Below are 51,722 nucleotides of genomic sequence, written 5' to 3'. Positions count from 1 at the left end.
GACACTAGCTCTTGAACTGTTTCCTGGCTCTTGCTTCCACAGAAACACTCCTTTGTTTGCCATGACCACAAAATGAACTAAAGTGACTGGATCGCTTCACATGGTGCCCACTCCTCCACCTGCCTGATGGTAATTCTTTACTCTATACAACAAAAGAAACCTTTATCACCCCTAACCAGGGACAGGATTAGAGATGTATTTATTTGCACGGATTCCCACCCCAAAATAATAATAAGAAGGCACAAATAAGGAAGAAATAGAGACAATAGGTGAAGTTAATTTATGGAAAGCTACGGTGGTTCAACTGCTCACCGCTTTGATGTTTAATCCGCTATTAACCCCCACAACATTAGGCACACACACACACATGAGCTTGCATGTGTGCGCATATTTGCTCACGAACACACACCTTGAGGAGCTGAGTCAGGGGAGCCAGGTACTGGAGGCAATATCACTCCTCTGGGAAATAAAGATAGGCCGAGGGTGCAGAAGGAGGGAGATGGGGCTTCTGTGAAGACACACCACGGAGCAACAACCCAATCCTACTTGTGTTTATTCTCGCCGGTTTCCAGGGCAATGGCAGGAGGCTCTGCGTGTAAAGGCAAACCCACTTAGAGTAGAATTTTTCAGCCTTGAGGATGTTGAGAAGGAAAATGTTCCATTACTGGGAGCCTTTTCTCTTCATGCAGCTGATTTCTCAGTAAGTGGCTGCACAGATATGTGTTTGTGTTTTTAACCCCTTAACGCCTGAATTGATTTTTCAATTATATAAAGAAATTAATTATTTGTGTTTTTGCTTACCACTCCGACCGGTCCTACAAGAAACTAGTGCTTGCAAAAGGTTCCTAGGAATTTTTTGAATGTGCACAAACCAACATTGGAGTATTACATGCGTTATTTCGGCTGCAGTCTGAGCGGAAACAGTGAGTCGCGAATTTGCGACACTAGGCGTCAAGGGGTTAAATTAGCCACATGATACACAACAAGATAAAATGCCTTCTAACACACAAAGATTCTGAGCCAGATGCACTTATTTCTGTAGGTGCTATTTAACTCCTAGTCAATTTGCTTGAAATAAACTCAAAGTGACGCTGCAACTGTAGCGTGTCTTTCTGCTTGTGTGTTTGTGCACGTGGGTTTTCACCTACTGGCCTGCCGCTGAGTGATTTCCTCTGTGAAGCGGCCAGGATATGCAGAGATGAGCTCCATTGTTGGCATAAATTGCTTGGCCCATGCATGCCGCCTCTCCACTGGGCATCTCCCCCCTCATACTGATCGATCTAATCCTCGGCTATAATGAGTTTCTCTGTCTGAGTGAGGGGAGAGGGCTGGGCCATGAAGTGGAGAGGAGAATGAGCAGGAGAGGCTGAAGAAATGAGGGATACTAGTGGCGCTGGTGGTGATTAAGAAAGAAGGGCTTAGCTGGCAAGAAGTATTCACAGAGGTGCGAAGTTATGATCTGACTTAATGATATGATGTTATTCCAGGAGGTCAACTGTTCTTGCATTGCATGAAGGAAAAGGCAGCCTCAGTGTGTGCTAGATCCATTTATAATGATTATTTTCAGTATTGGTTAGCTTACCTTGTTTGATTTCATTAGGTTTATATAAAATAATACTCATTACATCACAGAGGATCCCCAATTCTGAAGTTTTCCTTCACATCCTCTGACCTTTTTAATGACTTTAAGTCCATTACTTTTGATTGCAGCGTGTGACCATTTTCAGCGAAACAGCTCTCAAAAAGACGATGTCCGTGACATGAAAAACACTAAATGAAGCTTAGGGGAAAGTTCAATAAGGAGGGGCTGTCCTGTCACGATATGTTGAAATGCGAGCGTGGGCTATGCTCTATTTCCTTATCTCTTCCATTTTCCCATGCTGTCAAGATCAGTCCGTCCTCTATTTCTACATCACTACTTTCATCCAGTGAACTATTTGCCCGCATTCTTCCGGCCAGTCACGCAGTCTTCTTGCCATTAAATTCACTTTTACCTTGCATGCTCCTGATTTTTCATTAAATGTTCAGTCTGCACCCACTTACTGAAACAACAGGCAGAGCTAGTAGCTGATAACATAGCAAGTATTAAGTGAGAGATTTCTTTTTGGGTGGGGTAGACAACAAATAATGTTTGCTGAAGTTTTATATTTCCACTTCAACAGTGATAAAAAAATAAAGTTCATGTGCTAAATCCATCTATTTTGCTCTGTATATATTGTATACATATATGTATATATGTATTATAGCTAGTTAAGACTATAATCTTTACTTTGGTTAAAAACAGACCCAATTAAATGATTGCAAATATACAAAGTACATCTAACAGATCTAAACAAAGAAAACTGTGGATGCTCCTCCCATTAACACATCAAGAACGGCCCTTCGGAACATCTTACATGCCCAGCTGGATCAAGCTCCAGAGAGCGAGGTAACAATGGCAGGAAATGTTGCTTCTCTCTTGCAGAGACCAGAAGCACAGAGGAGACGAATAACGAAACCGAGAAGCTGAGACGAAGCAGAGAGGACTGCCTGTAGTTCACAGACCGGCTGTCCATCATCTCCCAGAGACCCAGCACTCTGCACATCAAGGTGGAAGACATGAATTTCTCACTACAAAAAAATACTTTAGAGGAGCGATAAGTCCCACAGAGCCAGCATCTCTGTGAATATGTATCACCCCTCTCTGAGCCCCGGCACACACTGAGTTGAAAAGGCCTCTCTGTATGGTCTTATTCTTCGTATTCTTCATCTTAAACACATTTTAGGTTTAACTATGAGATATGAGAACTTTCCCTAGGCTGCAACGGATGTTTATGCTATCCATTCAGTTGGAAAATACTACAAATGACCATCACATTTTCCAGAAAAGTATTTTACACCTTCAGAGTTCTTTTGTCATTTGATTACCACTAAGCATATTCAGCTCACAGTTGTTTAAAAATTAAATTAATCGATTTATCAACTGGTCATTTTCTCACTTGAATGACAGTAAGACAATGTGCCTGTAACTTTATGCTGCGTGTATCTTTTCATGACTGCATGCATCTCTTGGTGGTTTAGAAGGTTCAAGGGTAGCTAATCTGACCACCACGTGCCTCCAAGGCATTGGCCTGGCATGACCGAGGAGCCCATGTGAATGGCCCCTTTGTAGAGCGTTGTCATCATTTGTATTCAGCAGGATCAAAGTCTCCTCAGCTGCTTTAAAATTTGTCCTATGGCTAGTGTAGCCGGAGCAGTGAATGACAATGTCAAAGGAGGCAGAAGAGCTGCGAATTTACATAGAAATGGGCCTCGATGTGACTGTGTAAGGAATCAAATCAGAGTCTGCAATTTGAGATTGTGTGGGCATGTTTCCCTGCCTTACACTCGCCTGCCTCGGCGTGTGTTTGTGTGTCTGTGTGTCTGTGTGTCTGTTCGTTGAAAGTGTATTTACGGAGTACATTTGGGTGCAAGTATAGGAAAAGACTTAGAGGGGATTGTTGCAGTCGTCTTACAGACAGTTTTCTCTCTGCATCGTGGAATCTTTTGCCTTTCCACGTCATTCCTAGGACCTAAATCCTCTGCTAGAGCAGGATAATGTGATCACACCTCTGCCATCTACTGCAGAGGAGTGAGAGGCTTTAAGACATGGCCTCAGATAGCAGTAATGAGCTAAGATAGCTTAGAGTTACCTAAGCGACACAGTTACAAGGCACAGTGACAATGGCTTTATATCTGTTTTAAGATAGACACCTACCTTCTTTAAGGAGCCTGTCTCAACTTTACCACTCTGGAAACACTAATAAGGCTCGGAGTTTCTCACAGTGTTCATTGCTTTACAGTGGAAATGAAATCAATAGAGTAGCTACATATGCAGCTGCAAAACAACATGTACATCTTCTAAAGCTACTTCTTCAGAAACCTCTTGGTTGCAGCAGAGGGATGATTGTTTTACGCATGGCCACATCACACTGCTTCTTGACCTTGATGGTAACAGCAAATATGGTTGGAAAAACATAATAGATATAAGAGCTCTTGACCTGATTGAAGGGAAGTGAAGCTGAGGGAAGCTGAAAGGGATCGAAGGGTTGGATGAAACAGATATGAGAGATAAGATGGTCTTAGGATGGAGGAGCTCGGGACATGTTTTCACAAGGTTTCACAACTAGAAAGGCAGACCCGATAAACTGAGTTACATGAGCCGTGATTTTGTTTCTGAATATAATTTAATTTCATTAACTGGCCTTCTGTGGACAACCATGGTCTGGTTTTATGCTGCACACGGTGTAAGTCTGTGAGCAACAGGCGTTACCTCGCTGTAGCGCTGTCACCCTCAGCTCTCCATGTAGCAGCTCACTGTGGCTGCTGCTTTTTCTTCCATTACTTCCTTCAATAATTCACACTGATCTGCTGTAAAATAAATAAGTAAACACATTTTTAAGAGAAAAGCAAACCACACTGCATTTTATGTTCGATTTCACAAGAAAAGCCAACCTGTGTTTTGCCACTTAAATGTGCAGCTGCAGCAGCAGGAAATTCATCATGTGATGATGGTTTAACATTCTGCATTCATATCCAGTTATCTGTTTACAGAGATGGCATCAGCTCTAATTTAATGCAGCGTTTTGTCAGGAACGTCTCAACAGACGCATTCATTCATTCGTTTTCTGTGACCGCTTGTCCTCCGGATGGTCGCAGGGGGGCCTGAGCCTATCCCAGCAGTCACCCTGGACAGGTCGCCAGTCTATCGCAGGGCTAACACAGAGAGACAGACAACCACACTCACACCTACGGCCAATTGAGAATCACCAATGAACCTAACAAGCATGTCTTTGGACGGTGGGAGGAAGTACGCGGAGAGCGCATGCAACAGAGGGGCCCCAGTCGGCCGGTGGATTCAAAGCCAGAACCTTCTTGCTGTGAGGTAGTGTGAAGCATCAGCGCTGACCACTACACCGCTGTGCCGCACTCCACCGACACAGATTTCGTAATAATGCTGACGTAAAAGTGTTAAAATTTACAGTGGACCATGGGCTCAGTCACCACTGTGTTTCCTGCTCCAAAAAGCTTTGGCACAGTTTACCAACTTCCTGGTTTTATTTTGACCTGACAAGGGAGTAAATTTCCAGTCTGATCCAGATCATTACTAATCTTTTTGCCCTAATATACAGTAGTTTAGATAACCTGGTTAAACTGTTAATAGCCTGTCAGATCACCTGAGCTTGTTATGTCAGACTATCTTATCTAACGGTGTGGAATGTGACATGGGCAAAATGTCAAGTGATAAAAACACAAGACAACAACTACATTAAGGCTTATGATAGTAAATATATTTAGGCAGCTGTTCATTCAGCCTTCATTACCACTCAAGATGCTGTGTGTTTCTCTAAATGTGCACTTTAAAGAGCGATGACATTCTGGTCTGTATTTCCACATTGTCAGGTGGCTACATGTCACAGCTTGACCTGCCTCCTCTTCATCATTTTTAGAAAGGCTGTCAGATCCTGCACTGATTACACTGTAGCTTTATTGACGTCTTGCCGCCTTCATTATTATGGCAGACACACAACAGAAAATCAATAGGGTCGTTGTAGACTTAATAAAGGTAATTTCATGACGGTCCTGACTCAGGCTGCACCAAAGCACCGGGCTTATTTCTCGACTTATTTTACCCTTCTCCATTGTTCAGCTCAAAAATGCAGGAGAAATCGATTCATGAGCCATTAGACCTTTTCAGAAGCTGACTGCGAAAGAGAAAGGCGGAGGTTTTATTTTAGGTCTTGAATGAAGGAGAAATTTTCAATTGAATGGCTTGTTTAGTGCGGCGGATGGGATGGATTTTTACGAGCCCTCTCCCCTTTTATGAAAATAGCGTTTTAAATATGAGGGTGAGTGTGAATCAAGCCGATCGGGTGTTTCAGAGAGTCTCCCACAGCACCACATCATCAACATTACGTATTCACAGTATCTGCAACTGCGGAAAGATTGCATTATAAGAATAAGAGCGTTATCCATTTTAGGCATGACTTTCTATAGGGTGCTGCATTTTCTTATTCCTGCACAGTTGATTACAACTGAAACAGCACAGGAGTGCACTAACAGTGACATTTTATGTAAATATGGAGTTTATTATTGGACATCAGAAAGTCAGGAACGCTTATATCCAAATGCTTCAGTTTGAATATATGTGATAAGACACATAGGTTACACACAGATCTTTTCTATATAAGGAGATTATACTTTTTCTGCTTTCTTTTCTCATTATATTCTCTTATATTTTAGATCTATTGGTGCTTTAATTAATGTTGTTTTGTTCAAATTCAGATTTAATGTGCGTGTCACCTTGTACCCCACTCTATTTGCTTTCCTCCTCTCCTCCAATAGACCTGTTTTTGACATGCATTAATAAAAACTGCTTTCTTGATCCATTTATTTGTCCGGCAGAGCAAAGCTCACCATTCTGCATTCACCCGGCGTTTGTGCCTGCTCCAGAAAAATTGAAGTAATATTGTCCCTGAAGAAAAATGATCTGCCGAAAAAAATTTAACGAAAAAAAAGAAAAAAAGGAGCAATTTCTGCCAAGGGGAGTAGGGAGAGAGCATTTAAATGACTGTCGCAGGGTGGACAGGAGGCTGGATAAGAAGCTGGTTAAAAAAGGATTGTCTAAGCTGGTGTGTAGCCTTTGGGAAGAGATTATATATTAAATAGGAAACTGTGGTGGAGCCTGCCTCGCAGCCATGCATCAGATCAAGGACCTTTTCAGCTTGTACACTATTAAGATAGTTTACGGATTAAAATTCTTTCAAAGTAGGATTTTCACTCTGTTTAAAATTTCTTTCTCTCCACTTGGGCAAGCGGGTTAATCTGCTGTAGCTAGAGCACAGTAGGATTCAAAACCTGCTATCTGGCATTTCAATGAGGATATATTTGAAACAGCAGAGTTGCCAAGGACTGTTAAACAATCTGAGCGATGATTCGTTTTGTCAGCGTCATCCTGAGTGCCCGGGAAAGTTTAGATGTTGCGAGAGTCTTCTGCGAGACGGGTCAACTTGCCTGTGTGGACACGAGTGCCTGCGGCGAGCCCAGGTGAGTAGACTGAGAAGACAGCGACCTCGTTTTGGCCTGAGGCTTGTTGTCTGTGCATGTCGACCTGAGGCTCGCGTGTTTATCATCCCATCTCCAGTCTGCGCCCCTGACATGCCTCCACTTTAAAGCGCTCCTTTATGAATTTTAATGCCTGCTCCTGATCTTGACCCACTGGCTAAAATGAAAAATCCAAAACGCTAAAAACACGGACATAGTTTCCCGGCGTGTGCATGGTGTCCCGACAAAAAAAAAGACGCATGAGAGCATGTATCGGTATACTAACTGAAAGTGAGGAGTGCGCTGAATTATTCAATGGACATTGAAAGTGAGAGTGGGTAAAAATGAGGCACTCAGAATTCAAAGGAAGAAAGAGATTATACAGTGTGTGCTGCAGTATTCTGGCTGTAGAAGAAGCAGAGTAAATCTATATTAACATGGCTGCCGGTTTCAGTTTGATTCTGGTGTTTGTTTCTGAGTAAGAGCCACATAAGAGAACCAGCTTTCAGGGTACAAATTCCCACTCCTAACACACAGCTCGGTTTAACTTGGTTTGGAACAATAATACTTCACATTTACACACTAGAAAAAACGAAAGAATTATTCTTTAGTTTGTTGTTAGAGATGGAAAATTTACAGCATTTGAAGGACACAGCTGCTTCCAGGGCAGCATATTTACATGTAATATATGTGTGTTTGTGTGTGCTGATGTAATTACCAAGGGGTAACCTGCCTTCACAGATAACCACATACCTATCCCTGCATGCATGCTGTTTTTATCCGTGCCATCCCTCACATTCCTCCCCATTACCACCCTGGCCCCACTCACTTTCTCCTCCCTTTGTCTCCTTCCTCTCTCACGCGCAAACACGTACCGGCAATTTGCATTTACCACAGCGCCCATCATGCCGGCAAGAATCAGTAATGTGACGCAAATCAGTCTACTTTGTCTCATCAAGAAGAGACGCTGAGCCAGTGGGCAGTCTCAACCAGCCCCTGCCGTCCTCCTGACTGCTGCGTTTTCTTGACTTTGAAGGCTGCATTTTCTCACCTTTAGTTTCTGTTTGCATGCAAAGTTAAACCCCTGATCAACAGCCACAGCAGGATACGAGCACTGGATACAGAGTGGTGTCACTTTGTCTTTTGCATGGCATGCCACACTTTATCATGGCATCACCATCATCATGTGTGCGTAGGTGGGCAAGTTGCAGACATGAGCAACATATGCCTGCATGTTTTGTCTGAAAGCATGCAGTCTTGTTTGCGTGTATGTATCGCTGTGTGGCTGAGTGCTTCATGAGCGATTCTCTCTCGACAGGCCAGGTTATAATGAGATCCCTGGGGCTGAACGCAGGCTGCCTGTAAAACAACAGATGTGACTGGACTCCCTCAGTCTCCCCTCTCTCCCCAATAGCTGACAGAGCCGTCACTCATCTGGAAGGAGGATGACTGATGTGGGGAGGGAGGGGTGCTGGTAGGGCTCCAGTGTAGGGCAGGAGATGGGTGAACAACTGTGAGGAAAGGGGAGACAGTCACCTGGGCTGACGCTTGATCCCACAGCTCGGTGCTCTCCAAAAAAAAACGTCAGACAACTGAAACATTCCAAATGTCAATAGCGCCACCGCACAGGAGATGCTATGGTGATGCTGAGACCTTATACTTCTACTACTGATGCTGCAGTTCAAAGGCAAGAGAAATGATCTGACATTTAAAAGACATTTGGAGACTTTTAGATAAGGTGCCATCTACAGTATAATCACACACCAAATGAACGGTTATTAATCTGTTTTAAATGCAGGAGGCCTGCAGCTGAGCAAAACTAATCTAATTCCTTTTAAATAGGTGCACTAATGGCTAATCCTTGTGCTGCATTTGACATTTTGCTCTGATTCATACTTATTATAGGAAATATGATTCAGGATGCAGTCCTTCACCTGTCTTTCTTCTTTAAGTCCTGAAAGAGAGCCAGGAAGGGGAACTGGCAGGAGCCCCCAGTCAAATGTTACTGCAAAGTGCCAGAAGCATCACAATAGAGGTTCTGTGCGAGGAAAAGAGCAAATGGGTGCACACACACAAAACAACACACACAAAAAAACATCCCTCTGCTCCTGGGCAGACAGCCACAGGGCCACTGCAGTCTCTCCGGTCAATAGGCGCTTATTGTGCTCCCTCCAACAGGAACTTGCTGCAGAAACCTGTTAGTGTGCCGTGTGCTGGCTAGCACAAAACTTCACAATTAGCCAAAGGTTGGGTCAAATACAGCTATGTACTGCTTCTATGACCTTCTGGTTAGGATTGTTTTGTTAAAAAAAAAAAAAAAATAGTTTTCACATCTGAAGACAAGAGGTTTATGGATTATCTAGACTATAAAGCCAGTGGCCATGTTTCCAGCATGTTTCTATGCACGTTTTTTTCTGAAAAATAGCATTCAACTGATGAACTACTTCTGCTTCAGAGAAGAAGGTTGCTGCCTCAGTGGAGTTGTGTTTATGGTGTTGCTGAGAAAACTGCTGACAGATTTAGTGGAAGTGTATAGTAATAATGGAAGTAAGTCGTATAGTATAGTATAGTGTTGATATTCCCATGATGCCTCATTGACCACGCAATGTATGGTCTCTGTGGCGCAGTCAGTTACCGCGTTTGGCTGGTAACCAATCCGTTGGTGATTCAAGCCCAAGGGATGACAGTTTTATGGGTGAGCTGTGGATAGGGAGTAGATGTGCACCTTTGGGAACGTGAGGCCACTGGTCACTGTGTCCATTAATGAGAACTCCCTGAGGAACCAAAAAAAAAAAAGATGCAATGCAAAGAACAACTTGGTATAACCATGCTCATGATTTGTTTGAACAATAGTTCCAACATTGATTTGAACTTCCAGACACTTACTATCCTGGGTTTGTGTGTTTTGCTCTACGTGGTTACATTAATATACATTTCTGGTTAGTCAAACGGTGCAAAGTGCCGAACACCATTCATGCCACTCTGGCCAGGCTCCCCACAGTGTGGGCAAGTTGGAGCCTATACCCGGGCACATATTAGCATTGTCGCTACAAGCACTTTGGCATGCTGATGTTAACTCCAAACACCTCTTTTTGTCTCATAGCGTTCTCAAATGTTGTTTTTCAATTCACCACAAATGGAACTCCATTCATTAGAGCAGGAAGTAAAACAATTTGTCAGGATTAGATCCTTTAGGAGAAAACAGAGTTGTTTCTATAAAGTCTTTAACCCAACTTTGACCCTGGCTTTTGTTTACACAGAACCAGTACATTAGCGGTGGACACTTTTCCCTCAGTGCAACAATTATGATCTGACAATGGAACTAAAATAAGTTAGTCAGCTAGTATGCAGAGCTGTACACTCTTTGGTTTCTTTATGAGACAACATGTCATTAGCTAGATAATCAAGCTTGTTCCCATTATCGCTGCTCATTTTAATGAGGTGTGTACCATCACAGCACGGCCTCCAGAGATGAGCCATCACACACAGATTTTTTCCTGCATTTTCTAATGGGCCCGGATACAACAGCATCACTTTTGTAAATCTGCTATCTTTGGGGCGTGACAATAAATGTTACAGATTTGGGCAATTTGCATAGCATAAAAAAACAGCAAACAAACAAAAAATGTGTCATTAATAGCATACTGGACATGCATGGCAACTGACATTTCCATTAGGTCCACACGCACTGGCTGGATATTTTCCAAAATAAGTGTGCAGTGTCTCCACCATCAGAGGAGGCTATGATGCATGACCTGCTTGACTTCCCTGATAAATGATTTATCAAAAGCACACATAACCAGTCTAGGTAAAGGCTGCGAGACACAGAGAGATGCAAGCAGGGAGAGGATTGATAGTGAGAGCAGAACGTTGAAGCTCCAGATGGTGTCAGTGACAGGTGTGATCATCACTGGGAATTACGCTACTCTTGTGGTACTCCGACTGCACAATGTGTGATATTTTAACTCTAATTTCAGCTGCACATCACACCACAAGAAAAGTGCTCTGAACGTGAATGGCTTTTGAAATTGCAGCAAAAAAAAATCAAGCAGACGGCCAATATTTGTCCTGCGGGTAGTCAAGCGCTAATACTTTTTAAAGCGTAAAAAAGGTCAAGTTAAATTGGTTAAAGAAAAACGTAAGAGTTTACAATTTTGATTTTTAGAAACTTTATTTTGATTAAACCCAGTAATTAGAAATGTTCAGCTCTCTTCCAATCAATTTTATTCAGTTATAATACAAATTGAAGCCAGAGGCAACAATACCGAATTCACTTTTGCGTCATACAAAATAATGAAAACTGCGCAGGTCTGGTAGAGGTAGAATGTCTGACAAGGATCTCTTTCCACATAGTTTAAGATAAACACGAGTTTGCATGTTCCTGAATTATTCGGAAGACTCAGACTCAGACATAGGAGGATTTCCTGAGTGAGAAGTATAATTAAGTTTTTATAGCATGTTCTTTAAATTAACATAACTGCACTGAAATGACAAATTTTAATCTCGCATGCATCTGTGTGCATGTGAATGGAACCTAAATATTGAGCACTTTGACAATTACATTTTAACAAGCTAATTTAATCTTCGCTTCTCTAGCACTGGACTTAAATCATTTATCTGCACCCGGTTTTTATTAAGTTTAGCAGTGTCGGTGCTTTGTCGCGCTCACAGGGGATCAACATGTTTTTATTGACTGACTGACTTAAGTGCTCCAAACGTGGGGACATTTACGCTGTCTCCTCTCAGGTGGAAAAACCCTTATTCTGGGAACAAAGCTAGAAATTGGTCTTACAATAATTTGTGTGTGTGAGACTAGATTTATGTCTTCAAACACTCACTGCAGGCTGGCAAAACAACTGCTTGAGGAGAGTACTTTATCACTATTAACTTCCCTGTCATCATTTTCTCTGTTTTTCTCTTTCTCTTCCAGACACAAGAGCATTTTGTCTCACTTCTCTCTCCAAATTGGTCAAAACTTTGATTTGTACATGATGCAAGTAACGTCTCTGTTACCATGATTTCCATCCAGTCATTATGTCTCTACAACACTATTTTAACACCACTTCACTGGGATGAGAAGATGTCGAGAGAGAAAAAGATGAGAGCGGTACAGAGAAGTGGGAATGAAATAATGCTGTCTACTGCTCTGAATACAAATTGCATCTGTCAAAAGCTGAAACCAAGTGATATTAACATTTGCCTCAGACAAATATGCTCCTTTGGCTAAAATGATGCGACTGCTGTTTTCACTGCATCTTCATCTCAAACATCCATTATAATTGGCATTAATTCAGCGTTGGGAAGCTGTGAAAATGTAATTTCCAGTTCAAGAGCTCCAGTTGGAGCTTAGCTGGAGTGGAGAGGTTTTACACTGTCTGTCGAATTGGCTTTGCCTGGCTGAGATTGCCCCGGCTGCTCTGCTGAGAGGGACGGGTTAATAGATCGACGGCGGAGGAGGCAGGGAGAGCGGTGGAAAAGAAAAGAGCAGGAGCGTGGTTATTTAGAGGTAAAGGGAGGAGAGAGGCCCGTGGGGGTGTGAGAGGGGGAGTGAGTGATTGGCTTGATTTCACCTGTGTGTCTGTCATCAATGGGGAGTCGGTCTGGCTCCATCAGCAGGTCTGCCTACATCACATCGCTATTTACAGGAGGCCACTGTGGTTTGATGGTCAGACATATTGGTCATCATTCTCTCCTTGTAGGAAATGAATGAACGGACGGGTAAAGGCAATTTCTGATTTGACTTTCCTTCCCTTCCGCTCTCCTATAAATACACAGTTGAGATTTGTTATATTGTGTTTATTCATGCTGAAAGTCTTTTATTAAAGTCCTTTGCTTTGCAGACAAATGTTCCCATATTTCTGTCTTCCTGTGTTTTTGTTATCTTGTTCTTTCTATTGTCTGATTAATATTGAATGCCTGTGCGTGCTTCTTCTCCGTCAGCGGCTTTTGTGCTGCTGCTGTGTTTTAAAGTTCTGTGGGATTTGTTCTGCTTATTGGCTGTCTGGTTCGTCCCTGAGCTGTTTGGCTTCACCACAAGTCTGTGTGATAGTTGGACGTCTCTCAGGACTCCTTCCAGCTAACCGGGCAACGCTGGCAAGTCTTTGTGTTTATGAGACAGCGGGCATGTGTTTGGTCCCACCTGGCAGGGGGAGACCGATAGGGAGGGGGGGCGTTGGAGGAGTGTGAATGAGAGGCCTGTTGTGGCACTATGGGGAGCGGGTGGGCATATTGGAGAGCAGCAGGTGCTCAGCCAATCTGGGAGGTGGCTTGAGCCCCCAAAATGGCCACCTCAAAGGAGGGCAAGCCTATGATTGGCCCTGGCTTAAAATTGACAGGCCCAGCGACCATGTTGCTTTGCCAAGGACCCGGTCTGAATGCACCTGGCCCAGAATCACATGACCGGAGATGTCTCAGACAGACCCTGTATGTGGTGTTTGTGCGTGGCTGCTTTGAAGTCCTTGATTCTGGCTTGTTTGTGCTGCGACCACATGGGGAGTGGGGGCCCGGCTCTTCCTCTCAGGAGAGCCAGTGGGAGTGGTTTTGTCTGTCTGCCAGTCACCATGGTTGTGGCTGCTTTTCAGCGGATGACTCTTTGTTTTCGAGCTAATTTGATTTTTCTCTCACATCTCTCCAGGGGAGGGCAGTCAGTGTTCAGCCGCCTTTCTATTAGAATACAAACATAACACCCACCAACTAAACACTCAACTAGCAAGAGCCAAGAGGGTCTGGCTTCTCTTCTTGTGACTTTCGAGTGTATGCATGCAGGCCAGAAGCTGGACTGAGGATGGCCGCTGCCACCCACATATTCCACTTAGGTTTCTGAAGCATCGGTAGAAGTAAACAAAAGTTAAACACTATGGTATCATAGCAGAATCGCCAATGGATACTTCATATACCCCACAACTCTTGAAAGATACTAAATGGGTTTTCATGTACATTTCTCAGCTAGGACTTTTTTTTTTTACCCTAATCCACCTCTGACTTTGGGGGCCCCGGACCCAGGAAGATGAAATTACCAGGAGGAAATGGCAACCTCCCACCTCTGACTGCTGCTGGTCCTCATCTGCAGCTAGCAAAAGACAAACTACAGCCATTATCGTTACGTCCTGCCTCGGCAATAAAAGCCTGCAGAGGAAAATGAAGAGAGATAAGAGCAGGGGAGAGAACTGAAGACTGAATAGCTTTGTCTATTGTTGTGAAATTGTTCATTTTTCTGTGTCAGGACAAAAGGGAAATCAATAGGAGATATTGACGCGGAGCTCAAGGCTCACTTGTATCGTTGCTGCTTTGTCATGTTTCTCACTCTCTCTGTATTGAGAGATTTGAAGGTGTGTGATGTTCCAGGTTGAGTGTTTTTGGCCGTGGGCGCGTGTGCTGTTTAGCCCTTGAACAGATGGCAGAAGACACCCCTGCGTCAGCAACACGGAGATCAGCACCATGCCCGTCACTCACCTCTCTAAATAATTAGTGAAGATGCTGTGAATGACACAAAAAGATTATGTGCGCATATGCACCTGTAAATATCATCCCTAAAAATATATATATTAGATGTTAAACCAGAGTCTGAGAGAGATGTAAAAATGTAAACCTGACTGTATTTACACACCAACATTACACCCAATATGTATAAGATATAACAAATTCTGTCCTTGACATTCCGTATTTCAGCTCAGGTTTGAGAATACTAGTTCTTGTGTGCACGTTACAATGAACAGATGTGTAACCACATCTATACAGACCAAGTCCACCTCATGGTTTGCTTCCAGTGCCAGTGTTCATTGAGAATACAACCAGTAGTGTGCCCTTCACGGAGCAAAGCGGTAATTAAAGGTGTCTGGCTTTCACGCAGAGGGCCACAGTTTGTGTCTCAGGCTGTAATTAACATTTGGCTCTTTATTAACCTTAGCCACCATCTGTCCTTAACCATATGGTACGCTTCATTTGTCTTACTATAACCATACCTTAGGAAAAGATTGCTGGACAGAACCACAACCTCTTACTAAACACCAACATGAAAAGCCTTACGTTGCTGTTGTTTGTTGTGAGGGTGACTTAAACAATGTTGCAACAAGATGAGGTTGGCCAGGCCATGGAAGTTTGGGGGAAAAAATATTTTTAGTGGTAGCAAATTGCTATTTAAAGATACCATGACGGGTCATGACTAAAAATGTTATGTTTGAACACACAGATTTACAGAATTTCTTATAAAGTGAAAGCATATGAAGAAGAAGAACATTTGGAGTTATTATGCTTTCATTTGTCTCAAAATTGTGTTCCCACAATGAGCCACGGCTTTTCATTTCCACACCATTAGGGTGCAGAGTTGTTAGGCAGGTCAGTCTTTCCTTCTCTCTTCTCCTCTCAGCCAGTTTCACAAAATATATAATTGTGTAGATAATACGTATATATTCTTGTAGCACAAAAGCTCTCGTTACTTGTTTCCAGGAGACCAACCAGAGTCTGTCATTATAGGTGCCATCCTTACTGGTGCCCACGCGTGTGCTATGTTACAGTCAATCTACATAATTTTCTTTTTCCACACAGATCATTTGAGCACAAGTGCTGGGGAGCACCGAGCATGCAAACATCCGCACACACAAACACAAGTAATTAAGTTGGAAAATCTGAAATTAAATCACAAACAGACTAATTTCCTTGGCAATGGCACGGTGAACACATCTCTCCTCATAACTGGCCGTTTAGAGTGCGGCTGTGTCATTGTCTTAGCAAAAGGAGTAATCAGTGCGAGAGAGATAAAGACTGAATTATGGCAGAACAGGAGATGAATAAAAAGGCGGGGAGGTTGAGTGGATGGGGGACTGACAGAGAAAAATAGACAGAGACTTTGTGAATGCAAGCGCTGGATGTACACATCTATAATCTGCTTTATTTTACATGCCATTTAAACAGGCAATTCATTTTTAAATGCTTCCATTTTCCTTGGCAAGCACTATGTGTAATGAGGTGAGAGTGCTCTTTCTTCACTGCCATTTGCTGTCTGGCTCTGCCACTGTGACACCGAGGAGAACTGAAAACACTAAAACCGATACTGTAATATCGTCGAGATGCCACGTCAATCACAAACACACTGTGCTTGAAATCATTTACTGAAATCAATCCAAAGTCAAGCTGTTTCTGTGTTGTTCTGCTTCTAGGGTGTCCAAAGTAAAGTTTCATAGTTAAAACCTGTTTTAAACATAGACTGTATATAAATATGGAACCAGTGTCTCCACTTCCTTGCACTGGCCAAACTGACGCTCTTTTCCCGGCGCCATCTTGCGAGTTTGGAGCCAGAGTCTGTGCAGTACGGTCGGAAAGCGGAGGCATGCAGAGCCGAGTTATCGAGGGCCCGCCCACACTTCTGCCAGACTCACTTGCGTTTTCGTTTAATTAATACTGCACTCTCCTCTACCTCCACCGGTTGCAAAGAAATGTTGGATTATGCACTGTACTTATTTATTTATTAATTTTTTCCTATTCTCAAGGTCCCATGGGACCACTTCATGGAGCAGCTGGCATGGCGACTGGTCATTATGATGTCACATCCTGTTTCTATAGAATCAGATAACTAACTATAATGAAACTTATCTGAAAAATGGAAACTTGAGTATGCATCAGTATTATATTAACTACCTAAAATGACTGAAACCATAGTGCTTTAGTTTGGTCCAAGTCCCATCCACTAACCTGGAGGGGGTGGGGCTTATGATCTATACTGCAGCCAGCCACCAGGGGGAGCTCTACCTGCTTTGGCTTCACTTTTGAGAAGCTGCTCCCCTGCGGATATTTATACAGTCTATGGTTTTAAAACTTATCTTACGCCCCATATCCAGTTATCCAACAAACTAGAAGATAAGCACCATCTATCTACATGAAGTAGAAATAAATAACTGTCCCTAACCCTAACCCTAACCCTTTCTTCTTCTGCAACAACCTGGCTGTGTAGCTGCCAGCTGGCAAATATTTGATTAAAAATGACTTTAATGCTGCTCTTGTTCAAAGAGATGACTGCACACATTCATTTCATCCCCTGTGAATATCAAGTGAAACTTGCTAAGATTTTCATGGACTGTGTTAAATGTTGATTAACAAAAAGCCCCTGTCCTCACAGGAAAGCAGCATGCAGAGAAATGTCGTGTGGAAAATGGAAAAGAGCACTGCAGCAAGGGAAATAAACCACAAAGTTTAAATAATCATGAGTATTTCTTTCTTAGCTGAAAACCTGCACCTCTAAATTGCACATCGTCAAGGCTGCCAGCTTTAGCTAAGTCAACAAACCTGAACGTGCACTTGTTTTTGCCGCAGGAAAGCTCCCCAGTGTGGGGTGGGTTTACGCTTGCGTGGCTGAAGTGGCCAGCTCTGAGGGCATTCAACATGGTCTCCTTTACTCTGCTCAGCTAACGTCCCACCAGTGGGCCAGACCCTGACCCTGGCCCCAGGCCTGCCCCGAGGGGTGTGGGACTCATTTATAAGTCAGGATGACATTCTGGAGTTGGATGCTTCTTTATAACCATATCGGCTTGTTCCTGGCTGCTCTGAAAATTTTATTATTAAAGCCACTAGCTGCAGCTTGCATATTATAGGAATGTGAACGGAGGATGAAGGATCTACGCACTGTTGCTGGATTTTTTTTTATTTTCTTCTGTCACTGTGAGGGATCTCAAAGGGCTAAACTAAGAACAGAATATCAAATAAACCATGTAATGAAGAGTATGGCCATGATTTGTGTTCTGAAAGCTTTGATACTATGTGGAATAACTGCTATTTCTCCTACTAAGTTAGAAAAATCTACAGTATGAAGTGAATATTTTCTGAAAATACATTCCATTACAGGAGCAAACGAAGTATGCAAAACTTTGGGTGAGGAAATATACTGTTGGGTGTCCCTTTGCTGTGGCCTGTGTTGCTCTGGGTGATCGGTTTGTGTGGCGTAAAGTCACTCAACGGGGGAGTTTGTGATTTATGTGTTGTGCGGGAGGGAGGCTACACATCTCGCTGACACAACTCAGCCATCAGTAAGAGTTATGTCCAGCCTAAAACACAAAGCAAACACCGAAGGTGGACCTAAACAGGGCATAAAGAAAGCTCTGGTTATTCCCCCTCGCTTTCTTTCACACAAGCACAAAAGCCTCCAGGCCAGCCTTCTTTCACTCAATGTTAGTTCATCTGTTCTTCTTTGCCCAGCAAGAAATCTATGCATTGCCATGGAGCATAAATAAACATGGACCCACACACGGCTCACAAGCAAAGGCATAGACGCGGAACAAACACAGCCAAATCACACTGTACATAAGCATATTTAAACACCCTCACACAAGCAAACAAAATTAGCCTCCCAACTTACAAGCTGCAAACCTATGGGCACTTTGCTGGAAGGAAATGTAGTAATTAATATTCGTTTATTGTAGATAATTTCTCCTTTTTTTAAAAATTAACGAGGTCTCGACTCATTATCTTATCAGAAAGACACAGACTGATGGATGCAATTGTTGTCCATAACAAAGAGAAGCAGAGAATGCATGATTGTTTCCTCTATGCATATAAGTGCGTGATAACCAGAATAAGCAGCATGTGCACATTTCTGGTCTTGGTAGTGAGGCGTCAGTCTCTGCCTCGCTTCACTCTTCTGAATTACCAACTGAAAGGCAGAGACAAAACAGCTTATATACTGCTGACATTTAACCACAGAGGCAACAAACTCTGCTGCAGCAGTCCACACAACAAAGTTGCTGTTCTGCTACTTGCTCTGGCCTCTGAGTCTGAAAGCAGTTGCTGCCAGCCTACCATCCAAAAGCGGCCACGATTGCTGGGCTGAGCCTGCACTGCAGCCAATGCAACCCCCCCCCTTTTATGACCAACTCGTGCACACTGAATAATACACAGCTGTCCATGCATGCAAAGCAAATGTAAAGTTCATCATGATATACAGAAACATCGTCTGTGTGTGCTAGAGGCATGTGCATGCAGCCACAGGCACACACACATATATAAATCCTCTTGCACACAGAGAGCAGCAAGCCTGTTTGAGGGCTTTGATGCATCTCAGCCTAAAGTAAAGATGTTTTCTGAGTTTGAGAAGTTTTGGTGCTGATAGTTGTGGCTGCACAATGTCCTAAATAGCAGGTCGGGACAACATTAGTGACCTTTCATAATGCAGAGCCAGACAAAGCAGGATGAAGAGAGAGGAGGTGGGCAGCCGGCTGAACACACTCCAGCAGTTGCGTCATTTTGGAGTGTGTGCTCAGGGCTACACAGGTCTGATTAGGAACGGCTCAGTGGCTTTTTCCGTACCAATAAACCACCCATGTCCATATTTCCTCTCTGTCTCTCTCTTGTTTTTCTCCGTCCAGCTCTTCTATCTCCTCTCAACACGCTGCACTTTTTGTTTTGCTGCCATGCTCCGAGTGCTTCTCAGTGACTCACCTCTGCCAGGTAACTGACGGCATATCTTGGACATCAGTGAGCTCATTAACATTCTGAAGCATCACCGGCGTGGTTGCCATGACGTCAGTGTCTCTGTGGAAACCCGTGCAGGGATCAGGGTCAGATTCACATTGTGCCACAATCATATTACTATTCATCCCGTCAGGTTGTCAGACAGCACACTTTGAATAATTGTCATGTAGCGCTTGTCTGCTTTCTGTTGTCACAATTACAATCAACATTGTTGTTCTGTCCTACTGATGATAGATAGTCTCACTGCCTGAGACACCTGCAGGGCACACGTATGGAAAAAAAAATCCACCGGCAATGAGAGGTGACAAAACACTTCGCTGGTTCTCTAATGCGTGTTTAATTGTCCAAATCAGGCTCATATTGTATTAGAGAGCCAGCATGTGAACAGGAGGAGGGAATTCAGCCCTAGATTAGACAAACCTTTTCTGTCATACGCAAGTGGACATAGGTTTTATTACTCTATAATCACCCTGACTGAGCGGCTGAGACACTTTCTCCCCGGAGAGACGATGAACGATAACCATGTCTCCTTGCTGATATTACGTCTGGAAAGTTGCTTATTCACCTATCCAATCTAAAGTACTGTTGTCATGGACTTTTATGCTTCATGCAATTATATATTAATAAGTAGAAATATGTTTTTTTTTTCCTTAGGTATTGTAATTTGAAAGCAGACACATTCCCATTAGTTGGAAATGGCATGTCTATGTGCTGCTGCCGCGCCTCACAGGGCTCTGTATTATACTGTAGGAGTGATAACACCCATACTGTTAAGGCAAGTGTAATAAATTGAGCTGTAAACTTATTTTAGAATCACATCTTCACTTTGTCAACATCGGCATCAGCCCATGTGTAATTTCCTGAAAATAACACATTGTTAAGATGTCGTCTGACTGTGTGAGAATATTTTCCTTTAGCTACATAACTGTTCAAACACAGAAAAAAAGTCCTTTTAATCAGTTTACTGATGATCAGACATTTCTGATTAGTTTGTGGTTTACATTGTTTATATATTTATTTATTTTTTCATTATGCTTTGTGTACTGTGGATATTTCAAGGCTGTGTGTGCACTTTCCCAGGAGAACAAGACCAATGAACCCTATGATCAGCTGTCTTTGTTGTAACATTAATCTAATATAAGTCACCACCTGCTTTCAGAGAGTGTATTAATAGCAGCATTATTGCTGTTTTTCCAACACGATCCTGCAGAAATACAAAGCAGGTGCCAACTACTGACTGCTACCGATCAGACAGTTTTTACCTAGAATATTTTGTGGACGTGCTCAGTGGAATAGAAAAAGAAAGTAACCCTATTTATTAACCACAAAGTAGCTTTGCAGTACAAATGTTTAAGTGAAAGCCGTTATTTCGTTTTACAGATATGTAAGTGCATTCCAGTTGGCCTGCTACTCACATTTGTGACTAACATCAGTTCCTTTAATAAATTGCACCACTGTGCAACAGGGTGATCTTGTGGATTATAGAGGTCATTGTGAGCTATTATAATGCTCTTGTTTTGCTCTGCTGTGCCTCCAACACATTACAAACATCTCTACCGTTGCTCACATATAATTGGCTCCAAACCAGCTTTTACTCTTTTCTGTATGAGGTGATTATCTAAACTATGAAACTAAAGCAGATGTTAATCTTTTTAAAAGGAATTTCTCACTTCGCACTTGCAATGATATCACCTCATTGGCAAAAGTGAATTGATAAAGCCCTCCTCTCTCTTAGCGACTGACACTGACGTGGCCTTTATTAATGCACAAACCCCCCAACCGCTCCACTCAAGCTGCTCAGTGGGCAAACAGCGAACAGCTAAAAGGGCATCTCCCCAATGTGCGGCTATGTAAATGGGCGACGCCCTGCAGCAAATAACGACAATTTCAGCCCGAGTGGCTGAGATAGGTAGGTGGATGGGTGGGTTGAGCATTTATCGACCCACTCGGAGAAACACAAAACAGATGAGGGGCTGTTTAAATAAACCATTTGCATTGCAATTTTAATTTTCCAACTGCTTGCAGCCGCATAAATACGGCAGTCACATCAGATGATTCCATTTCTATGGTGTTAGCAGCGGAGCAGATGGATGACCTTAGGTCCTCAGATCTGACTGACACAAACACTTAAACTCAAGCTGTCTGCTGATAATCCCAAAATTTAACAGCTGTTTGCAGGGTGAAAAAGTATTTCAACTGCAACTTCACCACATAATTAGCTGCTGACAGGTAGCTAGTCTGACAGCTTGATCATACAGTATGAGCTGAAAATATGTATTGTACTTCAGATTCATCCAGTTCTCGGAAAATTCTTGTAGAAATAGTACATCCTGTAACAGACTCTGTGAGTGAGGGTAGAGAACACACATACGAGTCTGCAGGAAATCAGATAACAGTTGTTAAGCAGGTATAATATTTGCAATGTTCACAATCAGTGTTTAGCATGTTGATATTGCAGCTTTTTATAGGTGGTTTAGGCTTGTGCATCAATTTGACACCATAGCTACAGCGACAGACCTTATGCACCTTACGCGCCATGGCCTGACGTGCACCTCCCCAGAAATGTAACTACGCACCGTGGCAAGGCAGACCGCAAGAGCCGTGATTGGTCCCCTTGATAGTAACGTGTTTCCGCTTTAGTTTATCCGGCTGCTTCTCCACCTCCGCAATTTTCAGATTGATTGTGTTGGATCAATACAAATGGAACACATCGAGGAAAACATTTGTATGACTCTTGTTCGGCAAAATTTCGCCGAAAGTTTCATTCGCCATTGTTGAAAGTGAAGCAGGAAGTAGAAACAAAAATTAACCTTTTTACAGAGCAAGCCAGACTGACCAGTGCACAAGTATAAATGGTTCGCACCGGTGTATGCCACGTGCGTAGGTTACGGCGTCTATGTCCCACAGAGGCATAAAAGATCCTTTAACATAAGATGAGTCTGATGGGAATGCCGTCAGCATTGCAGCCACTTGCTCATAAACCGAGGGACTGAAGGAAGTAAAATGAAAAGTCAGTGATTCGTCAGTTAAAGGGACATCAATTTCATGGCAACACATTCACACATTGATGAGACACTTCACCCAAGACCCCAGACGTCAACCTCAAGGTGGTGCTTAAGGAAAAGTGGCCATCATAAATGTACGAAAGCTACAGCCAACCCGTTCGGTAGATTTTGAGATATTTCACAGTGTAAGAGACAGTTTTAATCTCCTGGTGGCTCTTCTCACACTCGTGGATGTCCAGAAAAAAATTCACAGCGGTCCATCCAATAAAAACAATTAATTTTGGACCAGATTGGTGGAAGGTGCATCGCTGCTCGCATGACCAAGAATAAATAAGCTAACCACCGTTTATCAGGTGAAAGCACGGCTGGCTTTTTAGTCCAGCTGAAAAAAAAAAGAAGTAACAATACCATCTGATCTCTGCTGGCCACAGCCATGAAATCCTTAATAAACACTCAACATTTTTCTTTCACAGTCACGAATAAAAGTTGGTTCATTTTCCATGGAGGCCTCTCCGTGATGTCTATCAGTTTGTGGACTCCAATTTAAAAACTCAAGCAGCGGACACTGAATATTGTTGCTGAACCTCTCCATCTTATCAGACCTCTTTTTCCACAGCTCAGTCACACAAACCACACACACACACACAACTTCTAATCCCTCTGGGAAATATGTGTGCATCCACCTGAAAGCGCATGATGGAAAAAAGCACTACCTTCTCAAATATCAATATCTCCTCTTAGTCAATCTCTCCCTGTTCTGCTTTTGATGTTAAAAGGCATTAAAAACTACGTTCTCCGTGATAAGACGCTGGTCTCAGGTGCATATTCAGACAAATAAAAATAAAGATTTATTGACACACACACGCCAACAAACTATATGGAAGCGCGCACTCACACATTTTAATTAGCAGTACTTTAGTGCAGAAAGCACTAAACCGTAAGCTAATTAATCTCCGCAGTCTGTGTTTTTATTGTGAAACCACCTCAGGGAGGGGTCCAGGTTGCTCTTTGCTTTGTGGAGTTTGTCTGCTGGGAAACAGGAAACAATAAACTCGGAAATCTTAAGCAGTATCACGGGAATGGCCGTCAGATTAATAAACCGTTAAAGGCCTTTGCTTGTGAAGCACACTGATGGTCAATGTCCGCTGATGTGGAATGCCAACAATGTCTACTGGCTTCCTGTGTGTGTGGTTGTGTTGAATGCGGGTGTCTATGCAGGATGTGTGTGAGTTCAGCTTGGTCACATACTGCTTCTCATTACGAATCCTCTCATGACTGTATGCAATTTGTGGCTCCGCTCTGTAGCCTTTTGTCAGCAGGCAGGCCAAGTAGCGTCTCTCTCTCTGTCTCCCTTGCTTTCCATCACACCCCTCCTCATTGTGTCTCTGTCAATCGCTCCATCTCTCGTTCCCTCTCCCTCTGCCCCTTCTACGGACATAACCCCATCTGCAAATTGTAGTAATTAACCAAGAACATACAGTCGTGTGTTTCCTGCGTGGGTGACGTCAGCCCTGGCCGCTCTGGGATAAGATGACTGGGCTCTCTGTGCCCGTCAGAGCTGCTTAGAATAGCGGAGAAGAGAAGGGAAACTCAAGAATGCAGAATCAGAGCGTGAACCCACAAAGGTACTTCTTATCCTCCAGGCGTCTCAGCGGTAAAGGGCAAACGGCTGATCAGATTGCTGAAATTGAGGCTAGACATCCTGCAGTAATAAACCTGCCTGTGAGGGGAAGTAGATCGCCAAGATAAACTCCGGTGCCAGTCTAATTTCACAAACAAAGCAGCAGATGATTCGTCTTCATCATGACAGTGTACCAACATCTGTATCAATGTCTGGATGGCTGCTTGTCTTTGATGGGTATGTGGGCTGATGGGGAAACGCAGGCCTGGTCAACAGAGATGACGCTACTCACTGTTAAACACATAAACACACGGATACACACACACATACACACACACTGGCACCATAGGACTAATCCTCTTAAGTGTCAGTTTGAACTGTAGGGGCACAGCAGGTCTTGTGCCCCCACTGTGGTTGCTGGCCTCATTTCCACTGCTCATTTCCTGCCCCCGGGCTACACCTTCTACAGTTCCTCTGTGACTCCTGTGTCCATCCAAAAATGTCCCAAGTCTATTTTTCCGCTCTATTTTGTATAACTTGTGGGCTGGAAATGTCTAAAAAGTTTTTGGCAAGCATCTTTGCACAGTGGCATGCAAAAGATTCCAAAGACAAAAGTGATATCAAATCCTTAATAGACACATCTCTGCTTATTTTTACTACAAAAAGATCTTTGTAGCTCTAAAAAAAACATCAAGAATCATAAGAAGGTGACAAAATAGGGTTTGGGCTTCTGACCCTTTCTAGCCAAGTAAGTTACAGGATATCAAAAAGTTGCATTTCTTTTCAATAGTTTGTTTTTTTTAGATTTGAAAAAGTAAGCCTGCGCAGCTTAAAAGGCCGTTCTGACCCCCGAGCTGGTCCACAACAGGAGAAGGCTTAAGAAGCTTCTGTGGATGGTTTACAGAGGCTCAGCATGTCAACAGGCAAGGCTGCTTGGGGCCAATAGGAGGCCCCCACGAAGGCTGACAAACTTTCCAATACAGCAGTGGCCACATTTTCTGCGCATGCAACCCTGTTACACATTGCGTGCATGGCTCTAATTCAAAATGAAAATAAGACGTCGCTCTGGACATAAAAAAAAAAAGAAAGAAAGAAAGAAAGAAAGAGGAAGAGGAGAAACCAAAGCAAGACAGTGGTAAGAGAAGCAGATTAGGAAGATTCATTAATGAATTAATAATTCTAAATAGTTAACAGAATGTTGCTAAGCTAGCCTTAAGTATGAGGGAGTAAAATAACATAGCTTCACTTTATTTAGTTTCTTAACATGAGTTAACTTAGCTAACAGTGTCTAGCTCTGTTGCCAGTGATCAAGTCTACAGTAGCGTGAATACTTTTTTACACCCTGAGCCACTTTTCCTTTTGTTTCTCGTGGAAGCCCCTGCTCTTAGCTGTGATCCCTTCTATCATTTATACTCATTTTGTCAATAGTTTAGTGTCTGGCAGGGATGCAACGGCAGAGACGTCGTCACACAGTTATAAAAGGTAAAGATTTTAGCTGCTGCCAGTGCTTTGATTTGCAGCAAACGGGCACATCAGCTCTCACCTCCACTGAAATGGTAAGTGTAAAACAGTTTAGACAGAAAGTCTAAGATGAACCATCTACAAATGAAGTGAGTTAAAGAAAAAAAAAAAAAGAAACAGAATGCTTTGTGGCACCAGAATTAGCTAGATGGCAAAACTGTTCTCTGCCAATTAAAGAGCTTGTGCAAGACTGCAACTAAAGCTTCTGAAACTGTATGGAGTCAGTCATTTAAAAACATTACATCAGTGCTCCGGCGCTGCTGCTGTTGCTGCAGTGCAGTTCAATTTAGTTTTTGCCAGCTGAGAGGTCTGCGTCGTGTGCACATTACCTTGACAGATTGACTCATTCCTCCGATGGAAGTGTTGTTCGCAGGGCAACATGAGAGCACAGAGATGGCATTAACGCCACAAAGTTATAGTTTAGAACGCAATTTTTGAAGGCTGGTAGAGGAAATCACGTAAATGATTAAGTTTTTGGTCCATCATTCTTAACATTAAGACACAGTTGGTTACAGTCTAACACTGCTGGAGCCATTACAATAAAAATAATTACAATTAGGAAGGAAACTCCAGCCGTAAATTGTCTTTCCCCCATACAGTCAAGCTGCTGCTTTATTTTAGAGATTAGTGAAAGTACAATAAAATAGCCCTAACATTTTACCACTTTATTTTCCACAAAGAAACATCTTTAAAATAGCGACAACAGCATTAATTTCAGTGATTCAAACTGACACGAGCAGAGCTGATGAAAACAAAAATAGTGTTAAATTGCGCAAAATAAAACACGTTGTGACTTCTCTTGCTAAAATGCACTTGTGGCAGTAATGCTCACTTACAATATTTCCGTCAAATTCTCATTTTCAGTTCTTACTGAGCTGAGATCTGACCTTATCAGTAGAATCCCTTTTCGGCATTACTGTACATACAGGTTTTCCTCTCAAGTATGGCAACAGGAAGTAACTTAAGGCAGTGTAGCCAGACAATTAGTCCTCATGTCTGCTGAACAACACTGACTTTGGAAACAAGATTCATCTCCAGACACACTGCTTCAACGTGGCTCCTCTCACATGCACACTCTTCCATCCTCTTATTGGAGCAGGAACTTGAATTCCACTTCTATTCCAGGGACTGGACGCCACTTCCACTATCACAGCTTCCTCGCATCCAGAGCATTTGTCCAATTTGCCATCATTTCAGAACAACACAAATATGCAAACAGCTTCTAAAATATGCACACACTCAAAAAAAACATCCAAAGCAGTTGTTTCCACAGTGCCGTGTTTCTCTTTTGTCACTCCTCTGCAGTGCAAAAAATGAAAATACGAGGAAAAAAAATGCATCAAATAATAAATAGACTTCCTCTTATATATATTTTTTGTGTTTATGTATGTACATATATATATGTATATATTTAGGATGGGTCTCTACATGAGCACGCAGCTCTTGGCCCGGTCCTTCCTCATGGCCGGCGCCTGGTCCATTTGCTCAGTCCGACCTGGAAGAGGTGGCAGGGGCACCTGCGACACTCGCTTCAGGCCCCTGCGGGAACTGCTGCGCTTTAGCTGAGGCTTGTGCGGCCGCCGCACCGACGCCAAGGTGGTGATGTGGAACACGTCCCGAACACTGTTCTCAGAAACCTTGGAGGTGCACTCCACATAGGCCACCGCCCCCATCTGTCGAGCTATCGTGCTGCCCTGGAACGCGGAGACAGACGGGAGAGAATTAGAAAGCGAGAAAGTCAGGAAGAAGATGCAACATTTCTGCTTCTTTTCTAAGAAGACACAACAACGTCTCTTCTTTTGTTTCCTCAGGCCTTTAGAGGTGGCGTTAAACATGAGTCTTCCCTTCACATTAAGGTGTTGTGGTGCTTCACAAAGAAAATTTAAATATGTAGGCACTATTTCTCAACAGAAAACAACTAAATATGCTCGGAAAAGAAGAAGCAGCTGAGACAAAGATGTTGGCCTAAACTGTAGAGTGAATGTCAATGATCTAAATATGTCTGGAGACAAATGAAGCTCCTTCATCTGAGGCATGAATAATGTAGATGTTGACTCCTCAGTCTGATGTAAAAGAGACGGATTAGAGAGGTGCGGAACCCACTGAGCCGGTGTTGACATGGTCTGTGCAGCTATTTAGAGAGACAAGACTAAACTCTTACAGAACTGCTCCAGCACCGGAGCGTACCCCCGAGGAATGTTACAATATACCCAGTTAATTAAGACCGCAAATTGTTTGCTTGAGATCAAATCAGATACAAATTTAATTGTAAAATCCCTCGGCCCCTCTCCTCGCCGCAGTACAGTGCGGCCTCATCTCTCGTTTCATGATCAGAATTTATTCACACAGGATCCACACATGCAAAGGTTGTAACTGATGAGACAGGGCCGCATTTCCCATGACCCTAAAACGGCATGCTCTCCAAAACACAGAGAGGGCTTTTCATCACCAGTGGACGTGGTTGGATTTTTATCACGGCCTTGCACTGAGGGGCATATAAGAAGCAATGAAGCCCTCATTAGATGGAACAGCAGATTTAGATTCAGTGGTGGAGGTGGGCTGGGGGGGAGGCTGAGGCGGAGATTGCGGCGACAAGCGGAGAAGTTTGATCGAATCTCCGGCAGATTAGTGCGGAAATGTCTGAGTTCACCCAGTGGTCACTCTAGAAGGCGACTCCTCAGCTCTGTCGGAATTCAATTTAAGATCTACAACGGGATAACGACCCAGGCTATTGGATTAGAGCACCAAAACGTTTATTGTCCACGGCTTTGGCATCTGCTGTGTGACACACATTTTCAGAGAGACAAGCAGTGGCTGCCTTGAACCAAATGAGAGACGGATAAGTAGCAAAGCAATAGCTTAATGTAGGCCCGGCCATAAACAGTCCCCAGCTATTTTACATTAGCTCTGTGGTCTTTTGTTTGTGTACCTTATTTAAATGAACATGAATGTTTTTCCAGTTGCTGATTTTTTGGAAGCAGCATGCTTTTAGCCCGCGGTGAGCTCTCAAACAGTAGCGGGGGGGAAAAAGGCTCCTTTGTTTTGAGGGCTTTTGTGCGCTGGTGAAAAAGCCCCTTCACTTTTTGTATGTCCAACACAGGCGAGCACAAAATGAACACACTGAAAGCTGATTAAAATTCACAGATTTACAGAACAGTTTATCACGCCTCTCCTCTTCTCCCCCGTCCCCCTGGCATAGAGGTCATGGCAGCATGCGATAAAGCAGCTCACTCATTTATCAATGTCCGTTTTCTATTCATCCTGCATTTTGAAAATCCCCAAATCTGCATGAATGTTTCATTTGAGGAAAAACTGCATCCCTAGACGTAAACTCCACTAACCACTTGTGCCTCTTGTGCTGCTCTTGCCATAAGCAACCTCTTGTCAGCAAATTTTGGTCAAAATGCCGACCCCAGCAACATGTCCCCGAGGGGTTTCACACAGCTCTTATAGTGCTCATGTGGTAACTGATTGTGTTGCGTGAGCTTTCTCTCACATTCCCTTCCTGTGGGACCTCGCCAGAGAGGCAATGCCACTGCTGATCCAAGATGGAAAAATGTTATATTACAGCTGGATGGCATTCTAATTTCTTTTCCGCATCCGTTGTTGTTTTCAAATCTGTCTTTCTTCCCAGGGCACCTCCCGAGTCTCAGTCTCATTATTTATCCCAGCCCATGACTCCTCTGGTATCCATCATCTGCTTGTTCTCACCTGCTCATGGGTGACAGGGATGAGGCGTTGTTTGGAGAGCTCCCTCAGGGTGTTGACGTCCGTCCTCATGTCCAGCTTGCAGCCCACCAGCACCACTTTGGCGTTCGGACAAAACTCCTGAGTCTCTCCTTGCCACTGCGGAGACGTGAAGCGACAGAGAAACACAGGAATACATGAATGATTGTGAGGAAGATGAGAGCTGGGCTGCTGGGAAACAGTGACAACCTTTAGTTTCTCTGACACTGGATACATGAGCTTAAGGGACACGAATGCTCTCTCGATAAAAGATTTGTTCAGCTCACAAGAATCTCAAAACATTTTTTTGCTTTGACCAAAACCTTTGATCACAGTGGAGGGAGTAATTATAATTTATTGGGTAGCTGCAGTGCTATAAAACATAAACTCATCAATGCATATTGACAGGGTTGCAACTATCTTATTAAGTTTTAGATTTTTTTGTAATTAATCAGAAAATTCATTTTTAATGGAATCCATTAACACATCGGATACACTGTCAGGACGTAATGAAAGGTCATTATGGTCATTAAGACTAAAAAAATAATACTGAATTTACTTTCACATAAGACTAAGACTGAAAATTGAGAAGCTGGAACGGGGAATGTTTGGCATTTTCGTTTGAAAAATTGCTTAAAAGATGAATTGATCATCAAAATATGTTCCAATTAACCTTCTGTCAGCAGAAGATTAATTAGCTAATTATTTCACCTCAAAGAAACACCATCAAGACTGTAACAGCTACACAACTGTGACACGGGGAGACATGACAACTTTATTTGTGCCGACTTAGTTGAGGTTTTTATCTGAAGTGTGTTAAACTTTCCCCATGCTGCCTCAGTCAAGAAATCTATTTCAGTTTGTTTACTGAAAAGGTTATGCAGTCTTTCTCCTAAAAAAGTCACCATGAGATTAAATGTCGCTCCTGAAACTCAGCTGAACCAACGCTCCTTTCTCCCCGCGACACAAATATTCCACATGCCGTGTGCAGAGCGTCAGGGTGTCCATTCTTCCTGCACTCTGAAAGCCACCTTTAACCTTTCAGGCCCATCCTCGTTCTGCCAATAACACCCAATCAAAAGCTTTGATTGTTTAACCCTCTCTCTTCCCCCAGCTGTCATCTAGCAACCTCTGCGACCCCCTCATTCTTTGAGGTCAAGAGTCTAATTTGGGACGGTGATTGTGCAACAGGTTTTCCATGTGCCCCTTAAGTTTCAGGGATTACCAGGACGACAACTAGGGGCCAGGGGTCATGGAAACCCCCTGCCAAGTGAAGCATGGGAAAAGCTAAATCTGGGTGGCGTCACTGCTTCCCCCTGTTGACAGACTCTACTGAGGATCGTGAGATATTCACGGGTTAAAAAAATGGTGTCCCGGGTTAGATCTACAAAGTGTCCAAGGGCATTTTAGTAGCTCCCTTCAGACCACTAAACACGTCAACAGGCCAGCCATGGGAACTGTCTCTGACCCACGCGGGGTGCAGTTCAAAGGCAAACACACACACATGGCTTCAAGATGAGAGGCCACAAAAAGGCCCAGGCCTGTTTTACATGCATGCAAGTCAGGTACCATATAAATACCATAGGTTTTACACTATATGTGGGCACAGTCTGTAAAAACACATCCAAGACCATAATTGACAACTCCACCCCGTTAGTATACCCAGTCTCAACTCTTAGCCATCAGCCACCTTGCAAATGTTAACTGCCAACATCTGGTTGACCACTCTGCATAAAACCCAGATCTTAAATCTTTAAATGCCAAGAGAAAATCCATTTCTAGTCCTCTTGAACAGGCTCTGCAGCAGCTCCTCTGATTTGCCTGGTGTGGCTAATTTGCGTATCTGATGTTCCTCTTGAACCCACCCGGCTGCAAAACCTCTCCTCCTATTCTTCACTGTGACCTTTTTTTTGCTCACAGGCACCAGGGTCAAGTATCCATGGACGTTTTGATGAGATAAAGGAATGGGAGGCTTTAACCTGTGTGCTGATTTGCTCTATTGTTGAGCCATGAAAGGCTGCTGGCGCAGAAATCTGAGTCGATACGAGACGCTGATTGGGAAAAACGGAATCACAGCAGATATTAAATGCTTAGCCAAAGTGTTGCAAGAGGCGGAGGAGGAAAAAAAAAAGAAAAGAAAAAAACACTGACCTTCTTTATGACACTGTCCAAAGTCTCTGGGCGGCTGATGTCGAAACAGATGAGGACCGCATCTGAATCAGGATACGCCAGTGGCCTCACGTTGTCATAATAAGAGGAACCTGTGGACATACAATAACATATGGCGTAAGGTCATGCCGTCTTCTGAGAAATTCCTATGTGTACTTGCTTTTAACCCGATTCAACCCCATGAGGGTCTTCATCCCAAACATATGGCTTATTCTGTCAATTAGAAACATACTGCACATCCCAGAAGGTGATCTAAAGGTCATTAATACATGCATAGTCCATTAAAGCAAGGAATATGAGATGCACTTGGACATGCTTCAGCTTGAACACACTCTGCAGATGCAAATGAGTCTCCATCTTAACATTTATGTGAACACATTTGCGTATCTTTTTCTCCTGGGCTTCCACACAGCTGTGGTCTGCCTTTATCACAGTGCTTCACGAGGAATGTCGAGGGGTTACTCAGAGAGGCACACACACACACACACTCAAAAGTGAATTATAGTGGGTAGAGAACCGGAGGACTTGTGCACGCAATCCATAATCATCCTGAAACGACAGCGGATGCCAGCACAAAGGCCAAACTAAAGGTTGAACCCCTTAATTCTCTCGACTCATCCCTCTCTCTCTCTCTCTCTCTCTCTCTCTCTCTCTCTGTCTGGGTGAGGCAAATTGTCCTTGTTTTAAAATCATCCATTTTCTTTTGATTGTATCAGGTTCACATGCACCCACATGCTGCTCCCCGGCTCTGGCTTTTCGTTTTTTGCACCTTGATCAAGTTTGAAGGCAGAGTGGCGCCGGCGTACTTCCACAAGCCACTCAGTTACACGGTCCCTGCTCTCTTACAGCTCTCATTAGGAGACTTGTAAAAATATCTGGGCTCTCTGGGAAATGTGGCTGCGGCCGTGGGCACCCTCCCTCCTGCCTCCTGCCTATGAGCTGGCGTGGACCTAATCTGCTGCACCCTGGCTGCATAAATTTAAAGTCATCAAAACCCACAGGTTTGGTGACAAAATGTGACATTTCATACCCCTAGAAAAGTGCAGATATCTATGAAACCTGTTGCATTTGGTAGGTGATGCAAACTGTTATATTACACATCTTTAATATTTGATTTTATTCCTTGGGTGAAGGTCATTCACCCTGAACATTTGGTGTATCTGTGATTCATACCAGACCTGACACAATAAACAGCCTGTTAAAGAGCTGCGTGCCTTTGTCTAAGGGGCAAATGGAGTCTGCACAATGGCGCTACAGCCTGTTTCAGCATCACTATGTTCTCTTTGTTAACGATGGAATGAGGCACACACGACAATAGCCGCACGAGGCTCGTAGCCCCCATCATTCAACTGGCTGTCTAATGGTGACCCGTGAGGACAATGCAACTGGCTTCATGTCGCAGCATCACGAGCTGCACATTACAGAACGCTGCTTTCAAGAGAGAGCAACAGTTTGGTTAATATTCTTTTTCTCCCACCAACATGCACTTTGCAACAAATATCTCCAAATGTTAGAAGACTATTTCTTTACCATATTGATTCTTATAAAATTGGCTCACCACTTTCAAGTACACTGTAATACATTTCAAATCGGTACAACTTAGAAACAAAAGTTCAACAAAAAGAAAAATCAACATGAAGAAAATCTCTATTCTATTCAAAAAGTTAGAACTTTCTTGTTTCAACTTGATATTATACTCTATTAGGTTCCATTATCCACTGAAGAAAACCCATTTTATCTTGTCAAATGAACTCACTATTTCAATTAAATCATATCAATTGCCATGTTAAGTTAAAAGCAATAATGTTTTTAAATTCTTTCTACTTAGATTTCTCTACTACTAATGCCAAGTTTTTAAGTTTACCTAAACTTCAGACAGATTCAACTCACACCTCGTTTGTTCAAAAATGTAACTTTTTTTTGACAAGATGTACAAAGGCTGGCACTGGCATTTGGAGCAATGCCCTGCACCTGATGCTGTAAAGGAAGTTTACACTGTAAATTCTATGAAATTCTACATTTGCAGAGACTTAGGATCGAACAATTGGACCAACTTGTTTTTAAATTCAGTCCACTTCGAAAAGGTTTGTTTTTGGTTAAAGATCTTGTGCAGGTAGTACTTGTGGAGCTGTTCCTCTCAAAGAGCTGTTCAAAAGACGGGCTCGTTTTCATATTTATTTATTTTTAAGATGCCAACCTGGGGGTAACTCATTTTAACCGGGAAATAGTCACTAGGAGGAATGATAGGGTAAGATTTGGATCAGAATCATTCAAACTTAGATATTGGTGGGCTACCTCAGTTCGAATTATTCTGAAGTATTGATTCGAGATAGATAGATACTTTATTTGTCCCATGGAAAATTCAGTAAAGCCCTTTGTGTTGACTGAGAATGAAATCCAGATCAACTGCTTGGAAGGCAGCTATGCTCACCATTATATGGCTATAATATTACGGCACAAGACTGTCACTTGGTTCCCATCGTTTGTCTTAAAGATCCTTTGATTGCAATATTCCACTGGTTTGTTGTTCACTCCTGATCTGTTGAGTTTTAGGTGATGTTAAATATTTATGGAAAATAAATGTTGGCATGCAAATGAAGTCGGTGCATTGTTGTTAGAGGACTGTGTAGATTCAAGCATTTACTTATTAATTAATAGTTAAGTGAATCTGAGCTGTTGAGTGAATATAATCTGGATAAATTCAATCTGGAGTTAATAGTTCATTTAAGAAAGGTGCAATTTGTGTCAATTAGTGGACACTAAATGAAACTGATTAAACTCAGTTGTACTAAATATTCAAGTAGTACTTAAACTGAACAACTTAGCTCTAACTAACCATGTTACGTTTACTTTACTTTCTTTTGAGGCAATTTCACAGTGTAGAGACGAGGATGTTAAAGTTTGATCCACCAAAAACAGACACTTTGGAATGTATTTCTAAAATCCACCCACCCATTACGCTTCTGGTGCCAGTATTTTTGCTGATGGTGTAATACCGTGGTTTAATCCTCTTTTGTAGAGACTTATTTCAAAGGTATCGCCCATTTATAATATTAGTTCTGTCTAATTAAAAAATGCTAAAATGACGGCAACCTCTATATTTTCCCAGTATTCATATTATATCACCCCTCCTCCTCCTTCAGTGCTTTTCTTTTCAACTCAAAACTTAAAGAGGAAGTTTAACTTTTGATTCATCTTCTGAAACCACTTGTCCCGTGAAGGGTCGCGAGAGGTGGGGTACCAGTTTATCTCAGGGCTAACACAGAGAGACAGACAACCATTCACACTCACATCCACACCTACAGCCAATTTAGAATCACCAATGAACCTAACCAGCATGTCTTTGGACAGTGGGAGGAAGCCGGAGTACCCGGAGAGAACCCACGCAGACACAGGGAGCGTCTAATTGGAGTTAAAGAGAAGAAAAACCTAACTTAATGGGGCTGTAATGTTTTACAGTGCATTTTTGCCCTATGGTGCTTTAGAGACAGATTCTGGCTGACTCTCTGCGTAAACTTTTCATTATCTTAACTGCAGTTCATTTAGTAGTAGTTCATGTTGGGAAATGTTTAGGCTCACACGGATGATGCCCTGTACAATGATTTTTTTTGCTGCAAAACCCTTCAGGACATATTTGGTAGATATCTATTTGGATATCTCATTTTCCCACACAAACTGTGCTGTAACAACATTTTTGGTGTCAGAGAAAAGTTACAGTCATTGTACATCTACACCTTACAGGATGTTATCAGGAATTCATAATGCCCTCTTCATCTTTGTAACACGAGATTGCTTCTGTTCTGTACTGCTGAGAGAGCAGGACTTACACATACACAACCACACTCAGGGAAAAAAAACGCCCAATCACATGGACGTCAAGTCCGACAGTCAGCAAAGCTCACATTGTACAGCAGCTAACTCTGATTGGTAGCGGTCACACATGAGGTGCTGGAGCTGCTGAAGTTGGTCTTTAGTATGTATCACAGTGCAGCAGACCTGTACTAAGGTTAGAGCTGAAGAAGAAAAAAGATGGAGCATGGGGGAGTGGGGGAGAAAACATTTAATGACTTTGACGCCAGTGTGATGGCAAGTTGCAGAAGCTTGTAGTGATGGGAGGAGCAACGCCGGAATTAAAGCAGGATCCAGATGAAGGGTAAGAGATGTCTGATGACTGAACGTTGAGACAACAGTACTTGTTTGACTAAAGTGAATTAGGAGCTGAAAAGAGGCCGTTGGGATCAATTTATCAATCCCAAAGATCACAATGATTGGCAGGTCACGGTCACAACAGGCCTCACCACAGCACAGCAATTCAAATCTCCTCTGCCTTGAGCGACAGGGAAGCCAAGTCAGCACTTCTGCAAAGTGAGAGGAAAAAAAAAAAGAGAGGAGCGGAGAAAACTGTTTAAAACCAGCCGAGCGGGCACAAATAAAAGCCAGTCACCATAATAATCAAGAGCGAGGAAGCGGAGATGAGGAAAGCGTGTTCACCTGCTATTTTCTCCAGCAAAAAAAAACATAACCAGAGATAAAAGAGGATGTAGCTGTAGAGGAGTGGAGGGGAAGGTGGAAGTGGGTGTTTGGGTAGGTAATAAAAGCACTGGACTCGGCAGGACAGATCAAATAAAGAGGTATGAGAGCTCTGGGTTGGCTATTGGTGGAGCTGGCCTGTGCCCATTCACTGTGCAGTGGAACAAAAGGTCAATTGAATTTCAGACAGAGGCAGGACGAGATGGATGGGGCAGCAGGGTGAGAGAGGGAAGCACAGCCTGGCAGGAACCACTAAAAAACGTCCCGCCTGGCAAGGAGCGGGACCCTGCCACGACGTGCCAAGGACAGGCATAAAACACCCCTCACAAAACATCCTTGGGCATTAGCATTAGCTTGATTTAGCACCGGCAATCTCTCACAGCGGAAAGTGGATTTCTGTCTTTATTTCCACAGGGCTAATTAGTGCTAAGCCACGCTGCATCACCATGCAGGAGGCTCCGCCGAGCAGAGGTGACAGAGGTGGGAGGGAAGCATTCCTCGCCATCCGTCAGTCGGGCTTCATCAAAGGCCAGAAATATCCCTAAGGATGTTGAGGCGGACAGGAACTTAGTGGAGCGCTAATGTACAGTAATAAGGCTTGAGATTTTGTGGTATGACTTCATTTATGCCTCCTGTCCCCTGACACATCAGCTCCTCCGTAGGGACAAGCTGTCTGAAACATGACAGCTCTCTGTCTGCTCATTCAAATGCTATTTCCTGGGAACTTCATTTTATGATGACAGGCACTGAAATAACTTAACAATAAAACACAAATGGTGCGGTTTGATGGAGGAGATTCTTTGGGACTCTGGTGCAATTGAGTGTGCATCACCATCTAACTGAGCCTTCCACTTTTCACTGCATTAATCTGAACCAACACAGCAGGAAGGCACTCTTTCTCTGTCTGTTTGTTGCATGCTCATTGCAGACACAGCTCAAAAGCGAATCGTTTTGAGTGAGGGGAGAAGAATAGTCTTTGCCTCGAGGTTGTCTGATGTGTTTTATGCACATATGGCAGGGAGTCAACAGCAACTAACAGCCTCATTAGGCCACAGACACTCTGAAAAACACCCAGGCACACAAAGGCAGGGTAACAAACACCCTCTCAAATGTCACCAAATCACCAAATTAACGAAAACGGTTTGTCTCTGTGCGTCTTTTCTCTCCTCCCGCAGCTGTTTTCCTCTTGAAATCCACCTTCAAAGTAAAAGCAAAACATTTCAAGTTGGGGTGGCAGAGTATCGTAGCAACCTGGAGGGATGCAAATGGCTTCATTGTGAAGCCCTGAAAGGAAATAAGGAAGAAGAGAGGAGGAGAACGAGGGGATCACGGAGGCACTCTGGCGCATTGACGATTAGAGGTGACTAAAAGAAGAGAGAGCGAGAGGGTTATGGCTCCAGCCTTTAAGAGGTTGAGCAGACTTTTCATTGCTGAAGTTTCGATCGGTGTTTTGAACTGAAATGACTCCTCCTCAGTGAGAGTTCCACACAAACAGACATAAACACAGACCGCTGCCAAGACACCCTTTGAGAGGATACGGAGTTACTTTGACCTAGTGTACCACTCCACTGTACAAGGCAGCGTGTGTTTTATTGTCTGAATCGGAAGGCTATGCTGCAAAAACTTTCCTTTGCAATCCCACAACTAGAAACCTATATAGCATGCTGCACAGAGAGCTGCTGACCTTATTCCCACCCTCCCGGTGGAAACCACATATATTGCAAGTGAAAAAAATGAAATTAATTTCATAATATAAACTGGTTATCATTGCATGTAGCACATTTAGCATTTTGCATGCTTATATTATGTTTTTGTTGAGTATTTCCAAGTGCAAAATCTACAGTTCTCTATTGTTCATTGCAGTATTTGTTTTCTATTCATTTCCAGGAAAACAGTTGCCAGTCTGTAGGGATTTTGGGCAGCGTTATAATGTTGAATCAAGACGTGTGATCACCAACGTACAACGCTGAAAAAGCTGAAGTTGTCAAGCATCTACCTTCAGTGACAAGAACAAGGAGTCCTGAAGCAGATGGTGAGCCCCCACAGAGCATTTCCCTCAACATCAAGGAGTCTGAACAGATCCCTTCATTTAAATGAATTACTAATTAATCAACGCTGCGTCAGAAGTCTGTCCGTCTACTTTCCGGCGTTCAATGTTTTCTGGTGCATCAGCACAGAAATGCCTGGATGTGGTGCAGGTACTGGGAGATAATGACGCAGTTGCAATATTAAGACTCAAATCTTCATAGTTTCGTAGTTCTTCGTAGTTTGTGAAAGGAGTTGAAGGAAAAGACACACAAACACGCTTTAAGGCTTTGATGTATTAACGAACACTCAACACAAGATATCTACCAAAGATAAAAAATCCATTAATGAGCCTATAATGAAGCAACCCCAGCTGGCCTGAGCTGTGGGCTGGGCCTTTTAACTCTGGTGTCTCTTTCAGCTTGACATACAGGCCACAGAAGTGTACATACCACACACACAATTAAAGCTGCTGATCTGTAATAGAGATGGCCGCGTCAAGTCTTCAAAAGCATTAGCACACAGCCAGGACAGTGGAGGTGACACTGGGTTAAATGGCCATTAACCTTCCATGTGTGCAGCCTTCGCACGGGAGATATTGATCAAAGCTTCCGCTCTTTCGCTCTGGAGGAAGAGCAGCCTTTGAAGAGCGTCAAGCACCTTCATGGATCTGCTCAGGAGCTGAAGGGGAGTTATTGCCCGCGTCTGCTGTCCAATTGCAGATTGGGAAGCGAGAGGCCGGCCAGAGAGAGAGGCGGGGGGCAGAGAAGCATTACTGTCCGTCTCCTGTACAGCCTCAGGGGTGTAGAGGAGTATGTCCACTTTCAGTTCCACTAAATCCTCAGTAATCACACACACTCATTCCACTAGAATAGCAGCTATGCATTTCGTCTCTTGTCGTTTGATCTCAGTGTCTGTGTAAGGCTCTAGTTTATGGTGAGCTTTGCTTTTTGTCACTCACATCTGCTGTTGATCTATATATTCCCTGTCTGGGTTTCTAAAAAAGTTGTGTCAGTGCGTTGGTTTTCTTCTGCAAACTGTTTTGAGAAAAGAATTCAGACTGAGGAGACAGTGACAGACTGTGACGCTCTTAATTCTTTGGGGATGATCATGTGTTTCATTGTTTTATTACAAACACTACCCAGCGTTTATTTGAGGGAGGAAGTCAAGTAGCTGTGAATGACTGCTGCCTCTATAAGGGGGGCACTGACACAGCAAATAACACAGTTTTAAAAAAAATAACTTAGAGTTAATAGTTGCCAGATGCTAATGTGAAGATTATTTTTCAAACCAATCAATGTAGGAGCCTGGCTGGTTTCAATACACCCAACACAGACTGCACTTTTAGTTTTGTTTTTGTCTAACTGCTCAACTTGAACACGGAGCTAGAGAGGGATCTCTGAGGATGAATTATTAACTTATTTAAATTTTTTTTGAAGGAAAGGAGGCAGGTTGGAATATCCAGCGCTGATCAGATCAGAGGAGCCCCAACTTAAAAGGAACATCTAGATAAAAGCGGCAGACTACAAATAAAAGCGGATCAAACATTAACACGGCTGCACAGTCAAGCTGCCCATTTTCGGACCAAAACATGGCATAAAGTTTGGCTTTGAGTGCGGCTGTGGGATTGCCTTTTGTCACAAGAACAATCCGTCTTGCTGAGCTTCAAGTGGAGCTCTGTTCTTCTGGCTGAGCCGCAGAGGTGTGGGCCAATCAGTGCCCTGTGAGGAAACACTGGCACGACGGTCAGTTTGCTGTGTCTCTTCTTTGACACTTTGCTACCACGCCTTATGCCTTGCTGATACAAAAGGTTGAAGTTAGCCAGCAATAAACACTGAGAGACAGAATCTTTTTTTCAATCACCTGCCAAATATCTTTTAAGGTGCCAGCCCCTTCTGAACAGCTTGTAAGGACAGCATCTCAGATGAGTGTGTTAACAAACCATCTGGCACTCATATACTACATTTAAATTATGATACATAGGCTTTTAAAAAATTATTTTGAGTGCACTGTAGAGAGAGATGACCCTCGTATTCAGTTCAGTGGCCATTAAGACACAAAGGGATAGAGTCATGTTGCACTGCAAAGGACAGTCAAGTACATGGATGCACTCGTTCCTGGCAGATTTTTGTAAAAGCACACACTGGGTTCCACCTGCAATGCTGTTGGCCACCATGTCAGTCCAAAATAAACTCATAGCAAATATGCTCATCTCTCAGTTAAGCTTAAAACGGATGGCTTGAAAGTGTTGGCCTGAAAGTCTAGTGGCAGGGGTTCTCTTAGCCTGCAGCTTGAGAGCTAGAAGTTAACTGCCAACGTTGCCCACGACACCCACCTAATTCTTTGAGCATGGGTGATTGCCATGACACAATGAATTCTGCCCTGAAAAGCTCCCAGCCATGTTCAAAGATCACCACACACTCACTCAAGTATTCATATTAATCTCTTTCACCTGCCAAAAAGGAGAGATCACGTCCTTTATTTCCACCCCCATACATCTTTCAGTCTCATACTCTCCTTTCGAGGCTTGTATCCCCACTTGAAGATTTTCATTTAAACCTGTAATAACACTGACTGCCGCGTCTCTGTCCACAGCTGTCTGCCTGATATGGAAGAGAGATTGAGGATATTCAGTCAGTAACCTGAAAGTAAAAGTGGAAAAGGACATCCTCTGCTACATCGACTCCACTTCCCACAGTGCACAACCATCCAAAAACATCCCTATCATGGTGCTATCTATACCCCAGCCCACTCTGCGACCCCCAAGGGAGGCCACCAGGGAGACAGGGCTCTACTTCAAGTGCAATTTAACATTCACAGCGGCGGCAGCATTGAGAAGGAGAGCACATTGGATCTTGTTTATAAATAAAGTCATCCATAAATGATGGGATCTGTCAAGTGTGTGTGAGCGAGGTGCAGGTTGGGTTGGGGAGGGGTGAAATACGGCCTCTCTCCCCGTATCCCCTTACGCTCGGATGGGCTGCAGACGAATGTCGAGAGGGTATAGCTCCTGTGGAGGTGGGTGGCCGGAGGGACTGAGCGCTGGCTTTGGGAGCAGCACAACCAGACACAGTGGCCGTTTGAAGTGAGCTGATCAAAGCTGGCGCTGCATCGGGTACTGTTGCACTCGGCAGAGGGAGTGGACAGAGCAGAGAAAACACACAGAGCCACAGTTCCCTGGCTGGGTTTCCTGTCTGCCTGGATGACCAAGACATCCGCTGCTGCATGCACGCTGCTGCAGATGAACGGGGACAAATGCCTGGAGTAGTCTTAGGGTGGACTACTTGTTCTCTTCTCTTGTTAAAATGAATGAACAGGGCTAGGGTTATGTTGCGTGTTACTGTACTGCTCCAAGTAACACAGTAGTTTGTTATTCAGAGATTACATTACTGAAAATGGACAGCGTGTTCCTTCAGCTTTATATTAAATTTCATCAGAATCGTATCACGACACAGTGCATTCAACCCTGCATGAATATTTGCCAAATAATAATCAAACTTAAAGTAGCAAAACTAGTAGAAGAAGTGTTCAAAAAAATAATTATTGTTGGTGCATTTGTTGAGAACATGCCTGCTCTTCTTGAACGTCTTCTTAGGAAAACGGTGCCTTTGAATTAGCACATTTGGGCAGCTCTCTGGAGAAAGAGAGTAGAGCAAGAGCACACAAAGAGAGGGCTGGATGTTTGTCTATAATACTCCGGTGATAAAGTACTGAAGGGGACCGGGTCAAATCACCTGGCCATAAAATATGCCAGCATCAGTGTTTAGTCTGTTATCCATTATAAAATATGATCAATAACTTCCTGCTCCCTAAATGGAATCCTTTGCACTGTCATAGATCGTGTTACTTCAGGTCAGTGAAGGCAGGCTGAACAATTATAGCTCCTATAACTTCCTCTGTCTCTTAGTACAACACACAAAGGCACTGTGTTCAATTCCCAACAGGACTGTTTTATAATGCCATATGTATATGTAGAAGAGTGTTTTCAGCGTGTAACAAGAGGCTGTAGAAGTTTCAAAATGTGACACAAGCGGCGTTTGTGTGTCTCTCCCTCTAAGGACCAGAATGGGTCATGTCCCAAGGGTGCCACCGGCAAACCCTACTCACAACACAAAGCCTTGGAGGGTGGGGTGGTGGATGGGGGGTGGTGAGAAAAGCACAGATGCGCACTTCTCCTTCTGCGCGCTCCTTCTGTCCCATTTTCTAGTTCTCAATCTGGTCAACACTTGCTGCTCTTACAACATGGTGTAAGCCCGTCCCCTCCTCAGTGAGCAGATGCCTCATTATGCCCCGGCTCCCGCCCGAGCGCCCCTCAGCAGCCCCCCATTACGCCTCTGGTCAGCTGAGAAACAATAGGAGGGGTCACAGGGTCAGAGCTGTAGGAATTCCCATATACTCACTCACTCAATCATACACATGCCTATGTATGTACACATGTGGTCACGCGTATTCATCAAACATAGACATTTTCTTTTTTTAGCCGATCTATTGTTGATTTCTCGTTCCCTTTGCGACTGTCAGACAAATTGTCACGCGTCATTGTTTGGCTGTTCAGCTCAGATGGTCGGTTCACTCTCTTCGCTCTCATAGGGACTTCTTTCGGCTAGATGCACGCTGAGCATCTCGTTACGGCAGAAAGCTCCAGAACCTCAGCACTGCCGAGCAACAAGCATCCGACAGGTTCACTTAGAAACTAACTGCTGAACAAAGCCAGATATGAAGAGCCAGATATTTAGAGGCCAGATTTACAAGCAAAAATCACAAGTACTATTTAAAAATAAAAGGGAAGTTAGTGGCATTTATCTGTTAAGCATAGGCTGTATCAGATTATGGCAACAAACTCTTCCTCTTTGCATTTTTGTCTCCTTTTTGTGCTTTCTAAAACAGTACAAGTCTTAAATTTATCCATTTACTCTCCGTCAGTCATTATAATAACTTAAGTCTTTTCTGTTAGTAGCTCAGCATGGCAAAGCTTCAGACAGGGCTTGTAATCTAAGTCAGTGTGAGCTCATCAAAAGCCTTAAAGTGGTCTTTTTCTTTACAACGCACCAAAAGGCTGCTTTTAATTCTGTCCAGTTAGTGTTCGGCGCCTAATAACTTATCACTTTGATTTTAACAATGGCACATTAACTAAGTAAAACCCGCATGCAGCCTATCAACAGTGTGCAGTGCTGTTTTAAGAAGATTACACACTTTTTGCCTGGTCCTCAGCATTAAGCTGACAGTATGGAGAGGCTCGGATGAAGCGAAGGAATGTGTGTGTGACCTCATATCCATGGACACATTTAAAGGCTCCTCAGACAGAAATAAGAGACTTGAAGTACAGCGACAGAACATCCTCTGGGGCCTCCCAGAAGTGCTTGTTTTATTGTTTATGGGTGAGTGGCCATGTGGACTGCCAGGGATGTTTTGTATGCATGTAAAACGGGAGGGAAAGTGGGTGCATGTGGCAGACTGCACTGTGTGTAAATACAGGTGTCTGCGTGGGTATGTGTCTGTCACTGAGGAGAGAAGATATTGTGTGTGGTAAATACAGCCTGTGCGTTCTGTCAGTGCGCATGGCTGGCTTTCATGCAGCACTTCCAGCCCCCCCACCCCCACCATGCTTAACACGGCCCCTGACTGTTACTGACCTCAACTCATCGCTCCAGCAGCCGTCTTGACTAATGGACTATCGGAGATGGAGAACATCGACAAGGGAAAAAAGGAAGGATGAATAATAAATAACTAGCGCAGAGAAAAAGATACCTGACAATGCAACTTCCAAAGAAGTTACATTAAACTGAATGCTCCCCTGTTTTTATGGGAATTGATACTTTGTAATAATCTCACAAAGTCTTGCCTGCACTAGAACCTAAATTTAGCCCAGGTGTCAAGGCTGTCCTTCACATTTTTAGCAGGTCAAGAGCCGGAGATCATTTGCAGAGGATGAGAAGAAGAAGGAAATATAGATTTTTGGGGATTTACTTCTGGAATGTTGAAAAACTAAGGCTCAGATACATCTTTGTTTCTCATGGTACCACTTTATCATTTGCAGTTTGATTCCTTTGTCGATCTAACCATCGACTTTAATCCCGGGGATTATACGGCGCAGTTTGCCAAAAAGGCCGCGGGCTTGTTCCCAACCTGACGCCAGAGGGGTGACATGAAGGTGCCAGAAGACATTCTTCATTATTCTCTTATCAAGCTTATAAAGACCAAGCGGGAGAACCGTAGACTCTGTCCAAAAATACCCATTGAAGCATTCTAGTATCTGTCGATGGAGATTGGATCCCTGGCACCCAGACCCACGTTTATTTCCAACCCTTTCAAAGATCCAAGAAAGCAGTCATAAGTCCAACATGGTTATTTCAAACTGCTCTCAGTATTCAGCTGTTACATATAAACAGAGTAGGTTCTTTCACAATGGCTGTATGAAATATTGCAGCGTGTCAAGACTTTTGAATGCTTCATCAAGAGCCATGAAAACAAAATTCTAACTTCGATATGCTAACATATAGTAAACTGATATATACAACTTTCACCGTGTTATTATCATCAGACAAGAACGCACAACTGATACTGATGGGAAAGTTGCTTGTGTGTGTTGGAGGTACAGCATGTGATCAAACATTGATTCATGACGATCAGTCTAATCAAGACATTTCACTCAAAATCATAAATGTCAACCTTACAGTGGCAACTGGAAAAAGAAGTCTGTACAGACAGAAAAGAAAGAGGAGAACAGCAGGAGAAACGAAAGATAAAGGGTTTATCTTCGTGGGATCAGGAATATCTGTACAATATCCAAACCGGTCCATCCAGTACTTGTGGTCTGGATCAAGTGGTAGACTGACCAGCAGTGCAATCCACAAAGCCAGGTCGCTTGCTTTGCTTAAAGCAGTACAAGCAGATACCTTTTAACAATTTTTTTTTAAAAAAAAATGAGCCATACAATTATAATTAGTTTCACTGTGAAACTCAAATCATATGTAAGGACTATAAATTACCACATAAGAACAACATAAGGGCCTATAATGGGGTTATTATTAGTATACATATTTCCAACTATGACAGTTTTCTACTTTTTAGTCTTATGTGATGGAAAAAGTAACTTTCACTTTGGAACTGAGAAAGCAAGAAATGTCATCCTTATAAAAACTGTCAGTGACCATTTTTACTATTTTCCAACATTTTATGGACTCATTTCAAATTTGTGGGTAAAGACAGACTTTCTAAAGTTCTTCAGTACATATTCTGTTTAATTGAAGAGACACAAACAGTTGTTTTAAGTTGTAGTATTTCACCAACCTTGCGCTATCCTCTGTTTACTTATTACCCGAAACTGTCATGCAGGCATTGTTCCCCCGAGCAAGGGAGCGCCTTCTAGCTAGCTATGTATCATCAAAACAGGTTTCATTTAGGCAGTTATTGCCCTGGGCTGGTTAGGGTAAGAGTAGGAACAACTTTCTGAGCCTGGGCTCTGCGCATACATTCCGGTTGTGAACAGCAGTTGAAAGGATGTCGTCATCCTCTTTTCAGGATGCGAACAAAAATAAACAAAGTGTGTATTTAAGGTTTGTGGCTATATATGCAGCGGATTTCCAGCCACCGAAAGAGCAGCTCGAGCTAAAATTGGAATTTTAGAAGAAGAAGACAAATGCAGGTTATCAATCATTTAATGTTAAGTCTAACATGATTCAAAGAGGTCAAGATCAAATAATGTTATCTCCTGTATACCCCCTACTCTGATCATATCAGGTCTTGTAGCACTTTTCCTCCGGCTCCACTGAGCTGTAGCTTTGAGGGCAGAGGGGAGTCTGTTGATTTTATTTCTGCTCTGAGTTGCAGTTGTAGTTCACTCATTGTCCATTAAAGATTAATCAAGCGGAAAGTGTTGAGGATTGGAAAGCCCACTGAACTCAGCGTGTTTTTATAGGCCGCTGGATGCCCTACCGGTCCACTGCACAGAGAATGTGGAGTTTAAAGAGCATAAAGAAGCCAGGAATGCTGGAAAGTTGGTACGAGAGGAGGAGGCGGCCGCGCCATGACTCTGAGCGAGCGCCTTTCTCTCGGAGTGGTGTTACACTGTTGCAATGTCTCACAAGTCAAACACAATCGCGCCCGACAGTGTGAGAACACAAGAAAGCTTTGTCATGGGAAATGAAAAAAACATTAAACACAGCTTTAAAAGAGGAAACACTGAACAGAGAAAAGGGGCTTCATAGACCTCAGGATAAAAGTGATGGAAATGAGGTCTGAGCATCCTGTAACGACATGAGTGATAGCAATGATGGCAGCTAAGGAGGAAATAAAAATAAGATTCCTGCAGATTCCGGCTTGATAGCACACTTCAGCATGACTTAACAGAATGCAAGAGTTCCAAGAGTCCCGTGTGAGTGGTAATTTTCATCTAAATAATCTGTGACATTTTCAGATAAATATTGTTCTGTCACTGCCTGCGCAGAACAATAGCGCTCCAAACTGCAGCCAGCTTTGGTAGTTTTTTGTTGTGAACACCCGGTGTCAAGTCTGTTGCAGAAAAAATAAAAAATAAAAAATCCTCCACAGCACAGCAAGTGAGGCGTTTCATGTTCCCAGCAGAAGCAGCACTTTGTTTGGAAATAAAAAGAGAAAGAACTGGCTGGTTAGAACTGGAGGCACCAGCCGACATTACGGATCAGACAAAGAATCTACAGAGGAGTTGCAGAGCTTCTCAGAATAAGAGTTATGGACACAAGATTTGAATGATCTCTAGGAAGTTTGCTGTGAGAAGACACCACAGCTTGAGCGATTAGTACCAGAGACATCAGCGAAAGAAGAAAGCAAAACAAAATTCCCGAGGATTGCCTCCTGAAAGCACACTACAGCATGACTAAACAGAATGAAAGACTTCCAAGAGTTTCATGTGAGAATGAGGTCAGGCATTAGAGAGATCGAAGAGAAACAGAAAGAGACGTGGATGTACTGCTGTAGGAACTTTGGGGAAACCCGGCCCATCATGACTTGGACTTGTAAGAAACAGCATGCACACCTCTTAGTGGCGTGTTAGTCTCAGGACAAGGCTACAGGGAATCTTTCCCAAGCACAATTACCATATTGGGAAGAGATGATGAGTGCCTTAATGCTTGACGCTCGGTAAAAATCCAGACTACCAAAGGAGCCTGCAAGCATCGACAGTAATCACTAATGGCTCTCAGACAGTTATCACCAAGACGCATTGACATTTTGACCACTTGACAGCTCAGGTTGCTTTAAAAGTCAATTAAGACACTGATTCATGCAATGGTGAAACCGACAACACCATCCATCATTGTGCGTCTGCTTACCCATATAGCATAGTTACAAATACAGTGCTTTTCCTCATTTGAATTCCATTCAATCACATTGTAATTGATTTAATTCTCCAGATGGTCCAGAGCTAAATGCAGTGCATGAATTTAAAGCGCAGCAGAAACTTGCCCTCTGGTTTCCACCTTTTTTTCTGTGCAAAGCTTCTTCAAACACACATTTGTTTAGGGAGTGCAACGGAACCACACAAAAACACACTGATTTACACTCAGTAACGACCTCACTTAGATAAACAACTCACCCCTGCTCTCGCCCATCCTGCAAGGACTAGATCTCGCGGAAGAACCGGAATTAATGAGACCAAACCAATCAATGGCCGACTTCCATGCCGCAACAATGAACCATGTTTAATGGCAACACACGTCCAACCGTACGGGAGAAATGTGAAGCAGGCGAGCCGTTTAAAGAGCCTCGTCTCGAACTGCAATCAATAGTGTTTTGTGGACAGAGCCAGGCCACAGCAGGCAAGACCCCACCAGCAATTAAAAGGGTGACAATACTTTGTGTGAAGAGGCTGGAAGCAAGAAAACAGATGCTTAAACGGGCTGGGAAGGACTGTGGTAGAGGAAGAGCAAGTGGGAGATTGATTGGTGCAAATGCCAAGTCAAAATTAAAATGTCTTGTGCGCCATGCGGTGGATATTGTTGACAGATTGTTTAGTTAATAGCTAATTGTTCCTCGTGACTTAAAGGAAAATATTTCCTAAAATATGACTTTAATTTAAATAAATCTAATTAGATATTTCAACTTTTACATTGACACTGAATTTAATGATTCTATTAGGTATAAGTGTGTGTCAGAATGCCAATCAAAATAGAACTTTTTTGACATGTTCTGCGAACTGTGGAGTGTCAAATCTGCAGGAAATACAACAGAAGAACAACAGCTGATTTATTCAGTGTGAGATGGCCGAGATGGAACCACGTTTCCAACGTTCCTGCCCACGTCGACTCGGCTTTCATTGATCTTTTCAAACACAACAGCTCGTTGTTTTTTATCTCCAAGTACTTGTTCTTCACATCACCTGATGTTAAACCCCACAGGGTATTTATCCCAATCAGAGAGCGTTAACATGGTTATTATGTGCTCACATGTTACTGTTGAACAGATTATAGAGGGTATACAACACCCTTCTCAATCCACTTGAAAATTCCTTCTGATCGTGCCAGTCTGTCCTGATTGAAGTGGTGAAGCTTTTTTATTCTGAATTATTCTACTCTAAAAGAATACTAGTGTCCATGTAAACACAGCTAAGGTCAGTCAAAGTTTAACTCGCATTCACTCCAACCACAAAAGTAAATCCGCTGATCACAGGGATTCTTAAGAAACAAACTGACTGAAGTCTTAAATGTGTCGTTATAAGCGATGGCGTGTCTGAACCTTAAGAGCCTGGGCACTGAACTGGTGGTGATGGTGCTTATGCTGCTGGTGTACACGAAAAAAGGTAAAATAAAAATAAAACAGAGCTTGACAAGGAGACCTGAAAGCAATAAAAAAGCTGATGCTAAAAGACGAACGATGGGAGACGTGCTATTTGCTTCAGATGAAAGCCCCTTTTCATCCAAGTGTGAGCCAATTATTTTTCTTGTTGAGAGAAAATATGAACATCTGTGTTTGCTGTGAATCAGTGAATAATGGCACACCACACAAGGTCCTCTGAGCGCATGCAAACACACAGAAGCACACAGGGATGGGGGTGACATCACGTTTGTTGTGGGACGGGCGGCTCCCGGCTGAAGATTAAAGTCTGCCAAAGAGGTTTTAAAGATGGACAGAAGCACAACATTCCCACTGCATCATTACAGAGATAAGGTCTCCTCTAAGTTGTGGCCCTGGGCCCCTGAAGACCCCGACCCCTGACTGACAGGCTCGAGCAGATTTACTTTCTGGGTCGACACGAGATCCAAGAAAAAACAACATTCTTTCGCTGACTGAGCATGTAACTTAAAAATACTCCCATCATCTCTCCCGGAAGAGAGTTTTTTAGGTTTGGGAATGTTTATGGTAAAAGAAAGAATTCCCTCTGGGAAGATTCAGTGTTCTAACTGCTGAGCCATGTCACTGGTCAGATGGCTGGCAGGAGCCTCTGGCCTGAGAAGACATGCAGACACAGAGTAGCTTCAAGGAGTTAATTCATCCACACTGACAGGACTGGGATAGAGCATGGATTTCTGTGCAGGACTCTTGCTGATGCTACTTTCTGCCTAGTAGCCAAAACTACTTCCACAGTGTAAACTTTATCCAAACACTTTAGCCCAGTAACATAAACTTAAATACCACTAAAATAAAGATGCTTTGTTTCAGGAGTCATAGTTATGGCATGACACTGCTGAGACCGGCTACTTTCTGTGGAACAACAATGCTTTGTTTACCCTCACTGAGCATTATCTGCATTTAAATCTGACATGTGTAATGCCTCAAGAGTTTCATTCGGAGCGGGAAAGTCCCTGAAATGACATTTACAAAATCATAAGTCACTAAAACTAACAGCTGAAAGGGTGAGGAATAAATCTGAATGGACAAAAACAACAACTTAATGAATGAATTCCTCTTACAAAATAAATACACTGTCTGTAAATGCAGATAACATGACAACTATCTGACCCAGTACTGCTGTCAACATGTCAGCAAATCCGTCTAAATCTTAAGCAAACACTTAAAGTCTGAATTATCCATGCCCTCGCCCCTTTCTCATCCCACAGTTGCTTGACCCTGGGCCAGATCATGGGAAGAGCCAGTCACACACAGTGGGCTACACGGGGAGGAATGCAAACAACAACACACACAGAGACATGGCTGGCACCGCAGCTTCCAGCAGAGACGACACTCATAAATAGTAAATTCCCAAACCTAAAAACAAAAATCTAAAAAGGAAAGATATAAGCCGACTAGGTCAAAGCAATCTGTCAAAGTGTAAAAGTTGGAGAGGGGAGTTGGAGGCAGTCCTCCCACGGTCGCGAGCAGGGACAAGATACCACGGCAGGGCTGGCAGTGGATTGATTTGATGTCAGCCTCCAAGAGAAGGTGCAGACGGAGATATGAAATTGTCTTACCTGACGTGTCCCACATGTTCAGCTCAATCCGGTGCTTGTCTATCTCGAAACTGGCTGTGTAGTTCTCAAACACTGTGGGTACGTAGTTCTGAAAAATAAGAGATTTCTTTTGGTTATCCAATTAGGGGGGACATGATAAGCTTGTGTTTACAAGGCCACTGTGATAGACTAGAGGGAATATTATATTTGAAAGGCTGCAGCTGGCAAATAAAATCATGTCAGGCATGTTTCGCAACAAGGCAGCCAGTCCTTCGGGGATATTAATGAAGCTATACAGTATAGAAATGTAACACTGTGGGATGTGGAAGCCTCATAGTTTTCTGGGCAGTGGTGGAGACCCTATAAAAGTCAGTTACACAGTTTTTTATTACAGTGATTATGCAGGCATTTATTAAGCTATAGTTCCCCACGGTTCTGTCTCTTGTTTAAATATTACTGTGTTCAGGCAGGTGGATGTAACCTGCTGAACGAGTGCCTAAGTTGAGCCGCATTCCACTTCCCAACTTATAAACTCCTGATCTTCTTCCTCAGAACAATAAAAAAGGTAAAGTTCAGACTTTTCATAGACCTACCTCTGGATAGCAGTCCTTGGCAAAGACGTGCAGCAGTGCCGTTTTCCCACATTGCGTGTCCCCGACCACCACAATCTTACAGCGGCTGCCTAGACTGTCCATGGCTTGTCCGTCAGACGCGTATACTTGACACGGGGATGGATTGCACCCAGCATCCGTTAAGGGACGCAGCGGAATCGAACACCGGGAAGAAATATGAGCAAATACATGCGCCGAGCCCGTGCGCTTTATCCAGCTTCCTCCGGTCGTACGCGCAACCCTCCGGTCCAGCTGCCACACTCTGACTGACTGGCTACCGAAACCACAAAGACGCACACAGCCCTCCCTGGAAACTCCGGTACACTATGGCCACGCCTTCCTAATATCTGAGAACATCAGTGACAAAGGATCTAAGGGACAAATGGTTTATAGTGCCCCTACCCTCTTTGTTTTCCCTTTATCTTTGTAATGTCACTTAAGCAGAAACTTGTGGAAAACAAATCTGCCTCCACTCTACTCCACCCCTACTCCACCATTGTGTCCATGGCATGTATTTGAGTAGCCTACATCACACAAATGTATATGGAAAAGAATAAAGAGTTAATGAATGCAAACATACCTCATGCAAACTACTTAGCACTTGGAGCTTCAGATGTAATGACATGATAAAGAT

At 43.2% G+C, this 51,722-nt stretch overlaps 1 protein-coding gene across 1 annotated transcript; it reads right to left on the bottom strand.

Annotated features, from left to right (window-relative positions):
- Positions 1-26,255: 26,255 nt before the first annotated feature.
- On the bottom strand, positions 26,256-51,339 carry rnd2 (Rho family GTPase 2). Its single transcript, XM_084570435.1, has 5 exons — positions 51,071-51,339; positions 50,499-50,586; positions 31,543-31,652; positions 29,377-29,511; positions 26,256-27,359 (listed from the first exon to the last, which is right to left on the bottom strand). Exons 1-5 carry the CDS (start codon positions 51,170-51,172, stop codon positions 27,090-27,092), a joined length of 705 nt encoding a protein of 234 aa, XP_084426561.1. The 5' UTR covers positions 51,173-51,339; the 3' UTR covers positions 26,256-27,089.
- Between the last annotated feature and the right edge of the window lie 383 nt (positions 51,340-51,722).

This window comes from Chelon labrosus (genome assembly GCF_963514085.1).
Source record: "Chelon labrosus genome assembly, chromosome: 21".
Taxonomy (NCBI): Eukaryota; Metazoa; Chordata; class Actinopteri; order Mugiliformes; family Mugilidae; genus Chelon; species Chelon labrosus.
The sequence above is the reverse complement of the archived record's forward strand: the minus strand, read 5'-3'. Positions and strand labels throughout refer to the sequence as shown.

Bases quoted from the DNA above. Each gene is read 5' to 3' on its own strand.
- rnd2 (XM_084570435.1), bottom strand. From the start codon at position 51,172: ATGGACAGTCTAGGCAGCCGCTGTAAGATTGTGGTGGTCGGGGACACG. The intron at 31,653-50,498 runs GTAAGACAATTT...GTATGTCCACAG, and splicing joins GAACATGTGGGACACGTCAG to GTTCCTCTTATTATGACAAC. The intron at 27,360-29,376 runs GTGAGAACAAGC...TCCGCGTTCCAG, and splicing joins TCCCTGTCACCCATGAGCAG to GGCAGCACGATAGCTCGACA.